This window comes from Cryptomeria japonica, chromosome 4 (genome assembly GCF_030272615.1).
Source record: "Cryptomeria japonica chromosome 4, Sugi_1.0, whole genome shotgun sequence".
Classification (NCBI taxonomy): Eukaryota; Viridiplantae; Streptophyta; class Pinopsida; order Cupressales; family Cupressaceae; genus Cryptomeria; species Cryptomeria japonica.
The window spans coordinates 10,462,215-10,534,303 of record NC_081408.1 but is presented as its reverse complement, the minus strand read 5'-3'; the positions used below and the strand labels follow the sequence as shown (position 1 = coordinate 10,534,303).

The following is a 72,089-nucleotide window of genomic DNA, read 5'->3' as shown; positions in this document are numbered from 1 at the left end:
TGTCCACAAATGAGGAACCAAATATTTAAGTTAATTTAATTCAAATATTTTCATTATCACATGCTTTTTGAATGACTTCCTTATATGTCTCAATATTAAAATTTCATATTTCAAGAACCTATAATGAGGATTTTATCATTATCATAAGAATAATTCTTTGTAGTTTTTTACATCGCAATCCTTTTGATAAAGACACTACTAAGAATAAGTAACAAAAAACTTGTGAAGCTTTCCTAGAAATAGCCAGATACAAAAGTCCAAGATAGGTAAAATTAAAAAAAATAATGAAACCCCTAAATGATAGGACATTAAGTTACAAACCATGGCCCTTTGAATTACCCATCATATGTTTCAATATTGAAATGTGAAAGTGCATTGTGTATATTACTTATATATTATTTCCTTTAATTATGTTTACTATTGAATCTTTTTGTGGCCTAATTAGTGCAATGCCATCATACAATTCATGTGTTCAATATCATCTCAATATATGTATTCATTTATATTGTCATATTTATTAATATAATTTTGTGTAAAATTGTGCACTCTGATCGAATTAAAGGAAGGAGGATGGACTAAAGATGGTCAAACTCATTTTAAAGCATATTGTTAGTGTGAATAGAGTTCTTTAGTCATCTAGTTCTTTATTAGCTACTTCTCCACTATAGCTCTCTTCACACTTAGTTAAGCTTATTTAGGGACTTTTTTACTTTATCCTATGTTGGTTGTGTTTTCAGTCTCTTGGGTGGTTAGTGCTATATATAGTCACCCATCACTCTCATATGAGTATTCTCATTCATTGTATACTTTGCATTCTCTTGAGTTGAATACCATTTATATAGCTCATATCTGATTTTTGTTTTTTCTTTCCTTGATTTATTTTTGTTTCTTGGGTTCCTTTTTAGCCAAGTCTTACATGACATCAAAACGGTTATGAGTTGTGGGTTAGCTTTATTTTTTAAAGAAATTTGAGACTGTAGAGCTATTTTTTTTCAAAGCACATGATTATTCTCTTCTCTTGAATTAGAGAAACAAAAAGGTGTGGAGAAAATAAGAGTTTATGGGGGGTTCTTGTGTTGGCTTGCCAATTGTAGGTTCATTTAAGCTTCCTAGAGATATGTGTGGGTTGTTAAATATTGGGGCACCTTAAGGAAAAATAGACTACGCCATTACATCTAGAAGGCCCAAAAATCCCCATTTTAATGTAAAAACAGATTAGAGGAGATTCACCTTGTTGATTCAAATGAAAATAGTGAAGGATTAGAAGGGGAGTTGTGGTCGCTTTGAGTCAAATTATTTTGGCCAGTAAAATAGCCGTAAAATATTTTTTACAATTTTAATACTTAAGAAAAATGCATTTAATGAATAGAAAAATTAAATTTATAACAAAATGGAAAAAATACTATGTTGTAATTGGTACAAACAATTTTGATGGAGCTTGCAAAGAAAATTAGAGCATTTCGGGAGCAAGAGCTATTTTGAGAAATCATTAGGCGAAGGTAATTAAATTTGCGTGTCAGTTTATTAATTATGCCACCAAAAATTGTGCAGAGTTCTTTGCTCTAGTCCTTGGTCTTTCATTAGCAATCGAGATAAGAGTGCAAAATATAGTGGTTGAAGGGTACTCTATGAACATAAACATAGATATTTCAATCTCCTTGACACCCATTGGCCATTTGAACTATCTTCTTTAGCAAGCTAAGGTTTGGGTGTATTACTTTTCCCAATTTAAAATCATGCATTGTTAGCGAGAAGCCAACATCTTAGTAGATAATCTGGTTAACAAAACTATCTCAGATTTCCTACCCTATTCTGAATGGGATTCTTAATCCTTGTAGGGGTTTCTATCTTGCTCATGTTGCTTTCCTTTTATGGGCCGGGAACCATATTTTTTCACCCTTTTATTCTATGTTGTGTCCTCTCTATGGATTCCCCTATCTTGGGGCTGATTATTTGCCACTTCTGTTTCAAATACATTTTGCTTCCTCCCCATTATTTATTTGTTTGTGTAGGATTGGATGATATGTCATTGTGGCTAGAGTTTTTCAAACAAAGAGATAAAAAAAGAGCACACACTAAGGAAACAAAACACTCTTGCTGCAAATATAAAATAAACACAAAATTTATTATTCAGAATTCATGGGATTACATTGCATACTGCCTTGATACATAGGTCTTTTTCTATTGAATACAAATCAAAAAATGGAATCTCTATATAAAAAAATATGACCCTAAGAGAAAAAGTTAAAACTACAGTTATACTGCACTTATTGTTTCATGCATTACATGCATTGTTCACTAAGATTTATTAGAAGAATAAACTGATTGTATGCATGACGATGGAACTAAAGCTTATGATTGCAGTAGAACTAAGCATGAATTCTTTCATGACACTACATGGTCAGTGCCTGTTAATGGACTGATCGGTACATGGCAGTGGGACTTTAGCATCACATGCCAACATACTCCCCCTTGATGTTGAAACATACTATATGATCTCAAAGCTTTGACAATCTATCTTGAAGATTTAATGAACCCCACCTTAATGTTAACCATGAATGCTTCAGCACTTAAACTCCCTTACTCGAGACTATAGTCTTTTCTTTTGTCTCTTTCTGATATCCATAACCAAATCTTTAGAATTTCTCCAATATTTTCCTTGCTTGATAAATTTTAACCATCTATAGTTCTTCACATCTTTTCTTTCTTTTGGCTTCCTCCAACTGCTATGATAGTCCTTCAAAACTTCAATTTGAAACTTCTTGCAAACTCACTATTCGTAGACGTCTTACTAGACAATTTTTTTTTTTGACCTGAACATTCAACCCTTTGATGATTCCTCTCATTCACATATGAGCTTTTATACCTGAACTTTTTTTTGATCATATCTGTAACCGTTTCCAGCTTGATCCATAACTCCATCCATGATACATTTTCATGCAACCTCTCATAGATCTATTCTTTATTGCAACACATCTTTTCACAATGATTTCTTAATCCATAGAGGGTACAAGGATGTAAATCCCAACATTTTTCTTTTGTATGTGCTTTCCTATTACAATGTGAACACCTTCCTTGATTTTATTTGCCTATACTTGAAACATTGGTATCTTTCTTGCCTTTACTTACAACATACTTGAGACCTTCATAGTTGGACTTCATTTTTGGCTCCATTGGATCCTTCATTCCTTGATCATTATTTACCAATCCTTTACCTTTATAACGCATTCTTTCCATCATCTTCCAACCAATATTATTATCAGAATAACCTTTGTGTTTAATATCACAACCTGCACCTATGCATGCAAACACATCCTTACATTTAGCTTCACAATCCCCCCCTGAACAATCATCCATATCAATTGAAGGACACAAATCACTTGTATCACATCCGGAATCACACACTATTGGATTTGATTTCAAAATTTTATTTTCTTTTTCTAACAATTTCAACATCTTTTCCAAATCTTCAGTCACCTTCATGACTTCATCAAACAATTTTAATTTGGCTTCTAATTCTTTATTTTTTCCTTTAATATTCTACATTTCTTTTTCAACCATCTCAATTTCAAATAAATACTCCCATCTTTCTTTCGTAAACTCCTTTAAATTTTCCATCAACTATGAATTACACTTCTTAATCTCCATCAATTCTTCATTCAACGGATCTTTCTCACACATTAAACTTACATTTTCTCTTTTCATCTTCTTATGTGATTTTCTCATTAGAACAAATAATTAAAATCACCTTATTCTAATGATTATAATTCAAAAAATTATTCAACCTTTCACCAAATCCATGAACTTTATGTCTTTGATCTCAACTCCTTATTCTTTTTACAGCTCAACTTCCCTCTTTGTCGTCAACAATATTCTTTTTCTGGCTATTATCCTTAGCAACAGGCAAACAAAAATCGGTGATCTCTTTCATTCATTTTCCTTGGTAGAGATCTACATTCTCCATTTGAAATGAGCAACCATGTCTTTTCTCCAAATCAGATATCTTCACATAAATCTATCTCATCTTTCACTTGCACAATCATATAAATTCCAATGGTGTGATTAAAGAAAATGATTTCTTTCTCCTGGCGATCTGCCTTTCATTCAACTGGTACAACAATTTATTTAATGGCTCCTTTTCATTTTGGTTGTTCCCACTTCTATGTATACGATCTGGGATAGAAACTCTCTTTTGACCTTCAATCTCCTTTTCTCTTGTTCTGACTCTGATACTCCACACCCAAGATCTGTAAACTTTAATTCTTCCTCTATTATCTGGCTTTGATACCAATATGAAAATAAAGAGATAAAAACAAAGCACACACAAAGGAAACAAAACACTCTTACTGCAAAGAGAAAATGAACACAAAATTTATTATTTAGAATTCATGGGATTAGATTGCATACTGCCTCAATACAGAGGCCTTTTTCTATTGAATACAACTTAGAAAATGTTATCTCTCTATAGAAAATATGACCCTAAGAGAAAAAGTTAAAGTTGAAGTTATACTACACTTATTGTTTCATGCATTACATGCATTGTTTATCGATGTTGATTAGAAGGATAAACTGATTGTCTGCATGACAGTGGAACTGGGCATGAATTCTTGCATAACATTGCATGGTCAGTGCATGTTAATGGACTGATCAAATCATGGCAGTGAGACTTCAACATCACATGCCAACAGTTTTCTTGTCGGCTCCTGATTCCTTTCATTTTGTTTGCTCTAGTTCATTGGCCTATGTTGCATGGTAGGATCTGTCTGGCCCCTCTTGGTTTTTGCAGCTTGCTCTTCCTTCATGGCAACATCCTTTTATTCTTGTTCTAGCTCTCCCTACAATTTATACAACTTCCATTATGGAGTTAGTAGTTATGAACTTGATTTGGTTTAGAGATATCATAAAACTTATTGTGGTTTCTTTTGTGGATCCATTGTTATTGTTCACTTGGGAGGATCTTACATGGAATATTATCAACTACAACATTTTTGGTGGAAAGTTTTCTTGACAGAGTTGAGGTGTTTGACGCTTTGGTTTCGAAATCAAGTATCATCTCTATGCTAAATGGCCTCGTGGGTGAATCCCCAAAGGGATTCCATAATTAGCTTTGTACTCATAATTATCATCTCTATTGCCCTGGTCTGATTTGATGTTATTCATGAGCTTCTCTCCCATGATAAGGTTAATCCACATGGATATCCCACTTCCTTTCATATCCCATTAAACTTAGGTTATTCTGAGGAGTCTTCTTCCAATCCTTGTGTATTCCCTCATCTTGCACACATTCTGCTGCATTTTGGATATTTTGGTCTCATGTATAGTAATGATTATTCGATATTACCTCCTCTATTATGATTTTGTATTGGGGTTTTGTATGTATATTTTAAAGATCAAATGATAGTTAGCATTGGTAATGGTAGTCTGTGAGGATATGCTCTACCCTCCATTTTTCATATCTGTATATTAAACTTTATTTCATTAATTCAAAGTTTAGGCCTTCTGTCTTTTGTAACAAATAAAATAAAAAATAATTGGTAAATAATTTTTTTTAATTACTAGTTAAAATTGTAAAATGATTACAATAATAGTAGTCTAACACAATAATTAAAAAGAAATTTCTATTTTAATTCTTTTCATTATCTATTCATAATATTGTAAATAAAGTAATTTTTCTATATAATATATTAATTTTAATAATTTTTTATTTCTCAAAAAATAAATAATAAAATTAGTTACCTAGTTTATAGATATTTGATTCACCTTATATAAATAAAATAATTAATTACCATAAATAATAAACTTAATTACCTAGTTTATAAAATAATTTTCATTGAAACCATAAAAATTAAATTACTTTTATGTATACACGAGAAAATATTTTATGGCTAATGACATCTCATCCATTCTTTTTTATATCCCAATACCTCTTAAACATTAAATTTTATCTATTATACTATATTCTAAATTGTGATTTATTTATCTATTGACTAATAATCTAAACATCATAGTAAATATTAATATAATTTTTTCATGAAAATTCTAAAAAATAAATTACACTTTTATCCATTCATTAGAGTAAATATTATAGATATACAAGATTTATTGTGGGAAAATTATGGAAATGAGGATGGTGTTCAAGTCCGAAGTGTATAGGGGTCGAGCTAGGGCATCTGTGCCCTAGCTCGTGTTTAAGCCTTTCAGCTTGTGCGCGAGGGGGTGGGTGTGTTCAGTGTTATAGTGAGGGGGGTGGATTCAATGTTTTCATTTGCTGTAGGAGGATTGTTCCCTGGTTCCATTTTTTTGCTGCTACGTTTTGTGGTGTTGGCGAGGTAGGGAGGGCTCGAATTTGGGAGCCTTCTTTGGTGGAGTTTGGGAGGTGAGCGGGGTGGGTGTTTCTAGGGAGAGGGTATGTAGTACCCCTACCCTAGTCTATTTCTAACCTTGGCTTAATCTTGATTAGTTAATCGTGATATTATGATTAGTGTCAGATGTTTGATTTAACGCATAGCCATTGATGTGGTTCTCACACTAGTTGTATGCAGGTTATTCAGTGTACCTATTTCGTGATTTTAGTATCGGACTGACGCTTTCATTAGATTTTATAAATGTATGCATGTATGATCTTTTGTTGCAGGAGATTTCAGGTGCGAAGTCGCATGAGCGCGAGGTCCGTCGTCACCTGGTTTTGCAGGTTTGAGTGTACCTCCTTTTAATCCTTAGAGTTGGATTAGGTGGTCGTAAGACCCTAGTTGACCTTAGTCGTGCTCTAGTGAGCATCGCCAGTCGTCGTCGGTAATCCCTTCTTGTTTGGGTTTGCGAGTCGTCTGTTTGGTTGACTTTCTCGATTTGCGTGCTTGGTGTGTTTGGTTAATTGGATTAATTAGTCCTTAATAACTTCTTAATTAAATATGCATTTGTGCATTGATGATTGATGGATTAAATTGATTGAGAATTCGTTATGCGTTTTTTTTTCGTTGTTAATGAACTGCTCGTTTTAGATTGGAAGTAAATTTGAATTTAATGGCTGATTTCGATTATTAAATGCATTATATACATATGCTGTTGAAAAGGAAGTTTTATATGTTATCGCCATAGAGTTAATTGTATTTCGTTAGATTATTAATTTGAAAGGTTAAATTGATCTGATATGAGAAATCGATTGTAAAGCTGAAAAGCAAGTTGTATTGTTGATATTGTTGAAAAGAATTAAATTTTGAGTATTATTTTTAAATAAAAGTTTTTATTCCAAAAATGGAAATTTTGGGTCAACTCTTCCATATAACCCAAATTTGGGGAAATTGGAAAGGGGGGGTCAAATTTGGAGAAGATTTTGGATGGAGAAAGATGGTTTTGGACAGCTGGAGATGGGGACTCCTCAGCAGATCTTGCCAGGAACGCGAGATCAGGTAGGATTCAATCCCCAATTTTAGTTATTGGTTAAAATGGAAATGGAAGTTGGATGTTTTCATCTTTTTGATTGATTTAGTAAATTAACCAGCTTGGCTGGAAGTGTTTTTGAGATGTGTTAATTCCTCCTCTCTTTTTGGGCATTTGAAACCCTTGGATGTTGAATGGAATGAGAAAACCATCAAGAAACTTGACATCAAACCCAGATTGTTAAACCGAACTCTCAGAAAATTGAGATTTATATTCATGATGAAATTGTTCTGGGCGTTTGGGTTTTGTTTCGAACTGTGTTTAGTTTTAAGAGAAATGAAAACATTGATTTTTCTTCATTATCGAACCTCTGCGATTTTAAGCAAAATTTACTATTAAATTTTAGTAGGGGAAGGGGCGTTTTGTTTATTATCATCGATCTGTGCGTATTATTTTACGAACTGGGCGAGTTTTTTTTTAGATATTAAAACGAGCTGTGTTTTGGGGATGGGAGGCGGGGAGCGGAGCTCCACCCGCTCCCTCCCCTCTCCCCCGCTCGCCCCTTACTCCTCGCCCCCCCCCGTTTGTGCTTACCTTCTGCTCTGCAGACGTCGTGGCTGCGGCTGCGGCCCACGGCGGTGGCCGCAGGGGCCGCGGTGGCCGCAGGGCGCCGCGACACCTGCGGGCACCGCCGCGAGCCCAGCCACGAGCGCCGCCCCCCTTTCCCTCGGCTAGGGTTAGGGCATGGGCGCCGCTCCTTGTCCTTGTTTTAGGCGTTCTCTAACGCATGTTTTGAAACGCGTTTTTGGTTTAAGGTAAAGTTTTTTTTTAAAATAGTTTTTTTTTTATAATTTATTTATTTAGTATTCAAAAAAAAAATAAAGAAGCTTATAATATTTTTAAATATTATTTAAATGCTAAGCTTTAATTAGAGGCTTAATGATGATTAAGGGGCATAAAAATGATAAACGTAATTGGGTATGGATTAACTTGGTAATGGAGTTTATAGGTGGATTAATTACTCAAACTTCATTTCGTGACTTTGCCCCTTTCTAATTAAGTTTTACAACTGTTATTTCGCAATTGAATATTGTGTTTTTATTCTTATCATTTGAGTAATTGAAAAGTGGTGAAACCTTTATCGTTGGGCACTAGAAATTTAAATGATATACTTTGGAAATGATTAGCTTCTTTAGATTCTCTTTCTGCATTTTTATTCTCGTCATCCGTATTATGTAACTGGAATTGAAATTTATAAATCTGTAGAGATTGATTTTAGACCAGTAGGTCTATGATGCTTGTTGGAGTTTAAATATCTTATTTTATGATTAATGGTTGTCTGAGATTTATTAATTTGAATTTTAACAAGTTAGAAAACCAAGAACGACTTATCCCTTGATAAGGTAGATGACTGTAAGTTGTTTTAGATCTTGTAGAAAACTTGATCGTCGTTTAATGATTAAATCAAATTGAGGAAATATTGTCTTTTCTGATTATTGCATTGCGAGTTTAATTTCTGTATTCGCCTTTAATTACGAAATGGCATGTTTTGCTTTGTAAGTAGGACCCTGTCGTATGGATGATTTGGTTTTCCTGTATCAGTCCTTGAATTCCGAGTTGATTGTTGAATTGTGATGTTGTCATAGTTGGTCATATCCTCCTTGAGTGAGTCGAATGATGATTCGTGGTTAACCTTAGTTGTCAGGTCTCTAGTTAGAGTACCGTCAGTAAGTGATTACCGTTGAGTCATGTTTGACCAGACGATTGTTTCTCTCTTCTTGAACTCCGTTCGTCTAACCATGTGTATTCCTTGGTTTGAGTTCGTCTGAGTTAGTCTAGTGTCGTATGGGAAAGTGGCTTTCGATTGGGGGCCGCGCCCAAAGTGGCTGCTGGATAACCCGTCGAAAGTGAGTCTAATAAGTGATAACCTAAGTAGATTAGAATATAATCTTTAATTAAGATAATTGCGCCTCACACATGAGATGAGTGCTATCATAGATTCGACATGCTGTGAGAAGGCCTGAAATGGCAAACTACCTTCCTTGTCATCACGAGAGGATGTGTGGGTCCACATGAGGCTTGGATGGGCCGGAAGTTTGGATTAGGTTGCCAGGGTTACCAGTGTATGGGCCGGGACCTATGAAGACTTGCCATGGTATCCATACCAGGTTGTGTGATGACACTTGTCCCTACGTTCGCTAGTGTGTTGTCGTTTTGTCCTATTTTGAGTACCGTTGTGAGTCATCCTTTGTCGCTGCCCTTGTGAGTATCGGTTTCATGTTAGACCCTTGGGTGGTGATGGTTCAGTTTTAGGGATGCTCTTCTGGACCTCTTGTTTTAGCTTTGATTATGTTCAGCTGGATCCTGTTCTTTGTAAGGATCGTTTATGTATTATGGACCGATGTGGTCATCTGTATATTATTTATGTATCGCCTTGATGGCTGGATTGTATGGTGTAACCTCTTGTACTCTTAACCTTATTACTTATCCGAGGGGGTCTTGCAGTTGAGCAGACCCGGAGATGTAGCCCTTTAGGGGTGAACTCCGAGATCATTACGGTGTTATGTGATGTATTCTCCTGTGTTTCTTTTATTCAGCTTTATCATGTATGATTAATTTATGTAAAATGGTTAAGTGGATAATGGAATTAACTTTAAATGCTTATATATTCAGTTCTATCTTGAATGCCATGTGGATCGAATGCATAATTGGTTGAGATGCGATTTATCGTAATGCATGTGTGAAATCATCCGTTTAATGCAATAAGTTGGAACATGGAATAATGCATCTTAGAGTAATGAATTGTACTTAGTTGATGTTAAGGAATTTAAATATGCTAGGTAAGATCTCTTATGTTTTCGATGAAAATCCTAGTGTGTTAGAATGTTATATGTATGGTTTGTAATTTTAAATGAAAAGATTGAATGAGAATCATGAATGGATCTTAATGATGAATCCTTGCTTGTGATTTATATTTCTATCTTTGAAACAAATTATCCTGATTATGAATTATCTCATTATTAAGATTTTCAGCGTAATGGATTAATGGTGTGAGTTAAATGAATTGTGAATTAAGTAATCTCGTTGGGAAACTCTTTAGGAGTTAATGGAAGTCTTCCGCTATGTTATCTGAATCTTTGTTATCATGTTGCATCTTTTGTGTTGTAACTTTAAAAAGAAAATTTTGCACTCCATTCTTGTGTTATTTTGGCTTATCCCTTCGGGGTTTCCTGGCGGGGCATTACATTTGGTATCAGAGCCCATGTTGCAAACATTGGGATCTCTGGTGTCGCGTGTGCCCTCTATTGGTGTGAGGTGTATCGACCTTATGTGTATGCTTGTCCTCCTTTTGCTTGTGAGTGATTGAGCAGACCTTAGCTTGTGTGGAACGTGTGTGTTCACACCTTGTTTTCGCCTTCTTGATGTTGGTGTTTGAGTGCTTATTTGCGCATTGTGTGCTTATTGATGTCTTGGTCTACGATTACTATTATTTGGAAAGAGAGTCGTATGTACCCTTCCTTAGTGAGCGTTGTACTCTTTAGACTAATCCATTTGGATTGGTCCATGCTTGTCTTGAATCTGAAAGTGCGAATTATGTTTGTTTAAAGATTATGATCTAGCTTAGTGTTGTCCACTTGAAAGTCTAGTGTGGCTATTATTGAATGCTTATTTTGCAGAAAAAATTAAATGATCATCACCATTCCTCTCTCTCTTCTGGAAATTGAAATGATTGATATGCGTAATTATCTTTGATTTGAATTTCATGTTGCAAGAGAAAAGAGTGTGACTTCTTGAACCCTTGCATGAGCCTTATGTCGTTTATGTTTTTAGATTATTAAAGGGCTATGGGTTTAAAATTTATATTGGGTGATGGGAGAAAACTGTATGTGTATGTTTAAAGAATTCTCCATGTGTATGTTGTAGGAGTAGCATGATTAAATTCTACCTTAGTAAGGTGCATTAATATGCGAATAGATGAATTATGTGAAACTGCTTGGTTATAGAAGAAGTATTATAAAAGAGCATGTTATTGTAGCTCCAAGAGAGTATTAATGTGTTTTCTGAAAGATTGTCTTATGAGCTTCATTGTACCAGTTTAATTGAAGATTTATTTTAGCAAATGCTCCATTGAACTCGCTTTTGGGTATGTGTAATTACCTTAATGTGTTTAAAGAGTGCGAATGAAAAGCTTGTTTGATGTGTATGCATTAATATGTGTTACTTGGGTAATAGCTTCTTGCTTATCTTTGATCGTAATGTGATCTTCTCTAATAGGTTGCAAATTATGACATGTGTCTATATTGTATTATTATTAAGCGAGTGTTCTTATGAGGTCTTGCATTATCGAAAATATTGTCTCTCTTGATCTCTGCTTTGTTTGTAAACTAGAACCTCCTGTTGCAACCGTAAATATTGGAAATGTTTTGTTAGGCTGATTGTCATCCTTCAAAACGGTAGCGAAATGAAAACCATGTAATTAAATGATAGGCTTATAGTGAGAAAATGCATAATGTAGCGTGATCTGTTGATCTTGCATTTTTGTAGGAAATGGTTGGTTATCAAACTCTTTTTCCCTTCTCTTTGCCTAATCATGAGATTTTTTAGAAATAGTATTAAAGAGTGCATTGATTTAAATAGAATGCTTATTAAACATGTGAAATTGTATGTTGCTTTTGGTTTCATATTGATAGATGAAAGTTTTAAGCTTTAGAAGTGAATTTGCTTAGCTAGTGATTTAATTATGAATGTTTAGTGAGATTTGAGAAAGCTATAGGAATGATGTTACTTCCTTATGTAATTGTGAATTGTAATAATTTCAGTACTTGAATCTAGAGTAAACTTGATCCAGTTAATTATGTAAAAAAGCGTAATTGGAATCTTCCTTGTATAGATGTTAGTGTACTGAAAAGTACTCCCCGTAAATGTGACTAAACCAGTGCTGGTGTAATTGTGTGTATTGTAAGAAACCAGTGCTTATCTTATGTGCCCATGGATTGGTGAAGTAATCAACCATGGAGAATATGTTGTTTATGAGTATGGGAAACCATATTGTTTATGTAATGTTGCTTATTTGTTCCCTACTGAGTACCAAACCTTGGGTTGTGGGTAACTCGGTATGTTAAGGGGTAGTATTCGAAGCGACCGTTCCTTGAATAGTATGGATTGGCGTGCGAGTAATGTCGACGCGAAGCGACTTTAGCTTCTCTACTTCGAGGAATGATATAGTTGTACTACTAAACTGTATCAAGGTGTACTCAATACTTTCCCTTTGATGAATCTATTTATAGGTTTATGTGTGTCAGCCTATTCTCTTCCTTATCTGAGCATATAGATGGTAGTTTTTGTGCATATTGTTGGATTCTATTGGAGTATCTGTTGCCTTGTCTTCTTGAGAGGCGTGTTATTATTCTTCCATAAGTTGCCAACTGGCCTGTGTTGGTAGACTTGTGGGTAGACCATAGTCATGTATACCTCTGACTTACGGCGAGTATCCTTCTAGATACGTCGCTATGCGGGATGTGGCTTGCGCGTGCTTTTTCCGCGAGGTGCACTACCATGCGGGATACGTCCATTGTGTGTTCTCTCCACTTGGGGTATTGCCATGCCACGTGACGACGTGATGCGGGGTGATGTCGAGGTGCACACCGCCATGCCATGTGGATAGTGTGACTATGTCGCACCCCATGATGAGCTACTGCAATAGCTAGTCAGTTGTTCCTTCCTTCCTCGTTGGTGGCTAGATGCTAGTCACACAGTGATGTTACGTGCAGTTGTGATATTCTTTATATTTCTTTGGGGATCAGCAATTTATTTTACTTTGACTTTGAAGGTTTAGCCACGATCTTGTGATCTTTTACACTTTGATTTGGTGTTGAAATTCCGGATTATTTTCTTGCCTTACTGTTGGAATTGATGATTTATTATCTTTATTCATCTGTGCTTTGGTGGCTGAACTGGTTTATCATTATTGTTTTCGGATGCTGGTCTTGTGTCGAAATGTGAATTCCTCTCCAAGGACGTATGATACGGAATTGGTAGAGTGTGTGCGAGGAAGTTGTTGTAGGGAACCGTGAGGATGGGGGTATGTGAGGCTGTGGTGCAGCTAGTATCCACTACCTACCTATGTGTGGTGACTATCTCTTGGAGGCTAACCACCTTGCACAACAAGGGATATTCACAAAGGTCTTGTATGGAAGGTAGCACCGCTAGGGTGTACCTAGCACTATCAAGCCTTTGAGTGAGATATTGGATTCTTATGATCATATTGTTGTTCTGAGATCAGGCATAGAGATGCTGATCGTGCATGTTATCTTCGACCGAGCATTAGACATGCTCACATGTGGCCTTTTCTGTTATGCATTCCAGTATGTGGATGGTTATTATTGTATCATGGAGTAGATTGTGTTAGCTTGTCGCTATGTTATGGGACATAGTCTTTGGAAAGGTTTTCTTATGCCTGGCAAGTGTATTCAATTGAGCTATTTTGTTGCTCTTATTTCATGAAAGCTAATTTGGCTGTAGAAATTGATACTTTGCGCTAGTTCTATGTTAATAAATCTTATGATAAAGATGGATTGGTAAAGGAAAATTGATCTTATGGCATGTTTTTCTGTCATTTGTGATCGAGAATTATGGTAATTGTTGTTTACCTCATTGTAATGTTTTAATTTGGTGTAATGAATGGAAGAAAATTCCTGTTTTCTCTGCTATGATTGTGGATAATTCCTAGGATATTCTAAGGAATGTATGGTTTTAGATGTATTTTGCCAATGGATAAAGGCATTTGTAAAGGAATTGCAATAATATTTCATTTGTTTATGAAAAGATTTCTATGTGCAATTTGATCTTGTTGATTGAGTTTCAGGGCTGGTGCGTACGACATGTTCTTCATCTAGCCTTACGACTTCCAGGAGTAAGTCGGAAGCTAGGGGGGGAGAATGTAGTACCCCTACCCTAGTCTATTTCTAACCTTGGCTTAATCTTGATTAGTTAATCGTGATATTATGATTAGTGTCAGATGTTTGATTTAACGCATAGCCATTGATGTGGTTCTCACACTAGTTGTATGCAGGTTATTCAGTGTACCTATTTCGTGATTTTAGTATCGGACTGACGCTTTCATTAGATTTTATAAATGTATGCATGTATGATCTTTTGTTGCAGGAGATTTCAGGTGCGAAGTCGCATGAGCGCGAGGTCCGTCGTCACCTGGTTTTGCAGGTTTGAGTGTACCTCCTTTTAATCCTTAGAGTTGGATTAGGTGGTCGTAAGACCCTAGTTGACCTTAGTCGTGCTCTAGTGAGCATCGCCAGTCGTCGTCGGTAATCCCTTCTTGTTTGGGTTTGTGAGTCGTCTGTTTGGTTGACTTTCTCGATTTGCGTGCTTGGTGTGTTTGGTTAATTGGATTAATTAGTCCTTAATAACTTCTTAATTAAATATGCATTTGTGCATTGATGATTGATGGATTAAATTGATTGAGAATTCGTTATGCGTTTTTTTTTCGTTGTTAATGAACTGCTCGTTTTAGATTGGAAGTAAATTTGAATTTAATGGCTGATTTCGATTATTAAATGCATTATATACATATGCTGTTGAAAAGGAAGTTTTATATGTTATCGCCATAGAGTTAATTGTATTTCGTTAGATTATTAATTTGAAAGGTTAAATTGATCTGATATGAGAAATCGATTGTAAAGCTGAAAAGCAAGTTGTATTGTTGATATTGTTGAAAAGAATTAAATTTTGAGTATTATTTTTAAATAAAAGTTTTTATTCCAAAAATGGAAATTTTGGGTCAACTCTTCCATATAACCCAAATTTGGGGAAATTGGAAAGGGGGGGTCAAATTTGGAGAAGATTTTGGATGGAGAAAGATGGTTTTGGACAGCTGGAGATGGGGACTCCTCAGCAGATCTTGCCAGGAACGCAAGATCAGGTAGGATTCAATCCCCAATTTTAGTTATTGGTTAAAATGGAAATGGAAGTTGGATGTTTTCATGTTTTTGATTGATTTAGTAAATTAACCAGCTTGGCTGGAAGTGTTTTTGAGATGTGTTAATTCCTCCTCTCTTTTTGGGCATTTGAAACCCTTGGATGTTGAATGGAATGAGCAAACCATCAAGAAACTTGACATCAAACCCAGATTGTTAAACCGAACTCTCAGAAAATCGAGATTTATATTCATGATGAAATTGTTCTGGGCGTTTGGGTTTTGTTTCGAACTGTGTTTAGTTTTAAGAGAAATGAAAACATTGATTTTTCTTCATTATCGAACCTCTGCGTTTTTAAGCAAAATTTAGTATTAAATTTTAGTAGGGGAAGGGGCGTTTTGTTTATTATCATCGATCTGTGCGTATTATTTTACGAACTAGGCGAGTTTTTTTTTAGATATTAAAACGAGCTGTGTTTTGGGGATGGGAGGCAGGGAGCGGAGCTCCACCCGCTCCCTCCCCTCTCCCCCGCTCGCCCCCCCCTGTTTGTGCTTACCTTCTGCTCTGCAAACGTTGTGGCTGCGGCTGCGGCCCACGGTGGTGGCTGCAGGGGCCGCGGTGGCTACAGGGCGCCGCGACACCTGCGGGCACCGCCGCGAGCCCAGCCGCGAGCGCCGCCCCCCTTTCCCTCGGCTAGGGTTAGGGCATGGGCGCCGCTCCTTGTCCTTGTTTTAGGCGTTCTCTAACGCATGTTTTGAAACGCATTTTTGGTTTAAGGTAAAGTTTTTTTTTAAAATAGTTTTTTTTTTATAATGTATTTATTTAGTATTCAAAAAAAAAATAAAGAAGCTTATAATATTTTTAAATATTATTTAAATGCTAAGCTTTAATTAGATGCTTAATGATGATTAAGGGGCATAAAAATGATAAACGTAATTGGGTATGGATTAACTTGGTAATGGAGTTTATAGGTGGATTAATTACTCAAACTTCATTTCGTGACTTTGCCCCTTTCTAATTAAGTTTTACAACTGTTATTTCGCAATTGAATATTGTGTTTTTATTCTTATCATTTGAGTAATTGAAAAGTGGTGAAACCTTTATCGTTGGGCACTAGAAATTTAAATGATATACTTTGGAAATGATTAGCTTCTTTAGATTCTCTTTCTGCATTTTTATTCTCGTCATCCGTATTATGTAACTGGAATTGAAATTTATAAATCTGTAGAGATTGATTTTAGACCAGTAGGTCTATGATGCTTGTTGGAGTTTAAATATCTTATTTTATGATTAATGGTTGTCTGAGATTTATTAATTTGAATTTTAACGAGTTAGAAAACCAAGAACGACTTATCCCTTGATAAGGTAGATGACTGTAAGTTGTTTTAGATCTTGTAGAAAACTTGATCGTCGTTTAATGATTAAATCAAATTGAGGAAATATTGTCTTTTCTGATTATTGCATTGCGAGTTTAATTTCTGTATTCGCCTTTAATTACGAAATGGCATGTTTTGCTTTGTAAGTAGGACCCTGTCGTATGGATGATTTGGTTTTCCTGTATCAGTCCTTGAATTCCGAGTTGATTGTTGAATTGTGATGTTGTCATAGTTGGTCATATCCTCCTTGAGTGAGTCGAATGATGATTCGTGGTTAACCTTAGTTGTCAGGTCTCTAGTTAGAGTACCGTCAGTAAGTGATTACCGTTGAGTCATGTTTGACCAGACGATTGTTTCTCTCTTCTTGAACTCCGTTAATCTAACCATGTGTATTCCTTGGTTTGAGTTCGTCTGAGTTAGTCTAGTGTCGTATGGGAAAGTGGCTTTCGATTGGGGGCCGCGCCCAAAGTGGCTGCTGGATAACCCGTCAAAAGTGAGTCTAATAAGTGATAACCTAAGTAGATTAGAATATAATCTTTAATTAAGATAATTGTGCCTCACACATGAGATGAGTGCTATCATAGATTCGACATGCTGTGAGAAGGCCTGAAATGGCAAACTACCTTCCTTGTCATCACGAGAGGATGTGTGGGTCCACATGAGGCTTGGATGGGCCGGAAGTTCGGATTAGGTTGCCAGGGTTACCAGTGTATGGGTCGGGACCTATGAAGACTTGTCATGGTATCCATACCAGGTTGTGTGATGACACTTGTCCCTACGTTCGCTAGTGTGTTGTCGTTTTGTCCTGTTTTGAGTACCGTTGTGAGTCGTCCTTTGTCGCTGCCCTTGTGAGTATCGGTTTCATGTTAGACCCTTGGGTGGTGATGGTTCAGTTTTAGGGATGCTCTTCTGGACCTCTTGTTTTAGCTTTGATTATGTTCAGCTGGATCCTATTCTTTGTAAGGATCGTTTATGTATTATGGACCGATGTGGTCATCTGTATATTATTTATGTATTGCCTTGATGGCTGGATTGTATGGTGTAACCTCTTGTACTCTTAACCTTATGACTTATCCGAGGGGGTCTTGCAGTTGAGCAGACCCGGAGATGTAGCCCTTTAGGGGTGAACTCCGAGATCATTACGGTGTTATGTGATGTATTCTCCTGTGTTTCTTTTATTCAGCTTTATCATGTATGATTAATTTATGTAAAATGGTTAAGTGGATAATGGAATTAACTTTAAATGCTTATATATTCAGTTCTATCTTGAATGCCATGTGGATCGAATGCATAATTGGTTGAGATGCGATTTATCGTAATGCATGTGTGAAATCGTCCGTTTAATGCAATAAGTTGGAACATGGAATAATGCATCTTAGAGTAATGAATTGTACTTAGTTGATGTTAAGGAATTTAAATATGCTAGGTAAGATCTCTTATGTTTTCGATGAAAATCCTAGTGTGTTAGAATGTTATATGTATGGTTTGTAATTTTAAATGAAAAGATTGAATGAGAATCATGAATGGATCTTAATGATGAATCCTTGCTTGTGATTTATATTTCTATCTTTGAAACAAATTATCCTGATTATGAATTATCTCATTATTAAGATTTTCAGCGTAATGGATTAATGGTGTGAGTTAAATGAATTGTGAATTAAGTAATCTCGTTGGGAAACTCTTTAGGAGTTAATGGAAGTCTTCCGCTATGTTATCTGAATCTTTGTTATCATGTTGCATCTTTTGTGTTGTAACTTTAAAAAAAAAAATTTGCACTCCATTCTTGTGTTATTTTGGCTTATCCCTTCCGGGTTTCCTGGCGGGGCATTACAGGGTATTCTTTCCCTTATCCACTTGGGGTGTGGGTTTTTGATTGAGCATGATAGATGGTTTGCGAGAAGTGGCTACAGAAGCTTCCAACTCTATCTCTTTGCTCCTGACTCTAGGGTTGTTGGCATTGGTGTGTTCTTGGATTCCAAAGATTAATGGTTGTCTTGAGAGATGCAAAGAGATGCCAAAATTGGTTACAATTCTTCTTGAGATGATTACTGAGGATGTTGTATATTTTTCAAAGCATTTGCTTTACTGTAAATTTTTGGGGATGAGGGTTTCTCTGTAGTTTCTGGAGAATTGGGCTCAAAGGACTTGGACGCTGGAAGGGAAAATGGATATTATTGGAAAACAATTACCTCATGGTTATATTCAATTGCATGGAGGATTGCAATAGGGTCTTTGAGGGAGGCTCTTATTTTTCATAACTAGGTGGGGTTGTTCATCAAATCGTGACATGTGAGATTTAAACCTTTAGAGGAGCTTCCATATTGTGTCTAGGTGTGGGTCCAATTACCTCGATTTTTGGTCCAAAATGTTGTAGGGAGGATGTGTTGCGAATGATAGCCTCGAGGTTTGGGAAGCTTGTTGGATCCTCAACACAAACCTTGGGGAGAAAGGTAATGAATTTTTCTCACATCTGTATTGAAATTGATCTTAGTAAGCCTTTGTCAGATGCTATAGATATGTGTGTAGGCTCTTATTCTTGGGTCCAATAGCTTGATTATGAGACTTTACCCTTCTGATGTTGCCTATGTCATGAGTATGGTCATGTGCAGTGCAAATGCCTTAGGTCTAAATTGATCGAGATTCAGCCTCAACAACCCTCGCGTAACCTTGATTGGGCTGATAAAGGAAAAGCCTCTGTGTCTGCTAAGCTTGTGGGTGCAGATGGTTTCGTCCCACTTAGGACAAGGAACAAGAACTAGTGTCAAAAGAGGACTTTACAGGAGACATAGAATGATGATACTTTTAATAGGTTTGAAGCTTTTGATGATCTTAGCCAGCAAGAGGTGAATCTGGGAATGTTTCATTTGGATCAAAGTGTAGTGGGATTGGTTCCTGATAGTGTGAACTTGGATACTACCCAAGCCTAGTAGGAGGTTGGGAGTCAACAAATGGATATAGATCAACAACTAGTGGCTCAAGAGGGACCCATTTCTAGTAATGAAGTGAAGATGGTTGTTGGGGAAGTTCCTCCTGTAGCACATAATTTGGGATCTATTGGGGTTAGAGGTAATAAGAGTTCTTTTCATCTTGGCCTTCTTTAGAAAGACATAAAAAAATGATGAGTGGATAAGATATTGAAGGCTGGCAGAAAGGACTTAGATAAGATAAAATTGATGGGAAGAATTTGGTGGAGTCAGGGGTAGTAAAGACTTTGGATTCTCATTTTTGTAATCCCCCAAAATTATTGTTCTTTCATGGAATGTTAGGGGCTTGCACAGTGGCCCTAGACAAAACGTTGTTCGGGAGTTGATAAGGAATCATTCACCTGATGTTATTTTCCTGCAGGAAACAAAATTATCCGTTGAGAATACGTTTGGTCTGGTGCCAACATTGTGAGGGAGAGGCGAATGCCAGTGTATTGGGGCACATGGCTCCTTTGGAGTTGTGGTTTGCCTATGGAACCCCCTGAGGATACAACCTATATGGTGGGTTTCTTCCAAATCATACTTATCTTGGATTGCTACTAGTCTTGAGACTGGGGAATACATATTTATTTCTAATGTTTATGCCCCCACTAACCTTCATGGTAAGCAGAAGTTGTGGTCTCATATTAATTTTGTGTGTAGGTTATTTCTTTTCCACCTGTGGATTATGGTAGGTTATTTCAATGCTATGTTAGAGATGTGTGATAAGAAGGGTGGTGTTATTAGAGTGGAGCCTTCTTCCATCCTTCTTTAGGATAGTATATCAGACTTGAATCTTGTTGACATCAAGCCTAGTGTAGCGTCATAAAATTATGACCTTGCAATTTTTGATCATATTTGGGTCTTCACATTAGTGAACAAATCCCTAAGCCTGATTGGAGACTCGAGACATGCTCAGACTGCCCAAAACTTGCATTTCCTCGCATCCTACACTTCCCTTTATTTTTTTTTGTCTTGAATTAGGGCAGGATAGGGGCATGGCACCCCTGTCCTTGCCCTATTTTGGGACCCCTTTGCATTAAACCTACATTGGGCTTGTCAAATGAGAAGCAGGAAAAGTTTCCCTATGTTGGCCTAAGATGAAAAAAATCAGTCAAATAACCCTAATTGAGGAATATATAATATGTATTCTCTCCTCCTATTCACATATATAAGTACATGAAGTGGAAATTGCGATCCCAAGTGAAATCAAGCATTCAAGTTTCCATTCAAGCATCCATTGAGCATCTCAAGTCTCCTTTCAAGGCTAGGTGTTGCATTCAAGTCAAGTATTCAACTATTAAAGTGGAGATCTCTTTTGACATTCAATTCTACATTTCCTTTCAAACAACCCTATCAACATTTCAATTGCATCCTCCCTTGAGGTGAATTCTATTTAAGTCATTTACTTCCACTTGCTTTCAATTATTTTTCATCATTTGGTTAATTCCAAAACTGGGGTTTGACCTAAAGGCAAACCCCCAATCCCAACAATATTTCCTCTATTTTTTGTGTGTAGGTTGTAGGTGCGCAGCTATATTTTCAAATTTTGACTTCATTCTCAGAGACATAAAAACCCTTTTCGACATGCAGATTTTTCGGAGGGCTGAGTACACTTTCAACATGGTCCCAACAAATTTTACCCAAATTTGTAGGAGAGCTTTGTCTCGGCTTTTTATTTCTAATTCCAGGTGCATAGCTTCATCCTGCATTCCTATCTCAAGTTATAATCATTTTTTTTCGCTTTTACATTTGTCTCAAACCACAATTCAACTTATCCATTCTAAAAGAGGGGTTAATTTCACTTTCCAAATTCATTGTCAATTCACTTAGTATTCAATTTCTTTCTATTGAGATTGGATCTAGTGAATTTTCCCCCTATTTTAAATGTAATGTGTGTGAGAGATTGAGGAGAATCTTTTGTGAAACTTTCACTCCTCTTGAGCAAAGAATATATTTCCGCTTGATTTCTTCATCACCCCCTTTTTCACCATTACATTTTAGTGAACCCAATGTCTTACATGCCTGGGATTACAAATTATTGCATATTTTTCATTTTCAAGTTTAATTTTCTTGCAAAACTTAGTGGTTAATTCAATCAAACTCTAGTTGTTAAAATTGAAATTGAACTTGTGTTTTGCAAAAAGCTTGCTCTCTATTGTTTTAGATCTGAAAATTGCATTGCTTGTCAAATTCAATTTCTTCATTGTATTGTACAATTTGCAAATTAAATTTACAAAATTAAGTGGTTAATTGTCAAAACCCTAATTTTCAAACATCAACTCGAACTTGTGTTTGTTTTCAGACATTTCTTCTTGCCTAAAATTCAAATTTTTTATTTCCCTCCTTTCCCCAAAATTCAAAATTTCAAAATCCAATGGTTAGGTCTTAAAACCCTAATTTTCAAAATAACTTGGATTTTGTGTAAATTTAAATCAAGTTCAATCAATTTTAATTTTTTAAACATTATTCAAGGTGGCCCTATCCATTAGGTCTAACCTTTTTCAAATTTACCATTCAATTTCTTATCTTTTTCAAAACCCTATTAGGGTCCTATTTTCACATTCAAACCTTAATTTCACTTGTCTATACTTCGTAAAATCAACCAATTTTGGGGGGTTAACATTGAAATCATTGTAACTTTCATCCCTGAAAATTTCCAAAAATTTGGGCAGACCAAGTGCACTTTCAACTTGGTCCTCGACTTTTTTCCCAAAATTTTGGGAGACTATTATGACTGTATTTAATTGCTTAAATCCAGAAAATTGGCTTCTTTTCTTGAGCTTTGATCCCTTTAAAATAAAAAATACTTTCCAATTTCAACATCACAATTTTCAAGGAAAATTTTGAAATTAAGTGGTTAATTTTAATTTGTCCTAATTTCAAAATCTAGTGGTATCCCATTGGCCCTAATTTTAAAAGTTCAATTTCCTTTTCCAATAATTTTTCTTGGAAATTGTGTCATTCTTCTTCTTTCCACAAAGTTCAAATTGTATAGTCATAATTTCCTTGAATTTTGCATTATTAATTTTGCAAACTTTGTTCCCAAAATTCAAATTCGAAATTTCCCTCTAGTACATGTGTTTTATCACTATTAGTCCTATATATACTATCCCTATTAGACGAATCATTATAATTAAGGCTTCCCAAGGTTTAATTACAGAGGAGATGGAGCCTAATTTGGGTGAATTTTTCAATGAGGATAATGCTAATTCTTCCCATCCTATAACATCACTATTTACCCAATTGCTGATTCTAATGACGTAGAAGAATCTTTGAATAGAGTTTCCATAGATCAACTTTCAAAATTGCGTAATCAATTTGACAACTTTCAACAATAGATGTCCAAAGAATACCCTAATATTGAAGCTCTTCCATTAATTGAAGGTCTAAAGTGCATGATTCAAAGTGAAGAATGAAATTGATATATTGTGTGGCGTTGCTCATATTGTTGATTCTAATGTCATGCCTATAAAGAGTTGTGCTGAGAACTTAGGTTATTCACAACCTTCTACACAAATCAATCATTCTATTCCTTTGACCACTCCAATGGGTAGAGTTCCTACCTTCACTTCAAACATTATGGCTATATCAACTCAAAATGTCATACCTACAACCATTAGTCATGGGGGCAATCCCTCTTCTTCAATCAATCGTTCATCCTTACCTATGCCTTCAATAAGTATTCCTCTTGTATCTCAACAAATAAATGTGACACAAGGGGGTACTTCATCTAATCATTCTATTCCTCCTTTTAGTGTCCCATTTCCTACTCAATCATCTCCTATGCCTAATTACCATAGTGTTCCAGCACCTTATTCTTAATCAATGTCTTCTTTCAACAACAACACACCACCTTTTCAATCAAACATCTCTAACATAAATTCTTCAACCAAAGCAACCATTAATAACCTTTCTCAAGCTGTGTCATCATTACAACAACAAATCACTTCTATGAGTCAATCTAAGTTTAGTATACCCATATTTGACATTGCGAGCCCACTTTCTCTTGATATTGTTAGAGTTGTACCCCACTAACCATGTTGAAGCTCCTCAATTAGAGCTCTATAATGGAAAAGGTGATCCTTTAACACATGTCAAAACATGCCAAATTGTTTACTAGAACATTCAAAGATAAGGCTTTACAATGGTAATTCTCTTTGCCTTCTTATTCTATTAATTCTTTTGAAGAATTAGCAAATGCTTTTATTCAACAATTTCAAAACAACATAGGTCCTAAAATCACTTTGACTGATTTAATGCATTGTAAAGAAGGTGTTAAAGAAAAAGTGACAAATTTTATTGGTAGATATAAGCATTTGTGTTCACAAATTTGTTTTCCAATGCCTGATAATGATATTCAGATAATTTTCATTTCTAATTTGCAAAAAGATATTAGAGAAAAACTTCTCCTTTCTGAGTTTACTTCCTTTCCGCAATTCTGTGCAACACTTCACAATTATCAACTGACTGTGAGGCAACTGGAGCAATCCACTCCTATGGCTCTGAGTGATATAGTTGATACTACTCAAAAACCATTTGAAAAGTTCAAGCCAAGAAAAGGATTCATCAAAGTCAATGACATCATCAACAACAACAATGTGAATTCTACAAAAGGTGTGCCTCCTATTTCCAAATTTTTCAAAAGAGAAAGACAATTTACTCCTTTGAATGAATATTTACATAGCATTATGTCTTAGTTGTTACAAAGAAATGTTATCAAACTTCCTCCAATAAAACCAGTTGACCCTTCTAAGGCAGCCTCACCTTAGTTTCATAATAATTCTTTTTATCAATTTCATCGTCAACTTGGTAATGATACTGAGAAATGTTTTGCATTAAAAAGTAAGATTCAGGATTTGATTGATAATAATACTATATATGTGGTAGGTGTTAATGATAAGGGAAACAAATTAGTAGCTCCTCCTAATCAAAATCTTAATATTTTTACTGATCCTTTACCTTGTCATACCTCTAACGTGATTGAGACTGAACATACCTCTTTTTCTCCTTCTGATGTGACTACCATGGTTCAAAATTTGGTTAATATGGTATAGAAAAAAAGAAAAACCTAAGGATCTATGTATCACATTTGACACTAGTCAGACCATTAAAGCACCTGATGGACCTCTATACATAGTTGCAAAGATTCAAGAAATACCTTGTCGTGATTTGCTTATAGATTGCTCTTGCATGGTTAATGTCATCACTGAGGAGTATCTTTTCACTTTAAATTTGCATAAACTAATTTATGATGATGCTAATGTGGTCATTAAGTTATTTTATGGATTCTCTTGTCCTACCATTGGTTCTATCACACTTCCTATTGAGGTTCACACTAAATATATGGATGTCAACTTTGTTATCATTCCTTCCTCTGAGAAATTCCGTGTGAAGTTGGATTACCCTTGGATATATTCCATGAAGGATATTGCTTCCCCAATCCATAAGTTTTTGAAATATCCCCACAATAGAGAAATCATAATTGTTAATCATAGCATTTTTTGACCAACCAAAAGAAGCCCAGGTGTTCCAATTGATTAATTTTGAACTAAATAATTTCATTCTCTTCCAACAAGGAGCAATGCTATCTTTCAATATTATCAAAAGTGGAAGAAAGACATGATCTTATCCATAAGCCATCCTAGAGCTACAAAAATTGATGTTTGTATCATTCTTGAAGATGAAGTTTTTCTCTTGATGGATAGAACTAATCTTCCTCCAAAAGAAGATCCTCAACCTATTCCTATGGATGAAACTATGACTTCTCCTAAGAAGAACACCAATAATGCTCCTCATAAGGTTAGACCTGTACCTCCTCCTCATGATGGACCTGGTCTCCTTCCTCACCAAAGATTCCTCCTTTATATGGTGCAGTTCTGCCTCCTTTCTCTTATAGAGAGAAGAGGCTCGCCTCTCCTCTTGTTCAACCTAAAAGACCTCAACCCAAACCTCCAACTACTAGAGATGAGAATATTCCTTCTTCAACACATATTCCTCCTTCTTCTCAGTCTTCCACTAAGACTTGATGGAATCATTATGTGAGAGAACACCGACGAAAGTGTCATGCTCAAGCTCGTGAAGTTGTGCCTCAAAAAATTCAATCTCCCAAAACTCCAATAGTTGACATGATTCCCTTTTCTCTTAAGCAAGATGTTGAACCTAAATCTCCAAATCGTAAGTTGCAAAAAACATGTGATGGTTTTGCTCCTATTCATGTTCGTGCTCATCTTTCTATAGATCTTGACAAAGAAATAGGTGAAAATGTTATTCATGATGGAAATACAACTCCTAATGCTTCTGACACTGAATATGAATATGTTGACGTTGACAAAAATTTATCTACAAAATTTTCAAAAGCTTTAATCCTAGCTCTTAGAATCGAACAAAGTGACTTAGCACATCAGCATAGTCCTTGTTTTGATCTTGTGATAGCTTCATCTTCTATGCTCGATGTCGCTCCTATGGCATGTTTCCCGCCTTCCTGAAATAGTGATCAACAAGATCGAGAGGTGGATGTCGTGCTAGACTAGCTACATTAGCACCGTAGATCCTCTACCTTTCTCTCTTTTCTTTCTCTTTTGTGACCATTATTCTATGTGTATCCCTATTATTCTATATTCACTAGTAATGTCTACTTGAGGATGATGCAAAGCATTGAGATCTCTTTTGGTCTCTTTCATGTTGACTCAAAAGACACCCGTGTTCCCTTTCTTCCAAGGTAGTTTCCTTTCTTTGGGGAATGATGACTATTCTATGCATATATATATGATAAATATGAGTTATCATACAACATACTAACTCTGGGGAGAGAGAAACTACCTTGTGCTTTATGTTTTGTATTCATTATCCTTGGGTTTATTTCTCGAATGGGGGATAAATCCTTGTGATAACGTGCTCTCCCTCTTTCTCTCTTGGGTGTATTTTACCTTAAAGTAATTGCTCTCGATAAGGCGTACATGATCACTTTAACTTGGGGGCATACACTTTGCTCATATTTTCCTTCTTGATACTAAAAATTACTTAGTGAACTAGGCTTTGCTTTGTAATTTTTGGTATCCTTTCTTTTCATGACTCATAGTGACGGAAACCTTGCTACTTGTAGTTATCATCTTTCCTCTTGATCTTCCCTTTTACTTTGTCAATCGAAGTCATAAGATCCTTAGTCCAATGGGGGCTCGGTGTATCAAGCCTCCTTGATGTAGGGAAAGTCTTTCAATCTTGTTTCCTTGTGCTTTACCGGTAGTATATGTGTACGCTTATACTCCCGCTAAAGCGGGGGATAAATGTAGAATCATAAAATTGCAACCTTATAACTTTTTACCGCATTTGGGTCTTCACATTGGTGAACGAATCTATAAGCTTGATTGGAGACCCAAAACATGCTCACACTGCTTGACACCTACATTTCCTCACATCCTACACTTTTCTTTATTGTTCCCTGTCCTGAATTAGGGCAGGATAGGGGCGTGGTAGCCTTGTCCTTGCCTTATATTGGGCCCCGTTTGCATTAAACTTGCTTTGGGCTTGTTAAATTGGAAGTGAGAAAAGTTTCCCTATGTTGGCCTAAGATAAAAAAAAACCAGTCAAATAACCCTAATTGACGAATAGATAAGATGCATTCTCTCCTCCTATTCACATATATGAGTACATGAAGTGGAAATTGCGATCCTAAGTGAAATAAAGCATTCAAGCATTCAAGCATCTATTAAGAATATCAAGTCTCCTTTCAAGGCTAGGTGTTGCATTCAAGTCAAGGATTCAACCATTGAAGTGGACATCTCTTTTGACATTCACTTCTACATATCCTTTCAAACAACCCTATCAACCTTTCAATTGCATCCTCCCTCGAGGTGAATTCTATTTTAGTCATCTACTTCCATTTTCTTGCAAGTATTTTTCATCATTTGGTTAATTCCAAAACTGGGGTTTGACCTAAAGACAAACCCCCAATCCCAACAACATTTCCTCTCTTTTATGTGTGTAGGTTGTAGATGCATATCTATATTTGTAGATTTGGACTTCATTCTTAGAGACGGAAAAACCCTTTTCGACGTGCAAATTTTTCGGAGGACTGAGTACACTTTCAACATGGTCCTGACAACTTTCATCTAAATTTGCAGGGGAGCTTTGCCTTGACCTTTTATTGCCAATTACAGGTGCACAACTTCATCCCACATTCCTATCTCAAGTTATAATCATTTATTTTTCTGTTTTACACTTAGTCTTAAACCACATAATTCAACTTGTCCATTCTAAAAGAGGGGTTACTTTCACTTTCAAAATTCATTGTCAATTCACTTAGTATTCAATCTCTTTCTATTGAGATTGGATCTAGTGAATTCCCCCCCTCTTTTAAATGTAATGTGTGTGAGAGGTTGAGGAGAATCTTTTGTGAAACTTTCACTCCTTCTCTTGAGGAGAGAAAAGTTTTCCTCTTGATTTCAACATCACCCCCTTTTTAACCATTACACCCAATAATGGTTTATTTACTTGGAATAATAGGAGAATAGGGGAGGATTGGATTGCAGAGAGACTGGATCGCTTCCTAGTTTCTGGTTTTTGGGTTTGTGGGGGGTGGTCCATATGCTTTGAGATCCTAGATTGGAGAGGATTGGACTACTCTCCCATTAAATTAGTGTCTTCTTCTACTCGAGTGGCTCGTGGTCCTTCATTCAAATTTCAGCTTATGTGGTTGCATGATTCTTCTTTGTAGGAACTTGTTGTGCAGTGGTGGAGAAAAGGGAGGCCGGTCTATGGCACTGCTATGTACATTTTTTCTAAACAACTGAAGTTTGTTAAGTTTCATCTTAAATGGTGGAATCATCCGTGCCTTGGTAATATTTTTCTTACTAAGGTTACTACTCAACTAGATTTGGATGGTATTACAAGAGAGATAAGAGAGAATGGATTGTTAGAAGCCCTACTTAGGAGGGAAGACATGCCAGTTAAGGATCTAGAGGAGTGGGAAATTAGGGAGGAGATCTATTGGATACAAAGAGCTCAGATTGATTTGCTTCAAGAAGGAGATAAGAATACTACATTCTTCTTCAATTTGGAGAAAACAAGAAGACATGGTAATGCCATCCCTATTCTTGTTAATGAAAGAGGTGAGTAGTGTTTATCTTTGCAGGAGATATCTAGGGAGTCTATGCAGTACTTTCAAACCTTATTTAGTGAGGATGACAGGGGGAGTTTGAAGAAGAAGCTCAAGTTCTTGCATGTATTCCTTCTTTAGTTACTCAGGAGATGAATGAGCATTTTATGGGTCCTATTTTGTTGGACAAACTTGAGAGGATTGTTTTCCTTATGAAGATGGGGAAAGATCTTGGACCGGATGGGTTTTCGATTGAATTCTATCAATAATTCTGGGATATTATCAAATTGGATTTATTGGAGGCAGTCCAAGAGTCCCAGAGGAATAAACAGATGCTTCAGGCTTTGAACGCGACTTTCAGTTCTCTCATCCCCAAGTGTGATGGGTCTAATCGGTTAAGTCAATTCCAACCTATATCTCTCTGTAATGTGATTTACAAGATAATCTCTAAGTTGATAGTAAAAAGGATGAAGAAATGGCTTGGGGGTCTCTTTTCTGAGTAACAAAGTGGTTTTTTAGAGGGTCATCAAATCTTGGATGGAGTGGTCATTTCTACTAAGACCATTCACTCTAGGGCTCCTTCTACATAAAAATCTATGTTTATCAAGCTGGACATGGAAAAGGCTTATGATAGAGTCTGATGGTCCTTACTTTAGAAGATCCTTAGGGCCTTTGGTTTTGTTGCTGAATGGATCGAATGGGTAATGAGTTGTGTTTCATCTACGTCATTCTTTGTGCTAACAAATTGAGATCACACTGAGTTATTTGGTTCTTCTCGAGGTCTTCGACATGGGGACCCTCTTTCCCATTACTTATTTATCCTTCTGGCTAACGGTCTAGGGAGATTGATTAGGTATAATATGGGGATGAGAATTATTCATGGTTGGAGTTGGGGTAATGATATATCTCCTTAGTCTCACTTGTAGTTTGTGGATGATACGACCCTGATGGGATTGGCTAGGATTAGAGAAGGTATAAATTTGTGTAAAGTCTTGGATGTCTATCTTGCTGCTTCTAGCTAGTTGATCAATGAAGATAAATATTCTATCTTCTTCTTCAATACACCAAGGCCTACTCAGTTGAGGATTGATCACATCTTGAGATTCTAGGTTGGCTCTCTTCCTTTGACTTACTTGGGTATTCCTATCTTTTCCGGCAATCCACTCAAGGAATCATAGATGTGTATTTTGGACACATTTTGCATGAAGGTTGAATATTGGACGCACAAATGGTTATCCTTCACTGGATAGGTTCAATTGATCAATTCGGTCGTTCAAACTCTCCCGATTTACAAGTGTATGCTTCATGTGGCACCAATGTGGTTAGTGAAGGAATTAGATTCCTTGGCAAGGTAATTTTTTATGGGCAGGCAACTTGTCCTCCTCAAAATTGTGTCTTGTCAAATGGGACATGGTGTGTAGCTTGAAACAGTTGGGTGGGCTTGGCTTAAGGCAATCTACATTATTTGGGGTGGCTTTGGCAACAAGATTGTACTAGAGGTGGTGTGTGGAATAGGACTAAAGATGGGCTATGATTTTATCTTACAAATATATGTAGAGGATTTTGAAGGAGGAAATCCCAATATATCAAGTTGTGGAGAAAGGTTCCATGATTTGGAGCACACTTAAGAAGGGGGTTGCACTGACAAAGGTAGGTTTATAATGGATCTATAAGAGGGGGGAAGAGGCACTTTTTTGGTTGGATTCTTGGGATGGGTACCCTTCCATTATTAACCAGTTTCCTAATTTAATGAATCTCTACCAGAGGTTCCTTGAGGCAGGGTGGTCTAGAGTGAGTGGCTTTAAATTGGTGTATAGGTGTGGGCAATTAGAGATGGTGCGGTGGAAGGTGCTTGATGAACATATGGTTGTTGGTATGGAGGATGACTGCGTTGAGATTCATGGAATTTTGGCTAGTAGATCGTGTAGACCCCTCAAGGATAGGGATATACTTGCATGGTCCCCAAATCCTAAGTGTGTTTTTACTATTGCCAGTGGATACTAGGAGTTGTTAAGCCGTAGATTGGTGGGGAGGAAGTAAATTGGTGGAAGTATGCCTGAAATAAATTCTCTTGGTTGAGGTATAATTTCTTTGCTTAGACTTTGGCTTTGAATAGATGTTTGACCTGGGATTGCAAGCGTGGGTTTCATGGTCCCTCCATCTATGTTTTGTGTGGTAATGGGGAAGAGGACTCTTCACACTTGTTCGCTAGATGTCCCTTCTCAATGTAGATCTGGTATTTCTGGTGGGGGGTGTAGAAACATCCTTGTATTCATGTGGATTCTTTGGTGGATTTTTGGAGCAGTATGGCTAAGCCTCCTACTTTGTCGTCTTTTCTCCAGATTGTGTAGCACATAGGTCCCATTTTTATACTTTGACAAATTTGGTTAGAGAAGAACTTGAGGTTTTTTGGGAAGTTAGGCTGATAGTTCAACAAGTGTAGTATAGAATAATAGGAATGATCTAGGAGATGGTGGAAGCTAAATGTGAGGTGAATTTTCCTTTGGATAGAGGAGAGGCTGAAATTGTGAGTAGGATGGGTTTGCAAGAGTTGTCTCCTATTTCTGCGTGTGTCAGGAGAGGCAGACATGCTATGAATAAGGTTCAAAGGGTGGGAAGATGGTTGCCACCCTAGGATGATTTCATAAAGATCAACATAGATGAATCCTCTTAGTGTAATCCAGGTTTTGCTGGGATTGGAGGTGTTGGTAGGGACCATTTGGGGGATGTTGTTTTCTGCTTCTAAGTGCATAAATGATAGAAGGCTAATAATTATATGGACAGATTAGCAATTCTCTATTCCCTGGAGAAATCTTATGGGTTGGGGTGGTGTAATGCTATATGCAAATTGGACATGCAAATTATTGTTAATCTGCTAATTGAGCAGAAGGTGGTTGAGATTAATTTGCAGCTAGAAGGGATTATTCACCAGATTTTGTAGATTAGTGCCATGATGGATAAGGTGTATTTCATCCATGTTCCTCATGAATGGAATAGAGTGGCTGATTGTTTGGCTAAGTGGGCTTTAGAACATGGTGATGAATGGAAAGTTGACAGTTGGGGACATCTTTCCCAGGATTACTGTCAAGATTTGCATAGGATCCTTGCTGAGGATATGGATTGTTATGATGATGGATGATGACTTTTTTTGCTTGTAGTTCTTTCTTAGTTCCTGGCGTCTCTAGGATTCTTATCTAATGCTTGTTTATGATTATTAATTAAGTTTTTACCCCTTTAATCAAAAGAGTAAATATTATATTAGTTGATGAAACCTCATCCATTCCTTTTAAAATCCTAATATCTTATGAAAATTAAATTTGATCTATTATACTATATTTCATATTATGTTTTATCTCTCTACAATATAAAAACAACAATTAACTTTATATAAAGTCAAGCAAAATTGGGGATAAGACAATTCAACTAGAATGTAAGTTTGCTGTCAAAATCTAGTTTTAGTATCCTTCACAATTAATGGAATACCAAATTCTTTATTTTGCCTCCATGTTCTAACACAAAAACCAAGACAACACAATATAACTAATTTGATGATTTTAAAAAAGCCGCATTCTATATTTTATACAAGAAACCCTACTCTATATGTTGCGAACAAGCCTTGAGACTAAGTTAGAGTGCTCCAAAGCCGTGAAATAATTGATTTCCTTCCCACAAAATATCATTATAGAAGCCCTAGATATGATAATATTCTATGGTCATATAAATGATTATTGATTCTCATTCCACACTTTTCCTCATGGCACAATTCTTCATAGCCTTGGCTAGTTGCTCCACACACTTCACATCTACTATACATGAGAAATTTTTAGCCTTTTAAGCATTAAATTGTAACAAACCTCTCTTGAAAGATCCATTAAAAATAAAAATAAACTAACAACAAGATTATTGTTTTAGATAAATCACCAATAAGCCATTAATAGTATATATTTCTAAAACAATATTGACTTAGGGATTAACGCATTACAAGGATGTTTTATAGAAATAAAACAAGATAATCAGTTCCAATGAAAGATAGAAAGGAGAGAGCATGAGCATACACCTCTAAGAGAGAAGAAATTATTGCATTTGATATACAACAATCAAAACCTTTGAGAATCCATTTAAGCTTGCATCCTTATATTTTCTTGCCATGAAAGTTGATATTGATAGGCACATTTTTGGTTCCTTTGAATTAGAAAATTATCACTTCAATTCAAGTAGGATAATGATGAATTTTTTAATTTAATAAATAATAAAGAGAGGACAATTTTTTTTAATTGGAAGATGAAGCCAACATGTGAGGGAAGATAAAGCTTCTAATTTGTAGGCATAGTTAACTACAAGGAAAGAAGTTTTTTATTTGATTGCCACAAATATCTTTCCTTTTGTCTGATGAAATAAAGACATTATCATTTCAATTAAAGAGGATGATAATGAATTTTCAATTTAATAGATAATAAGTCAGAGGATGAAGTTTCTATTGGAAGAGGAAGTCAAACTTGTGAAGGAAAATAAAATTTATAAGACTATGGTGTTAATAGGTAAGGGAAGAAATTTCTAATTTGTAGGTGTAGTTAACTAATGAGATGAGTCAAACCATGTGGCCAAAGCTTCATCTTCTTTACATGCCATCAAAATATCTTATGATCTTGGCTTCTAAAAGGTTTGGGTTGAGGGTGACTTACTCAACATAATTAGTTGTTTAAAGGGCTCTCATACTCCAAGTTGGTTTGTTGAAGCTTTGATCAAGGATGCCTTAATATCCTTAGGGTAGGTATTTCACTTGTAGATGCTTTTGCAAATATTGGTGTGGTGCAAAGTGAGGGTTTTATTGGAATGGGATTCACCCTCTTCCTCCTAATGTTGAGGATATTATAAAACTTGATACCATCCATGGTGGTTAACTTATCTTGGTCTATGTGGGTTACTATATTTTTCACCCTATCCCTTCTTGATAGCTCGAGTTGTTCTAATGATAATAGCCAGACAATTTATGTCCATGGTGCTAATTAGCTAAATATTTTCGAATAGATTGTGGGTGATATTTGTTCTCAGTTTTATGGTTTGTAGATATGCTTGTTTTGTATAGTAGTTATGAGGGCTTTATTTGTGATATTGTCTTTAAGGGGTCAGTTATGGGCTAGGAATTCCTCTAGTTTTTCTATGTGGGCTCTACCGTAGGAGATGAGAGAAATCAAGTGGAACCCATTTCATGTGATGACATTCGTAGGAAAAAGGAAATTTGGTGGATTTTGACTATAGGCAGGGTTACACCCTATTTGGAGCGTCTTCATGGCTTCAACCCTAAGGTTACTAAGCTCTTCTACAAAGGGTGGAAGGGCTAAAATATTTGCATTGGCAACAAATGCTTGGAGGTCACGAAGGAACTCATTGCAGAGGTCACTGGGTTGCCCATGGAAGGAAAAAAGATATTCAGGGACAAAAAATCCTTTGAGTCCATGGTGAACACTTTTCTTAAATGGAAGGAAGGAGTGAATCTTGTCAATAAGTTTAATAGTGGCTACCAAGTAGACTCTGTTAAACCCCTTTGGCTTGGTGTGGTTTAGGTCCTTATGTAGTATTTTATCATGGATAGGCAGTTTACCACTATTTATGGCTATCATTTTTCTTTTCTTAATCACTTTAGACATAATCTCTTGGTTTCATTCCCTTTCTATCTGCTTTCATCCTTGGAAACTAGTATTAAAGAACATAATAAGAAGCACAGTAACCCTTTTCTTCATTAGGGCTTGATTCTTTTAATTATGGAGCATATGAAGCCATTTTGCCTCCCTCTAAAGGTAAAAGCCATGGTTAACCCCTTTCACAATCAGGAAAATGGGGTTTGAAGAGGACGTGGAAATGGATTTAGGGGGATGATGATTCAGAAGATATAGTTTGGGAAGTATTGCATGGAGCTTCTTCTGAGCATAACAAGATTTTGGTTTCAGAGTAGCAGAGGAAGGAGAATCCCCCTATCAAGGATGATAGGTGGTTAGTTGTTTAATCTATTTTTTGCCTCTCTACTTAGTAGTTTTGTTCTAATCATCTACTATTTTTTGGCTTCTATTGGTCTCTCCTATAGTTTTTTGGCTGGTGTGCACTCCTCATGTGCCTGAGGTAGTTCCTTTTAATCAGTCATGTAAAAGGTTTTGGCCTATCTCGCTTCAATTAATTAGAACTAATGAGATGAAAATAAAAAGTTTCAAATGACATTTTATTTTTAAGCATAAAATAACTTAGGTTTCATTTTCTAATGAAAAAAATATATGACGAAGGTGAGAAATACTTAATTCCAATAGACAATACACACACTGAAGAATCTAAATAAACATTAATAATATTTTATGAAAATTATAAATATAATTAATATTATATTATATATCATTTTATTGAAGTGAAAATTATAGTTTGCGATACATATATAATTAAAATAACATGATTTTAAATTAACAATTACCACAAATATATACTAGCCCCTACGTTGTAAAATAATGTTAATTTGTTTTCCCTTGGAATCGTTAAGATTTTTTTAAAATAAAATAATAAGTGCTCTATTATTATATGGTCGGCCAACCCAACCCAACCCAATCGGTGTCCTATGATATCATATAAATCCTAGTCGAGAATGTTTTAACAAACCAAATCAGGTAACACGAGTACAAGAACAACAGATTGTTTATTTCACCCTAGGATCTAAAGGCTCCAGTTTTCAATTCTAATTTTTTTTCGGCATTATTTGTACTTTACCCATGGCGAGCAGAGGATTTGAATTCCCTGTATCAGCCGTGAGTTCATCAATTCCTGTCCTGTTTGGATCTTCGGCTTCTTCGCCACCAACACCTCTCTCCGGCGTCACTGCGGCTGATGCACCTACGCCTCTCCCCGGTGTCACTGCGGCTTGGGCGCCTCGGACACCCTTGATGGCTAGTGCGGCTTACGCGCCTACACCTTTCTTCCCCGGCACTGCGGCTTGCGCGCCTACACCTTTCTTCGGCGGCAATGCAGCTTACATGCATACACCTTACCGCACTGCGGATTACACGCCTACGCCTCTCTTCGGCGCCTCTACGGTTTGTCCGCGTACGCCTTTCTTCGACCCAATCCCTGCGCAATCTTCTACACTGGATTTTGATGTGTCTTTGAGCACTCCGGGCACAGCATTTTCATCACCACCCACGCCTTTCAACACCCCGTCGGGAAATTCTAGGTCGACTTTTGTTACTCCGGCCACTTCACCTGCTTCTGGAACGTCAGCGACTCAATCTTCCTCTGCATCTCAACAGTCACTTCGGTTTCGTATTTTTGATTCGTCTTCTTCAACCACCGGTGCAACTACAAATACAATTCCTTTGTGTGGTGAAGCGACGGCGCTAACACAGACCACTACTTGTGATGCTGTAACCGTGCCATTTTCATCAGGACAACCTTCCACTACCAAATCCGCTGCAAATCCCCGTTTTACGTTTTCGTCTTCAGAGGCATCTGTAACAACTCCTGCACCTTCAGTAATTGGTAACTCTCTCTTTCGTAGTCACTGCATTATGATTTGTCATTTACTGTTTGATAAATATTTGGTTAGGTTATGATGAACCTTGAAAGTTTCTTAGTTTTCGGAATGTTGGCAGAGGTTGTAGGCTGGCTTGAAATATTCGCTTTTAAGATCTTGGACAGCTAAATGTAATCGCTGGTGAATTTAACCGATAAAAACTATATCACAATAACATTTCACACATTTAAGCAACATCAGTCAATTCCGAATGTTTAGCACTGTTAACTCTAAAAGTCAAAAATTTAAACCACCCGATTAATAATCACATAAATCAAATATGTTTTTGTTCGCACAGAGTTTTCATAGATATAGATGAGTATGTGTTTAGAAAAGAATTAGGGTTTGATGTGATCTGAGATATGTGGAACTAACATTGTTTGGTGTCTGGGTTTCGCAGCTAACTTTGGAGAGTTGGATAGGCCAATGGAAATAGCGGGCCAATTAGACAGTTTTAATCTTATGTTGAGACAACGTATGAAACAGAAATATGCTACTATAGTAGGGAGGGATCAACTTTATGAGAGTGTATCAAGGGAAGAGGTTGGGAGAGATTGGGCCCTAATTGAAGGATACCAAGCTCAAGCAGATCGGGATAGTCTGCAGACCCAACATGATGAGGCTCGGGAGAGGGAGAGACAAATGCAGATGGAGGTGCAACAACTATATGCTAAGATAGATGCACTGAAAGTAGAGCAAGATCGTATGCGAGGAGAGCTCGAGAAACTTCATCAGATAGAGGTGCAACAACTATGTACTAAGATAGATGCACTTAAAGTGGAGCAAGATCGTGTGCAACAACTGTGTGCTAAGATAGATGCACTCAAAGTAGAGCAAGATCGTGTGCAACAACTATGTGTTAAGATAGATGCACTCAAAATAGAACAAGATCGTGTGCGAGGAGAGCTCGAGACACTTCATCAGATGAGAGTAGCAGATATACGAGTATCGCAGAAGATGGATGCATTGACGATTGAGATTGCTAGCCTGAGAGAGGCATTAGGGCGACCACAGGGTCACCCACAGGGTTTCGTTTTGTTGTAGCCTCCAAATCAAGGCCCACCTTTAAATTTTGATCCCATATGTTGTCACTCGTAAGAGAATATAAATTTTGTCTTCATATTTTGTCAGTAGTTAGAGATTGGGTATTGTATGTGTATATGGATAATTGATTATTGCTTGGACATTTTATCAATGATTTGATTTAATTTTTTGTTTATGTGATGTTGTGTTTTTTATATGATTATGATATAAAAATAATAGATTTGATGTTATAATGTTTGGCTTATTTTTTTAATTGTTTAAGAAATCAATATAAATTATTCACATGTAAATAATAGAAAGAAAATTAGATAATTAGGAAACAAAATAAAGGAAGAGAAATCGCATTTTTAATAACCACTTAATTAAGAAAAAAACATTATGACAAAGCATACAAAGGTAACACCATTACAAAATACTAGGACTATTAAGAGTTTATAATGTACATAAACAAATAGACAACAAACATATGAATTGACATGTAAAGTTTCATTTAAACACATTTTAGGGGAAGAATCAAGCACCATAGCATATATAAGAAAAAGGAAGGAGCATAGAGAGGTAGCCATAGGATTGAGATGTATAGGCACTATGGAAACAAAAACTATATCATAATTTATGTGTGCCACAAATAGATAATAAGTCTAGTGGAACATATCTAGGAAATTTAGGCCCTATGTACATGAAACTTGAATAGAACTATTAAGAATAGAAATTGAGAACACACAAAATGATCACACATAGAGTTGTTGAAGGGGAGAATGTTTAAGAGGCTCCTTCAAGTGTTGTTTTCTATCTTTACATAAAAAATGAATATGACATAAGTTTCCCTTAGAATCTATCTTTTGCATGTGTATTGCATCAGTTTTCTTTTACAATGGAAAGAATAACGGAGAGCATGTTAATTATAAGGTCATACAAGTTGCCTGTGGAAGACTCTATTATTTCAAAACATACATGAAATCTCATTAGACATCTTGAGTTGTTGGTGGTGACACTCATTTTACATTGATTAATGTCATCAATGAGTAGATGGAGAAAGAATTGAAGAGAAGAAATTTTGATCTTAAGAGACATAATAGCCTTAACATGATAGATTAAAGGTGTATCCATGGGAGAAAAAATGCTTGTATAGTAGGTCTATAAGGTAGGATGATATGGATGCCAATTTTTACTTGGTTGATCAATAATTTTACATAAAACAATATATTTATTTTGTATGAATTGTCAACTTGCTAATTGGATTATAAAGAGTAGAGAAGTTATGTTAGGTATGGATCATATTAAGGAACTTCTTTACTTAATATTTGTTGAAAGAAGAGTGTAGCGTCATAAAATTGGGACCCTTTAAATTTTGACCATGTTTTAGGCCCTCACCTTGGCGATTGCATCTCCCTACTCAATTGGGACCCCTTTCTGCATCATTTTTCTGAACCTCCTCTTGTTTTAGCCCTTGTGTCACCTTGTGACCCTGTCCAAACCCCAAAATAGGGCAGGATAGGGTCGTGGCGCCCCTATCCTCCCTCTTTAGGTGGCCCTAAAATGGGTCTATCTAACCCTTGGACCTAATTTTCTCTTCGAGATTTAATCTCCCCTATGTCGGCCTTCGGTGAGATGAAATTTAATTCTCCTAGGCATGTATTAAAAGGGATCTAGTCCTCTCATTTGCATAAATGAAGTCAAGCGAAATTTGGGTAAATAAGTGGAAGATCTCCATTATCGTCGTCAAGCATTTAAGTGTTCAAGCATTCATCAAGTCTTCTTCTTCAAGTGTCTTCTTCATTCATCCATTGAAGCAACATTACAACATTCATTTGCAATCATTTTTGTGTGTTAGGTTTTTGTCATGTTACATGACATTTCATGAAACACTTGTGATTACATTCAAGAAGTAAAGCTACCATCATCAACAAATTGCAGATCTACAAGGTATACATTTCTATTATTCACATTTAAGTAATTGCAATTACTTTCTTTCAAGGTTGATTCCTCAACTGGGTTTGACTAAGGTAAACCCCTATCCACAACCCTTATTCTCTTCTTTTATGTGCACAGGTTGCAGGTGCACTGTTGTGATTGCAAATTTAGGCTTAATTTGCAGAGATGAAAAAACCCTTTTCGACTCACGTATTTTTCAGAGGACCGTGTGCAACTTACACATGGTCCCGTTGAATTTTTTTCAAATTTGTAGGGCAGATCTGTATTAGTCTAAATATCTCAGATCTAAAGTTGCAACACTATCTCGAATTAGTAGCTCCTTATTTCATCCATTTTGTGTCCCTTTTATGCATAGTTAACAGGTCAACATATCTATTTACAAAAGAGGGAAAATTATATTCCAACACTTGAAATACTCTTAGCATTTACATCCTTATTTCCCTTGGATTTGGATCTAGTGGATTCAACCCCTCTTTTGAATGTAAAGTGCATTTTTGCATCAAGTGAAAATCATCCTAGTGGTTTCCTTTCTCTCTCCTAGTTGGGGAACTAGGATCCAATTTTCCACTTTACAAAGAGTTATTACTATATTTAAAAACAAAAGAAAAGTTAAAATGTAAAATGATATTTTCCATTCAAAAATTGCATATGGCCTTAGCAGTAGCAAATTTGAGTAGAATTTCTCCCCCTTTCTTTTTAAATAGTTAATCATTGTAATGATAATGGTGTGAACTAGGAGAAGAAATAATCTTGACAAGATCAAGGCCAAAGATATAGAAAGGCGAAGATCAATTAAGAGGTTGAAGTTATTAAATATGAGAATAGATAGGATTACTATGTTTACATTTGGGATATTACATCATAGTTTATTTGTGATAGTACATGACATAAGAGAGAAGAATTTATTGAGCAATATTCTTGTGGATGTGGAGATCTATGAAAGTGAATTTTTTTAGTGTAATTAAGAATGGTACCTTTGCAAAGATATTCATAATAATATGATATCATTTTCTTGAAATAATCATATTCTAAGAAGTAAAGTTGGAAGACGAGGATTTGTCATCGATGGTATAAGAAATGAAAGTGTGATTGGAGGATTGAAAGTCATTAGTGGAATTAGGTGTGAGAAACAAAGAAGTAACACTAACCATGGTTTTAGAATGAATTTGGTTTTTTGAGGAAGAACATCAGTAGTATAAGATAAGAAATAGTTTATAAGAGAAAAACCAAGGTTGCAACAATGAGAAAATTTACCTTTTCATGATAGAAACCCATAATTTTGTTTACAACTAGTTGAGCTGCCATGAATATGAGATAATGTGATGCTAAGTTGATAATATTTATTCCATGATTATTTTATTTTATTTTTAAGAATAAGAGAGAGTATGGTCAATTGAATGAGCTATAAAGTATCCAAAATAGCATATTTTGCTTTGGAGGTTGCATAGTTGAGAAATGTCATTTGGAGACATGTTAAAATTAACAATATTGTTCTTGGTGTAGACACCTAAATCCATGCATACTTTACAACACTTTATTTTACCATATAAAATCCTTTAATTAATTAAATATTTATTATTATTTAATTAATATAAACTTCATTTTTATCCCTTACATCAATTAATTAAACATATATTTATTTAAAGAAGTCTTGCCTTATCCCCAAAAATATTCAACTAAATCTTGATTGATTAATTCCTAAATAATTGATTGATTTTGAATAATTAATTCCCACCACCTTTTCTTCCAATATTTAATTCTTGTTTATCCCTCAATAATTGTTCATTTAATTTCTACCATTGAACTAATTCACATGGATCACAATCTAAACTTATCATTATAAGACAAGCATCCCTCCTACATTTATCCTTAGATTTGAAAGTATGCAAAAGTCAATTTGACTTTGCATCTCAACCATCCACTTCATACATCTCTAAATCACAAACATTCAAATAAGGATACACTCTAATCAAATCCTAAACCTTTTCGAGTTTTATGTCTAAGATTACAACTCAATTTGAAATAAAAGATATTGATGGATGAAACACATTTTTGGGATGGAAATAAGAATAAATAAAATGAATAAAAATCTCTAGGTTAGAGTAAGTATGTGAATTTAGTTTATAGAGGTTTAACATGCAAGATTGTAGACCATTATGTGTTCCATTTATATATGGAATAAAATTATCTACTTTTAATTCTCCTAAATCCCCATCAGAGATGGAAGACTTGAGCAGAGTGTCTTACCAAAGTGTAGTTGGAATTTTAATGTATGTGATGGTCTTTACTCAACTAGACATTGCCCAATTAGTGGGATTTCTTTCTAGTTTTATGTCTAATCCTAGTAGAATTCATTGGGATGCAGTTAAAAGAGTAGTTAGATTTGAAGGGTGCCTCAAAGTATTCCTTATGTTATTAGCCTATATTTTCTTAATATTCATAATCATGTGGATCCAAACTAAGTAGGTGATGTTGATTGTAGAAGAAATACCATTGCATATGTGATTTCTTTATTTGGTGGTGCAATTAGTTGGATGATTAAGTGAAAGGTTGTAGTTTCTTTGTCCACTACTAAAGTTGAGTATAGGTAGCTACTCATGCTTGTAAAGGAAGTCATTTGTCGTAAGAGGCTTGATTTAGATATTAGAATAAATCAAGGTACAATAATAGTTTATTGTGACAATCAAAATGCAATTTGCCTAGCAAAGAACCCAAATTTTCATGCCAAGATCAAGCACATTGATGTTCAGTATCATTTTGTTAGAGAAATGTTTGGGGATGGTAGGGTGAAGCTAGTTAAAGTAGATACTTTGATGAATGTTGTATATTCTCCAAGAATATGAGCACAAAGAAATTTAGATAGTTTATGAAGTCTATGGGCCTCACGGCCCCTCATAATTATAACATGATGTTAGTACCCCTCCCTTTTCTCTTGCAAGGTGCTCAATAAGTGGGAGATTTTTTAGGAAAATGGTGTCTAAACCGTGTAATAATAAAAGGTTGTTGTTGATAAATGAGCACAGAGGGTTGTAAGTGGGGTATATTTTATGTATAATTTGTCATTGTAAATCTTGATTGTTTATCATTAATTCAAAGATCTAATTGTGGATATTTTGTGCACTTTCTTTGACCTAGAAGACAACACTACATTATGAGGGTATTTTATTAAGACTGTGTATTGTGATGTATTCACAGATTCTGATGAATATTCCTTAGTGTAATTTAAAATAGGTAGATATAAGGATAGTGTAATGTACAGTATTATGCCCATAGATGTGTAGAGTGTGTTGTTTGGTAGACCTTGCCCTTTTTATTAGAAAGACATGTACATGATGGAAGAAATGACAATTATACTTTGAAGAAGAATGGTGTTGACCAGCCATACCTTGTTACCTTTGCAAAAATAAGAAATGAAATGGAAGAAGTGGAGTTTTCTTTGGTACTCAAGCCCAAGGTTGTGCTTACCTCTACTAAGTTGGATGGATTACCTATAGAGATACAAGATATATTGAAAAACCACATGCACATTGTGGTAGCCGATTTTCCTAATGAGTTGCCTCCTATTAGGAGTGTTAGTCACCTTATGGATTTGATTCCAAGAGCTAGCCTTCCAAAAAAGGTTGCATATAGATTGATAAGAAAGAGTCTTGGCCCATGTGCTATGCATATATTTATAGTTCCTAAGAAAGAAGGTGAATTCGATATAAAAATATTTTTCACCAAATTTTTAGGGCCATTAGATATGATGATATTAGAGTGCACGCCAAAGTTACAGCTGATTTCGAGATGTTTTGATATACGAAATCGGGCCTAAACAGTCAAAATAAGACATAATTAAGGTTTATGATTAAATGATTCATTGGAGGAATAAAATGAAAAGGGGCACACTTAGGGTAAAGGGCCCAACTTTGTAATGTGTAAAGTGATGAGACATGACCTTAGATTTAATTTAATTAATTAATTAAATTTTTAAAGAGGAATGAGAAATGCAAGATGCAAGACACACTAAGGCAGGTGCTAACCTAAGTGTGAAATTGTACCACCCTAGCAAGGGTGTACAATTTACGACACTACAGATAGAAGTCTATTTGTGATGAAGAGATTCAAGGAAGATTTTCTTGGGAATCAGCGAAATGATTAGTAGAGTGTTTTTAGAAGATAGATAGGATTTCCGTGATGGATTAAGATTAACCAATGGTTGATATTGCATTGTACTTTGTTGTAATGATTTGTATAGCAATCTTGTTGAGACATGGACCAACTAGGAATCAAACGTAGGACCTTTCATACATTGTTAGAGTGCTCTACCACTGAGCTACAGGCCCCTCTTGGACAGGTCCATCGTCAGTCCAGGTGTGGCTTATTTCCAATACCAACACCCCCCCTTAAGCCACACCTCTCATGTGCTTTAGGCTCCTAGCCTGGACTTGGCTCTGATACCATGTTGAGACATGGACCTGCTAGGACTCGAACCTAGGACCTTCCATACGCTGCTGGAGTGCTCTACCACTGAGCTACTGGCCCCTCTTGGACCAGTCCATCATCGGTCCAGGTGTGGTTTATTTCCAGCACCAACATATCTATGATGATCTCTTATGATCTAATTATAAATTCATGATGTAATCAGGTTTTGTGTCCGACCTAGTTGAGATGGCTATTTATGTTTACACAGTTGATGTTTATTTTGTCAATGCTTAGAGAATGTGTTAAGCCGTCCAAGTGAAGTGTGAGATGTTCTTGGGAGTTGCAGAGTGCTATGTATAACTAGATTTGATCAAGCAAGCAGAGAAGTGCAAGTAAACAGATAGTTTTCTTACTGTTGTTCCCTAATAGTTGCAACAGGTTAAATCCTTTGACCGGGTAGGTCCTTACTGGCCTTAAATATTTAAGTCCCCTAACAGGGTAGCTCTCAAAAGAGTGTTAAATCCCCTCATGAGGTTGACCGTAACAGATCATCAAGCTCCTAATCGGGCTGCACGGCAAATCCCCTAACTGGGTGACTCCTAACAGGGTTTACTCCTAACAGGGCATATTGTAAGCTCCTAACAAGGCTAAGCTCCTAATAGGGTGTACTTCAAAAGAGTACAAATATTTGTGGTTTTTAACTCCCATTTGTGGCTTTTCCCTATTTGGGTTTCCACGTCAAAAACTTAAGGTGTTCATGTGTGGAATGTTTTTCATGTGATGTTCTTGTTTATATTTCATTTCATGCATTATTTCTGAGACACTGCTTATGATGTTTTATTAGAAGTTTATCAAAGGTTACCAATACAGGAAGTTGTTTGAGAAAGTATTTAATCTTATTGATAAGGTTAATGAGTTAGTAAATAATCAAGTTTATATGATTTCTTTGGCAGTGAAATTAATGGTAAATGATTTGATTAATGTGTTAAGAAAATATGATAAAGAGGTTATCAGATCTTATTACAAAAGTTGAGATATATATGTTTAATGGTTTCAGATCTGAGATAAGTTTGATTTTGAGTTAAATTTTGAATCGGTCTTAATACTAATTCACCCTCCCCCCTTAGTATTAACCTGATCCTCATAGGATTAACACATCTATGTCTTTCTTCTTCTTCTTCTTCTTGCTGGATGATGTAGGAGTTATTTTCACTGGCCTTTTCTTCTGAGTAGGCTTTCTTTCAAATGGTTGACTTGTCGGTATCTTAATGGTCACCTTCCTTGCCAACTTCTTCCATGTCTTCTCAGCTTTCTCCTTTGGATCTTCCACCTTCTTTCTTTGCACCCTCTTGAAAGATAGAGGAATTTCATCCTTTGTCTTAGTATCTAAAGTAATTGGTGCAATGAGAGCTTCAGGTTGTTTCCTCTTCTTGTCTTCTTTGGCTGATGAAACATCAATAATAGTCTGAATGTCTTTTGAGACCTTTTCAACAAATTGACTTACTTTTATTTGTTGCCTCTCTCTCTTCTTCTGATTAAACTCAGTTTTCACTTCAAGTTCTTTTTGCTTTACAGTTCCAACTGATTTTTCAGATTCATCTGTCGATGCATCTATAAACATCCTAGCATATGCATCCAAAATTCTTGCATCTACCTCATAACCTATTTCCTCAATCCATATCTTCTGGGGTATCACAACTTCCATAAGAGTTTCATCCTTTTTGACCATAAAACAGATTTCAGTTGAGTATTTCTCAACTATGTGCTTTGGAATTCTTCCCCTTGACTTCATAGATTTTTGAAATGATTTAAAATATCCCCAAACTTTATCATCTCTTAAGTTCCCCAAACCGGTGATAGCACCCTTAATCTATCTACCTACTAGTATATCAAAGGCCCATTGCCTTTTTCCCAAACCCGACATCTCATTCAAAAAGAAATGCATTAGGCACACTAACAAATGTCCATACCAGAAAAATCCTTTCTTTTCTCCCTTAATCTTGCTTAAGTTCATAATCAACTCCTCTTTCATCCATTCACACAAATCATGCTTTTCATCCTTCTTCAACATTTGATAATAAGCAAAAATGCAAGAGCTAGAAATAGAGTTAAGTCTTTTAGCTTGGGTTACCTTGTAGACTAGATCATGCTGAGGAATTTGACATCTTTGTCAGTAATGGTACTGACTCTCATTGATCAATTATCAGATGTTGCATCTGTGAGCTTGTTGATCTGATCATTTGATATCTTCTTCTCTGGTTTCTGACCTATCTGAGGTAAGTCAGTGATGGCCCTGATTGCTTCCTAGGTGATCTTATGGCTCGTCTATCCAACCAAATAAATTTACCATGAACTCTACTCAGTACGTACTAGATTATTTCATCATCAAACTCAGGAATATCCAAGATTCTGGTTAACCCTAGGTCTACAATATGCTTGAATTCGGGCTTGATGATACCAGAGTCGTTCACCAGTTCAGATATGTACATAGATTTGATCTCAACTGTTCCCAAGTCCTCTAGATTGCAGTGGATGTAAGCTCAAACATCCTCAACATAAACAATGCCTTAAGGAACCCTTGAAAAAGCATCGACCGAATCATCCAGAGTTGCAATATGTGAGCATCTCTTGAATCTTAGTCTTCGATTATCCGTAACCTATTTTATAGTAGGATTTGCAACAAAAATGGGGACAAAAGAAGAATCAACCTCCATTTAGAATGATTAAATTGCAGAAATACCTGGAAATAGTCACTGATGACAACTCCTAGATATCTTCTTCGAATGCAGTTAAAATAATTGATGGTTGCTTCTGATCGCTCTAAATCACCTCTAACTCACTCTGTATCGCTTTCAATGCAAGGTGAACATACTGGAGTGAATTCTTCCTTTTATCCTGCAAAAAACCTTAATTCACCATCGACATAAATGCCTTCCACTAAGACATATCGGATCTTGATTCAACATATACATGTCGGATAAAATTTCCAGATGTCTAAAACTTCCTTCCAACTTTCTTTCCTGGAAAATATGCAAGATTTACATGAAAGTTTCCTACCCCTAAGGCATCTACCTCAGTTGTTGGATGAGTTTCCTGCTGGTGCAAGAACATTCTGCTCTGTTGGTTGAGTAACTAGAGTAGTATCACTTACTGATTGATCATCTAATTTCCTGACCCATCTATTGGTATGATCATGTCGGATCTCATTGATATTTTTCTTTCCTTTATCATTTGATCCGTCATTGCTAACCGGTGGATTTTTGCTTCTACAAAATTTGGCTGTGTCCAATCTTGTTGCATGCATAGCATGTAACATTGTTCATTTGAATTGCTTTGCTGTATCTAGAGTAATTTCTTGACTTGCACTGATTCTAGCCATGTATCCGAACTTTCCACATGCATGACATTTTACATTCATTCTGCAATCTTCTCTCTTACGACCATACTTATTGCATTTGGAATATTGACTGGGGACAGAGTTATAATTCTGATTTTCTCTACTTCTACATTGTCTAGCCATATGACCAAATTTATTACAAACAAAGCATCTACCATTAAATTTGTAAGAATTGAACTACCTTACTGGTGTCCTCTGGTTTTGATCATTCTCCTTACCAGATATCTGATCTTCATTTGTAGTACCAAAGCTTTGACCTTGTTCAAATCTAAGTCCTCTAGAGTCTTTATTCTACCTTTGCCTCTCCAATAATTCATTAAACTATGTTGAACTAGCCTTAAATTTGTCCTTATACTCATTTGCAATAGTCAGATCATCTCTTAGGATTGTTATCTATCTTTCAAGTTCTTGTTCATTGTTTTGTAATTGCACTAATTATGTTCTCAGCACATAATTTTTATGACATAACCGGATGCATTCTTCAGATCTATCCTTCAATGGTCTAGCAAGGTCTTCTTCCTTTTTCTTTCTATCTTCAATTTCTTTTGCCATCCTCATAGTTAGGGTTTGTGTTTCATTCTTCGTAACTTCATTTTATTGACCCAACTTCTGACATAGGTTCCTCAGAGTGTCCTTTTCTTCATCTTGATCTTGCAATTGTTCCCATCGTTCCTTTGTTTTGGCTTAAGCATTAGATAGCTTTTCTTGCAGATTCATAATGAATTCTTTTGCAAATCTAAGTTCAGCTTCCAGCTTTATGTTCTTAACCTTTTCAACTTCAAAATATTCAAGAGCAACTTCAAGCTGCTGCCTTAAACACATCTCCATGGCTTTTGGATTTAGGATCTTCCTCAAGTTGTTAGGCTTCCTCGAAGGCATAAGGCTCTGATACCAATTGTTGGATTCCAAGAACACTAAGAGGGGGGGGTGAATCAATGTTCTACCAGAATATAAGATTTTAGCCTTATCAAAATATTCATTCATCAACCGATAAACATAAATACATGCAACTGAAACAAATAATGCAATCACATAAATGAACACCATAACACAAAGAATTTATACATGGAAAACCTCAATTAGGAAAAACCATGGTGGGATTTTTGACCCACAATATTAGTTCACTGACCATATGAAGAGATATTACATATAATAGGGGCCAGCACATGCAGGAAGGCACACTACCTAGAGCACACTGCTCATCACCAAGAGTCTCACTGACTACAATCAATTTCTGATACAAAACTACAAAACTGAACTCATATAATGCATCTGTTATGCTTGGTCGAGTTCCGGTTAAGGATCTGACTGTTCTGGTTCTTAAACCCTAAATCCTTGTTGGAATAACACACACCTTATGAGTACTTTAGAAATCATCTACATATCATTACATAATATTTCTTTCGCATACAAATGACCTAATAAACTAACTTATATACCCTTACAAATATTTATGCCATATGTTGGCTTTCATACAAAATAATAATACATGTTGGCTCATTACAAATACATATGAAAAATGCTTTTCCAGTACTACCCTTTGCTGGATCTCCAAGTGATGTCAGCTTCCCATATTGGTACCTAGATTGTCGGTTACCTTTGAAATCCTTGATGCCGGTGAAGCAAAATATGTTGCCAATATTACCATCAATGACAACATAAGAAACTGAATGAGTGTCAATTGCCAGCATTCTTAAGGTTCTCCCTCTTTGTCACTAACATCTACATCCTCCCCATCTTTGTGTGAGTTCCATTGCCTGCAATCGTGCTTGAATCCGTCTCATCTCTTCTAACATCTCTGTGTTTGCATCTTGTCTTCCTCAACCTTGTCCTCTTCCATGAACTTTGAATTCCATTTCTTGACAAAGAAATTTTTCTTGTGCACCTGTAGGAACTCTTTCGTTTTTTATACCAATAATGGCATAGGATTGAAAATCAACCTTCTTCTCAAACAAGCTTCAATTCTCAACAAGATCTAATTGTTTCTTTCCTTCACTATGGTTGATAAATCATATACAAAAGGGATCTTTAAATATGCAGACTATATTAAATATGAATACATAGAAAACTTTGTACTGCAACATAGAAAACCCATCGTATTGTGATCAAAACTGCTCATTCACTAAAATGAATTTTCCAAAATGATTTCTGGAAATGTTTCCACTCCTTTCTAGCTTTCCAAATCGTTTCAAATTTCTCAATTTCATTGAGAAACGAAAAATTTATGAGTATTTAACTGAGGCTGGTTTTAAAGAAAAATCTACAGACTGTTTCTTTCTTTTCTATAATAAAAGACTTCATACACATATAAAATAAATGAATTATTGTTGTGCTCTGCCCACTGTGGCCTCTCACTCTTCAAGATCACTCTAATTTTTGATATTTTCCTATTTTTCTTGCTTACTTTTCAAGAGAGTATACAAAGGTATGCACACAAATTATTACCAATCAGTCAGTACATGCTTTGCTAATTATGAAATTGCACCCATACTAGTTGCACCAAACGTATGAAGTTTTTGAAAAACAATGTGAACATTGAAAACAAAACGAAGATGAAAAATTTGTCCACCAAATGAATATTGGCACATGAACAAAACATATCCTTACGCAGATTAGATGTTCCTTCTTCTAGTAAACAACAACAACCAACAAACACAACTCCTCCTTTTATCAATGATAATCAACAATGACAACTCCTTTTCATGGTAGTTTCTTCACTCTCCTTTGCCCGATCTTCCTCCAAAGAAAAATTCACTGACAACTTCATAGTTTGCATGGAGAGAATCATGGAGCTTGTGAAGGTACAATAGGGAGCTTGAAAAGAGTGTGCCTATGTAGCAAGAAAAATTTAAACCATGACCCAACCTTTTCCAACGTCAAAGAACAAAATGTTTGTGAATGAGTCTTTGCTGCCAGGTAGACCTACCAACTTCTCAGATCTCACTATTCACTACTAGAGATCATAAACGTTGAGGCTCTGATACCAAATTAGTGCACGAAAACACAAACTTTCAACAAATACATATACTACTTGAATAAAAGAGAAATAAGAGGGTACAATGATATTTATTTTTTCGACGTGAACTCTCCCTGTCATCGAGGCTGAAATATTGCCTCATTTTATACATGAAAATAAACTAAATTAAGCTTTCAATAGATCGAATTAGGATCCCATTATTTAGAAAATAGTTTCAACCTCCTATATTATTATTAAAACAAACTTTATTCAGAGGTTTTTCTGTTGGCAGTGGGCCAACATCCCTCGCGGAGATTCATGACATGGTTTAACAAATTCTATAAGTTCGGTGGTTGTATCAGGCATTAATAGGTCGATCTTTTGCTGCAACAACAATCCTAGCTTATAACAAGTGGTATCAGAGCTTGTTCATAGGTTTGAATCACTTAGGCCGTAGTGAGTGACACTGGGAGGGAGAGGCAGTAGGCCAATGTCCCTCACGAGGATTCACGACATGGTTTAATAGCCTCTTGTGGATTCTATAAGTCTAGTGGTTGTATTGGGCATTAATAGGTCAATCTTTTGGTGCAACGACAACCCTAGCTTGTAACATTTACAACCTCCCATTTACCAATCAAGACAATAACAAAATAACAGTAAGATGCCCCTGCATCATAAAAGACTAATTGTGTGTCTATTTTTTGTCTATTTGCTTTCACATTTAGCAAGAATAGAGCACCAATTAAATGAGTGCACTATCTATATTACAAAAACATGGTTACATATCTATTTGCCCAGACATTTGACATGACAAGAGCTCCAATTAAAAAAGTGCATTGTGTAGGTTGCAAAATCATAATTGTGCCTATTTTCTTTCACATTCAATGTAAATAGAGCTCCAATTAAATGAGTGTATTGTCTAGATTGTAAAATCTTAACTATGTTCCTATTTGCCTTCAACAATCAACAAAAATATAACTCCAATTAAATGAGGGCATTGTCTAGATCACAAAAACCTCAATATATGTCTACTTACCTTCACTTTCAAGAAAAATAATACTCTAATTAAAGATGAGTGCAATTCTTCACAAAACAAAATAAAATGTCTAACTATAGATATATTTACTTACCAATAAATTAATAAAATGAAATCTCCAATTAAAACAACCAAAGATATTTAAGCTACCTTTACCTAAACTATAGATGTATTTGCCTTCACATCTAGTGAGTCTATTTATGTTTAAATACAAAATGTAAGGCCTTTCTGATAAAGTTGATAACCCTTGGAAAAGTCCTCCATTTTTTTGTTGTTGGGGGTCGGGTCATTTATGGATCAAATAATAAAGTGGGGTTATTTTTAGTTGAACATTTTCTTATTCATATGTCATACTTCTAGTAATTTCACTATTACTCAACTATGAGGTAATCTTTCGGGCAAGTTCAATGTTTCACCTCTATGAGCATCATCTAGATGCAATGAGTGTTAAATGTATTATTCATTCTCAAGAGAGATGAGTTCTTGTGAACTACTACTCATGAAACATGAATCTTTGTGAGCAACACCTAGATTCAATGAGTGATAAATGTACCATTCATTCTCATGAGAGATAATAATGCAGGAGTATCATAGTTAGTAAACTATCAGAAAGACAAAGTTTTGCAACAATTTGTGTTGAAAAGGAGGAGGACATCAATCAGATAGGAGGATAGTGGTTGGTGCAATGGAAAGAGTAGAGCAAGAGACCCTGATCCCACGTGAAATTGACAGAGGGAAGAAAGGGGAAAATTTTCATTATTTGCAAAAAGGAAGTGCAAGAGGAAGTCGCCTAGTAAGAATCAGACAAACGGGGAGAAGGAGGAGTCAAAGACCAATAGAGCAGAAAACGTAGAGGAAGATTTTGATCCACTTGCAAGGTCTCAGCATCATAGAAAAAGTGGAATAGAGTCTACGATACCTGAAGCTGGCAAGATAGTAGTGCTAGGAAAAGAGATATATTAGTTTGTTGGGGGAGATTGGCCGGGAAGGAGAGGCTTCAAATCCTATGAGAAGACAATTAGGTTAAAGGGAGTCAGAAGGGTCTTGATAGAGTAGAGGAAACATTGATTTTGGTTTGCAATGTTTAATAAGATTGTAATCAATTAAAAATAATATTATTTTCTTTTTTGGATGTTTTATTCTATGTTTCGTTGTTGAGTCACAAGACTGGTTATAAACTATTATGCTATTTTGCTTTGTTAATTTTCTATAAACACACATAATTTGTATTATATTTAAGTTTGAATATCATCAAATAAATTCTTGTGACCACTATCTATGAAACATAAGTCAATAAATTTAATTCAAAAACTACACACTATAAATAAACCTATGGGTTTCAATTGCGTTCCATAGAGCTCGGAGTGCGTTGGAAATTTGCTCAACTTTATGTACCTAATCTATCTGGTAAAACTTTATGTTGGTGGCCTTATGTTGGTGGGCACATCCACGTCTTATCCGCGTAATGTTGAGATTTATTTCATCGACTTATAAAAAACAACGCGTCAGTTGAGCATGATTCCGACGGTACCAGTAAACCGCGTCCGAAGCGCCTCATTCAACCTATAAATTGGCACTCGCTCCACTACTTTTACAACCAACTTTATCAGCTTCTCAATATCATTTTGTCTCTTCAGATTCCTTTATTTTCTTTTGGTGGTGTTTGTAGTTTTGAGAAATCTCTGTTCTTGCAATGGGGGAAGAAAATGCAGGAGAGCGCATCAAGATCGCGGGCTGTTCAGCTTGTTTGGGAAGAAGGAGACACATCAGCAGCATGTCAGTGCTGCGGATCCACACGTGGCGGGTGTGACCCCTCATGAGAAGGGACACGTAGGTGAGGCTCACCCTGTGCCGGTGTCTCATGGCCACGTGGAGGATAGATTGCTCTCATTGTTCTTCATGAAAAGAATGTTTAATCTTCCACTTTCTATAATGTCAGTAGTTTGATCATTTGGATATGATGAAATGAATGTACTGATTAGTTTGTTCATTTGGATATGATGAAATGGGTGTGTTTGCAGTCTAGCGATGAGGAAGAAGATGAAAAGGGAGAGAAAAAGAAGAAGAAGAAGAAGGGTGGATTAAAAGACAAGATAAAGCTTCATGAGAAGAAAGAGGAAGACCACGGTCATGGCAAGACTGAAGAACAGGGAGAGAAGAAGGGGTTGATGGAAAAGATCAAAGAGAAGCTTCCTGGACACAACAAAGAGGAAGAAAAAGAGCATTGAAGAGCAACTGGGTTTTTGGGTTCCAGTTTCATTTTATATTAAGTTGTGTGTAGCTACGTGTGTTTACAATCTTCCGGTTTGAACCATACTATGGACTATATGTATTCTGTGTTTTCCTATATATAATAGGAATGTAATGGTGGTAGTGTTTTCAATGTTGAGGCCCTCTGTGTCTTTTTTCTCATCTACTTGAGGAGAGCGTTTATTTGAGAGGCGTTTAACTACTTGGGATAGTGTAGTTAACTTCTCAGCAATTGGAAGTACATTGGGTTATACCTGCAGTTTTTCCATAAAAACTTTGAGGACATAATCCATATAAATTGATATAAAAGCTAAATCAGTAGTATAATTTTTATATATAATAGTAAAAATCAACTTAATTTGAGAAACTGAAATATAAATCTTTATAATATCGTGGTCGTTAAGGAGACAGGGAAATGCATTTCTTAGGTTTTGGCAGAACTCAACTTCACATGTCAGATAATTTAAGTATTCACAAATTTACAATCACATAATTAATATTACTTCTTAGTGTGATTATTTTCATAAAAGCACACAAATAAAGAAAACAGCACTTATGGTAAGAGGTTAAGTAATATTTTAAAACTCTGTGTGTAATAGGGGACACGAGAATGATTCAACTTAGTTTATTAATTTACTTACCTTACTTTACATCCCATTCTCTAAAGTAGCCTATATTACAGTTTTAGATCAGCTAGAGTGAACACTCACTAAAATGCATCATTTAGTTAGAGTTTAATAACATAAACAAGGAAAAATGCTCAACATGGAGCATAAAGACACTCTTTGTGAGTCTTAACATTGTTTTTTTTTAATTGATGATATTAGTAACAAGGATCCCACTTAAAATTTTAAATATTAATTTGACAAGTGGTGTATCATCTAATTATGAGACAATACGGTCATCGATCTTTAAAATTGATAAATTGATAAATATTATTCACAGTATCAATAAAATCATTCACGGTATCAATAAAATCATGGTTGGAAAGCCCACGGGCCATATCATGTGACCATTACATACATGATGCAGATGATGCATAGGAATAATACAACTATAACCCAAAAATTACAAAATTACAGTTTTGGAGGTCCCATTTATGCAGTATATCATAAAGGAAATAGCTTATCAACTAGCTAAAGAGGAGGGAGGAATCGGGATCAGTATTATCTCCCAATGGGGGGAGCCATGTAGTCCAACCCAACTCGCCCTCACACCACACCTATACATGTCCCTCGATGAACTAGTCTCTATAAGGGTGTGTAGGCAGTCCTTCTAGTTCCATCTAAATGAAGTCCTCTCTTTGTTGTCTTGCCTCCACTTCCTGCATGAATTTCATTACAGCCTGCTCAAAGTGTGTCTTATTACTTCCCATTCGGTCCCAGGTAAAGCCATGCGATAGCTCCTTGGTGAAGACATATGTAGAGCCATCATTCAACCACCTGTAAAATTTGCCCTGATCCAGGCGGAGAACCACTATGACCTACATAGCAACAAGGTAAAGAATGAGTCTCCTAAGAGACTCAGTGAGGTATTGATAGGGAGGCTCCTAGTTTCTCAAGTCAGCTTGACTCACTCCATGGGCTTTTCTCCTAGCCTAGTTCAGGAATACTCTTCTCTATTCCCCTAATCTACTCTAGGACCTCACTATCAAGGTTTGTTCCTCACTCCTCATGAATTCACTTTCGAAAATTCATTAGCTCAATAGACACCTTGCAGGGTTGCTCTACCATAGTTTAATCTTACAACTCTTCTTGAGTTGTTTCTCAATCATCCTAGGATCTTCTCTCCATTTGATCCCATCTCCCCTATTCTGAGGCTAATAGCCTAGACTCCCAAATAACCCTGCTTATGATTTTCCTTAGTCACTGGTACCAAGTCGGGCTATCATCAAGCTCGCCTAGGGCCAGTCTGTTGAAATGGTCGTTGCCATTTCCTAGAATCCCATCAATGGTACCCTATAGTGCATGTCTAGCTCTTCTTGATAGCTTCCAATGGTTGTGAGGATCCCATGATGGAGTTTCAAGACAAAGCCATGGCTGCAATTACTTGTCACCAACAGGAAAAACAAGAAAACAGAACAACAACGCTATCTACAGAGCTGAACTTGGCACGATTACAGAATTGAAACTCACACAATGCATGAAAGAAAATTCTACACTATCTACATCACCATCTGAAAATTTAAGGCAAAATTAACAGCAGAGAGGAAACCAGGAAATGATCTTTTTATTTATTATTCACAGGAAAACTGTCTTATGAAAACACCAGAATCCAACTGAACCCTTTATAGAATACCCATTGGGTCTTATAGCTTCTACACATGTTGTGCATCATCCTTGAACAGACGAGATGCACCCTCAACACAATCAGTTGCTTGTGCAAACCGTCCTTCAACCTCTATCGAGTCATCGAGTCAGCGCCACAAAAACACTTGGCTTCCGAAGAGTGGCATCGAACATACTTAGACTGCGATGAGCCCCGGAAATGTTCCATCAATGACTTGGTTCTATCGAAATTGAGCAAACATAGGATGCTTTCATCGACATTGAGCAAACTAAGGCCACGGTGAGTCCTGAACAAGTTCCATCAATGGGTCAGTTTCTTCGACGTCGAGTGAACTTAAGGCGGTTTCAGCAACGACCTCCGGTAGTTACTTTTCTCTTGGGTCTGCGGGGTAGCTTGAACAAGTCATGCCGATCACCGATGGTGGGCTCCACTGCTGGTGGTCAAGGTAATATTTACAAAAAGAAGACAAAAAGTGCTCCAAGCCGCTTTAAGCTTGAAATGCAATCCTTAGCCAAAAATGAAAAAATTGCAAAACTTCAAAGGGTATTTGTTCACCCTTAGGTGCTCCTACACCATACTCCCAAACAAAAGAATGTTAAGTCACCTCTTTTGGGATTATTTTCTGATCAATGCCCAACTTTTGGAATTCTCTTTCAGGCACCCATGTAGCTTCTGTATCATTCATTTGTTGCCACTTAACTTGGTGCTCCAAATAAGTTTGGTGTCTTGTCCTTTTTGCAACCCTTGAACTCATTATCTTCTCAGCCTTTGGACTTGGTTTTGCTGGCAGTTGAAGGTTGTTCACATCATCTGATACCTCTGAGTGACTGCAATCTGAACCTTGAATTGGTCTTTTGTAGGTAACTAAGTCTGCAATCTGATACCTCTGAGTGACTGCAATCTTTTTCCCTCTCTTTGTCTCGTTCCATCTCTCCCTCTCTCTCTCTCTCTCTCTATCTCTCTCTCTAACTCTCTTTCCCTCTCTTTCTCTCCCATTATTTCTCTCTTAAGTCTCTCTCCCTCTCTACCTCTATCTCTTTATCTCACTCTCCTCCTCTCTAAGTGTATCTCTTTCCCATTCAATCCCCCTCCACGCCCCCTCTCTCTCTCTCTCTCTCTCTCTCTCTACCATTCTTATCTCTTAAGTCTCCCTCTATCTCACTCTCCTCCTCTCTCAAGTGTATCTCTCTCCCATTCTCTCCCTCTCTCCTCCCCCTCCCTCTCTCCCTTTCTTATCATATCAATTTCTCCCTCTCTCCCTCTCTTCACCACTCTCTCTCTCTAGTCTCTTGTAATATCCTTCCATTCCTTCCTCTCACTCAGACTTTCCTTATCTCTCACTCTCTCTCACCATCCCTCCCTCTACCTCTTAGGTATCTATCTCACCTTCTCTCTCACCTTCCCTCCCTCCACCTCTTAGGTCTCTCTCTCACACAATCCCTCCATCAACCTCTTAGGTCTTCCTATATCTCCCCCACTTCCTATCTCTTTCTCTCTCTCTCCCCCCTCTCATAAGTGTCTCTATCCCATTCTTTCCCTCCCCATCTCTCTCTCTCTCTCTCTCTCTCTCTCTCTCTCTCTCTCTCTCTCTCTCTCTCTCTCTCTCTCTCTCTCTCTCTCTCTCTCACACTCACACACACACACACACACACACCCTCTCTCACTCTCTCTCCCTCCCTCCCCCATCCTATCTCTTCCCTCTCCCTCTTTCTCTCTCACTCTCTCCCTCCTCCATCCTATCTCTTCCCTCTCCCTCTCTCCCTCCCATTGTCTCCCTTCCCCTCTCTATTTCTCCCCCCTCCATCCTATCTCTTACCTCTCTTTCTCTCTCTCCCTCCCCCATCCTATCTCTTCCCTCTCCCTCTCTCCCTCCCATTGTTTCCCTCCTCCCTATCTATTTCTCCCTCCCCCATCCTATCTCTTCCCTCTCCCTCTCTCCTTCCCATTGTTTCCCTCCTCCCTCTTTATTTCTCTCTCCCACATCCTATCTCTTCCCTCTCTATCTCTCTCGCCCTCTCTCCCTCTCTCTCCCCCCCATCCTATCTCTTCGCTGTCCCTCTCTTTCTCTTTCCCCATCTCTCTCTCTCCCACTCTCCCTTCTAGTCTCTCTCTCTCTCTCTCTCTCTCTCTCTCTGTCAAGTCTCTCTCCCTTTCTCTTTCTCTCTCCCTCTCACCCTCCCCCATCCTATCTCTTCCCTACTCCTCTCTCCCTCCCATTGTTTCCTTCCCCTCGCTCTCTCTCCCTCCTCCATCCTATCTCTTCCCTCTACCTTGTGTTCTTTCCGTCCCCCCCCCGCCCTCTATCAGATCTCTCCCTCTTTTCATCAACCCCTACCTCCCTCCCTCCATCTCTCTCACTTGGTTTCTCTCTTTTCCACAACCCCTCCCTCCCTCTTTCAATGAATCTCTCCCTCTTTTTTCATCCCTTCCTCCCTGTCACCCTAATATAATCTTCTCTTTCCATCAACCCCTCCCTTCCTCCATATTTTTTCCTCTCTCTCTCTCTCTCTCCGGTGTCTTTGTCCCATTCTATCCATTCTCTCCCTCTCTCTCTCTCATAATCCCCCATCCACCTCTCGAGTCTCTCTTTATATCTCCCCCACTCCCTCTGTCTTTCTCTCTCCCTTGCTTAGGTGTCTTTATCCCATCATTTCCCTTTCTCCCTTCCCATCCCTTTCTCTCTTAGGTCTCTCTCTCTTTCCCTTCCTATTTTTCTCTCCCTCTCTTTCCCTCTTTCCCTCTCTCCTTTCTCCTCACCCTCCCTTTGCCCCCCCCTTCTCTCTCTTAGGTGTATCTCTCTCTTTCCCTCTAACTCTTTATCCCTCACTTTCTCCCTATCTCAAGTGTTTCTGTCCAATTCTGTCCATTCTCTCCCTCTCCCTCTATTTCTCTCCATCTCTCAAGTCTCTCTCACTCACACATAATCCCTCCATCCACCTCTCAAGTCTCTCTAGATATCTCCCCCACTCCCCCTCTCTCAGGTGTCTTTATCCCAATATTTCCCTCTCTCCCTCCCCATACCTTTCTATTTCTCTCTCAAGTCTCTCTCTCTCTCTCTCTCTCTCTCTCTCTCTCTCTCTCTCTCTCTCTCTCTCTCTCTCTCTCTCTCTCTCTCTCTCCCTCTAATTCTCATTCCCTCTCTCCCTCCAACTATCTCTATCTCTCTCTCAGGTGTCTCTGTCCAATTTTGTCCATTTTCTCCCTCCCCTTCCTTTCTCTTTCTCTCTCAAGTTTATCTCTCTTTCCCTCTAACTCTCTTTCTCTCTCAAGTCTCTCTCTCCATCCTTCTAACTCTTTTTCCCTCTCACTCTCTCTCTCTCTCTCCTTCCCCATCCCTTTCTCTTACCCTCTCTCTCTCTCCTCCTCTCTTAGATGTCTCTCTCTCTCCCATTCTCTCCCATTCTCTCCCTCCCCCTCCCTTTATATTTTTCTCAAATATCTTTCTCTTTCCCTCTTTACCTCCCACTCACTTTCTCTTTCTCTTTTAATTCTCTCTCCCTCTCACCCTCTATCTAGATCTCTCTCTCTCTCCCCCTCTCTCAAGTCTCTCTCTCTCTCTCCCCCTCTCTCGGGTCTCTCTCTCTCTCCCATTCTCTCCCTCTATCCCTCCCACTCCCATTCTCTGTCTCTCTCAACTCTCTCTCTCTCTCTCTCTCTCTCTCTCTCTCTCTCTCTCTCTCTCTCTCTCTCTCTCTCTCTCTCTCTCTCTCTCCCTCTCTCTCTCCCTCTCAGGTGTCTCTATCTCCAATTCCCTCCCTCTATTTTCCTCTTTCCCTCCCCCATCCTATATCTTCACTCTCCCTCTCCCCCTCACATTCTCTGTCTCTCTGTCTCTCTGTCTTTGTCTCTGTCTCTCTCTCTCCTATTCTCTCCCTCTTCCCCTCTCTCCTTGCACCATCCTCTTTCTTCCCTCTCCATCTCTCTCTCCCATTCTTTCCCTCCCCCATCTCCCTCTCTCACTGTATCAAGTGTCTCTCTCACATTCTCTCCAGGTCCCCCTTTCTTCTTCTCTCTCAAGTCTCTCTCTCTCTATCTCTCTTTCCCTCTAACACTCTTTCTTTCTCTCTCAAGTATCTCTCCCTCTCACCCTCTCTTTCTCTCTCAAGTATCTCTCCATCTCTTGCCCTCTCTCCTTCCCCCACCCTCTCTCTCTCTCTCCCAAGCTTAACCTAAGAGAGAGAGAGATAGAGCCCGAGTGAGAGGGAGGAAGGGATGAAAAATGAGTAAGATACCAAAGAGAGCCCAAGTGAGAGAGAGGGAGGAGGGGAAGGGTTGAGAGAGAGGGAGGAAGGGAGAGATTGAGAGAGAGAGGTCAAGTGAGAGAGATGGAAGAAGGGAGTGGTTGAAGGAGGGAGAGAGAGGGAGGGAGGAAGGCAGGGCTATCTCTCTCTCAAGTCTCTCCTTCTCTTTTTCTCAACCCCTACCTCTTTGTATCTCTCTCTTCCCCTCTCTCACTTAGGCTCTCTCTCCAGGTTCTTCCTAGTATATTCCTCTCTTTCCATCAACCCCTCCCCTCCTCCCTCCATCTCTCTCAATTGATCTCCCTCCCTCTCTTTCCATCACCCCAATCTCTCCCTCAACCCATTCGTCTCTCTATCTCCCTCTCTCCCTCTCTCCCTCTCCCTCAACCCCTACCTTCCTCCCTCTCTCTCTTAGTTGGGCTCTCTCTTTGGTCTCTCCCTCTATTTTCATCAAACCCCCTTCCTTCACTCTCTCTTAGGTCTCTCCTTCTATTTTCATCAACCCCTACCTCCCTCACACCATCTCTCTCACTTGGGTTCTCTCTTTGCCTCAACCCCTCTCTCTCTCTCTCTCTCTCTCTCTCTCTCTCTCTCCCCCTTGGATCTCTCCCTATCTATCCATCCCTTCCTCCCTCTCCCCCTTATATATCCCTCTTTCCATCAACCCCTCTCTTCATCTCGCCCACTTGATCTCTCTCTCTCTCTCTCAGGTATCTCCCTCTATGCAGTCCTTCCTCCCTCCCTTTCTCTTTCACTGACTATCTCTCTCTCTTGGGATCTCTCTATCCCTGGTATTTTCCTTTCTTTCCATCAACCTCTCAGAGAGAGAGAGAGAGAGAGAGAGAGGGATGGATGGAGAGTGAGAAAGAGAAAGAGGAAGGTGGGTGTTAAGGGAGAAACTAGAGGGAGAGAAAACCCAAGTGCAAGAGAGAGAGAGAGAGAGAGAGAGAGAGAGAGAGAGAGAGAGAGAGAGAGAGAGAGAGAGAGAGAGAGAGAATGCAGGGAAAGAGAAAAGACTAGAGAGAGGGGGAATGCAGGGAAAGAGGAGAGACAAGAGAGAGAGAATGTTGATACAAGCATGCTGAATTGAAATTTAACTAAGTCTAAAATTTATGTGAATTCTCTAAAAACTAGAATCTACATTATAACTCCTAGAGATTTGAAACCACTCTCAAACATCCTGACAATATATACACAAAATATAACTTAAAGTATAAGAAAGGAAAAAGACAAATAGGAATGTGACTTATACTTAAATATATATTCGGAGAGAGAGGAAGTGGAAGAGAATGATAATTTGCAATTTTAAAATTGAAAATGCACTTGCCAAAATCCAAATTTGGTGCGCGCCATATTTGGTGTGCGCCAAATACCTTTGGCATTCCCAACCCTTAGGTTCGACTCGCCAAGCCTATTTGGCGTGTGCCAAATAGGGCGCACGCCTTATTTGGCATGTGCAAAAGGGCTTGCTAGGGGCCAAAATGAAAATTTGGCATCATTTTGGTCCCCCATCTTGGTGCACTTGCCTTCATGATGTGTGTCAAGTGAGTGTTCCTTCCATGACACTTGCCTTTATATGTGTTTGTACTTTCTGTTGCACTCTCGATGTTCCTGAATCTTCGTCATGTAGTTTACCTTGGCATTCAGTTTTAGTGTACCTGTCACCTCTCCCTTGTTAGCATTATGGGGGAGGGTTTCTCCTATTGGTTGTTGGCTCTAATGCTTCCTTGGTTCATTGGAGTATTGGAGTACATTGTTTCTTTCCTATTTTTGGAGGCAACCTTCCATCTTCAATTGATCAGCTCTTCAAACCTTGGTATTTTTGCCATATGTATCTTCGAGTTCAGTTTTTTGTCTTTGTTTACCATCTAATTCAAGTAGTGTTATTTGAGGGATCTCATGCAGATTACAGTCTTTTCTACTTGATCATCTTCTATTTCAGTGGAGGTTTTTCAGATCGACAGTTATTCTTCGACAGTGTTTGCAGGTTCTTCATGCTTCAGTGATTCTTCTCCTCTTCTTTTGTTCCTATCTTTCAGAACATTCTTGATTGGAGGCTTCTTCGGTCCTTCACTTGTATTTCATCTCTTTTGGAGTAGAGTTTTTTCCCATGAGGTTTTCTCTATTTCTCCACTTTGCAAAGATCTTTTGTACTTGGGTACCTCATTAGGCTTTGTTGCCGGGACCTAAATTTGCCTTCATCATGTAGTTGCATTTTTTGCTTCATGCATTTAGTTTTTTAGCTATTCCCTAAGTTCATCTTAAGGGGGGGTGTTAGAGTTATCATGTATTAGCTAATAATTATTTATTTAATTATTAGTCTATTATACTATACGCTTAAGCTAAACTTAGGCATTTAATAATATTGTAGGTATTTAATGATTATTCTAATTATTAAATACACATTATCTCTTTAGGGTTTCTTTAGGGTTGCACACCTTTAGGGTCGCTAATATCTTTTATAAGGATTGTATTGTACTTTTTTATTAGATTCCCTCTCTAAATGATAATCTTTTTCGTTAGAGCCATTATTGCTTTTTTGCTTCCATTCTTCTCTTGTGACAGGTATTTTGCTTGCAGGTGTTCTTGGGATCTCTGAAGCTATATTTCTCAACTTCTTCAATTTGGTTTCTAAAAGATGGGTCTTCCACATCATAAAGCATCTTTAAATGGAAATAGTGTATCAAATAGTTAATGGTCTCTAAAAGATGGGACCTCCACATTATAAAGCATCTTTGAATGGAAATAATGTATAGGTAAAGTAGATTGATTGAAGATTTAGATGACATTTTTCTGGGTTTTTACCTCAGAGTTTCACAATTATTATTTCACAATATGTATTACTTTTCATATTTTTTGGGTGGTTGAGATGGGCATTTCATAGTAAATTTTGTTTGCATGACTATCTTGTCAAAATTATTTGTCCCTTGTTGGTGATACTCTTGTAAAAGCTAATCCTTTTCAAATGTATTGAAACCATTTGATTATTGAATAACACATTGAGTTGTTTTGGAGTGGGATTTTTCTCTTTAAATAGATTTCTCCACATAAGCCATTAAGATGTAGTTTTTGACTTTTGTGTTTATTTCCTTGTAAGTATAATGTTTACACATAGATTCTCATTAATTAGTGTAGGAAGTTCATTTTGCATCTCTACTTCCTTTCATTTGATTAAGAGCTAGATAAGCTCAAATCTTAGGTGCTACGAACAAAATTTTCTTGTTTTAACTTTGGTTTGAGCAACAACTAGTGTAAAAGGAGATTTAATAGAAAGCACATCAAACATACAAATGGAGAGGTTCATCAACATGAAATTTGAGATTTTGAAGTTCAAAATGGAGAATATATTTGTGTGTTGCCATATTTGGGACCAAAACCACCATAATGTCACAAGCTAACTGAAATTTATTAGAGAAAAGGAAAAGGGCCTCATTAGGCTCTACTTGGTAGATTATGTTTTGTTGACTATACACTAAGAATGGGTGATAGTGGTTTTGTGGTTAATCATTTGAATGAGACCAAGCTGCACTTTATTGGAGTGAAGAATGGAGGAGATCATATTTACGTGTTTATTTACTCTTCACATTCAACATAAATAAAGTTCATCACATAGATTGCAAAATCATATTTACGTGTTTATTTGCTCTCACATTCAACATAAATAAAACTCTAATTAAATGAATGTATTGTATAGAGTTGTAAAATCATAACTATGTGTCTATTTGCTCTCACATTCAAAATAAATAAAATTCCAATTAAATGATTACGTTGTGAAAGATGAAACACACTTAATTTTCCTTTGCATAGATAAAGAATGGAGTTCCAATTAAATAAGTACATCATAGAGGCTATACAAAATACTAATTACTCATTATATATATATCTATTTTGAACTTCGAAAAGATAAAAGATCCAATCAAAAGAAAGATATTTAAGAAACCTAACAATATATCCACTCTACGTAGGAAAAAACATCTGTACAAAATGTCAAGGCCTTTAGATAAAGTTGATAGCCCTTGAAAAAGACCTTCCATTCTCCTTAAGGATAGATTCAAGTGTTTTCATTGTTGCAGCAGGGCCACTTATTAATCAAATATCTAAGTGGGGTCATCGGTTTCCCAAATTTCATAACGTATATGTTTCGGATTCCAACAGGCTATTTGCCCAACTTAAAAGGCAATCTATTCGCTACAATATTTTAACGGCACATACAGCCGACAATGCTTTATTCCGGTTGGCCCACCCACGTCTTATCCGTGTGACGTTTCACCGACTTATGAGTGCCACGCGTCAGTCGGAAATGCTTCCGGCGGCACCTGAAAGCCGCGTCCTAAGCGCGTCGTTCGCCAAATCTTATAAATTCGCCTTCACTCCCCACCATTTTCACTTCCAACTTTCTCACTTACTGAAAACTATTTCTGTCTCTTGAGATTCCCGTGTTCTCTTTTCGTGGTGTTGTATATTTCTTTTTTTTCTTGCAATGGCGGAAGAAATTGCACCAGAGCATCAGGATCGAGGACTGTTTGGTTTGTTTGGGAAGAAGAAAGAAGAAGAGACACATCAGCAGCATGACAATGCTGTGGATCCACATGTACAAGGACATGTGGCAGGTGTAGCTGCACATGAGCAAGGACACGTAGGCGAGATTCATGCTACCCCTGCATCTCATGGTCATGTAGACGAGGTTCACCCTAACCCTGCATCTCATGGTCATGTGGGTGTAGGTGAACCTCACCCTGTGTTTGGTCATGTGACTACCCCTGCATCTCATGGTCATGTAGACGAGGTTCACCCTACCCCTGCGTCTCATGGTCATGTGGGTGTAGGTGAACCTCACCCTGTGTTTGGTCATGTGACTACCCCTGCATCTCATGTTCATGTAGACGAGGTTCACCCTACCCCCGCGTCTCATGGTCATGTGGGTGTAGGTGAACCTCACCCTGTGTTTGGTCATGTGACTGAGGCTCATCTTACGCCTGTATCACATGATCATGTAGGTATAGGTGAGCCTCATCCTGTGTATGGCCATGTGGTCGAGGCTCACCCTGTGCCTGTGTCTCATGGCCATGTGGAGGAGGGCAAGCTCCATGGCAAAGGTGAAGAGAAGAAACATGAAGGGGGCCTCATGGCAAAGCTGCATCGATCTAACAGCTCTTCTTCCAGCTCTGTGAGTTTTGGTTGCCCATCACTTCCTTAATATTACTTCAGTTTCTAAGTTTGCTTACACAGGTCTGATGAAATAACAATGTATCTTCTCTAAGTTTGCTTACATAGATCTGAATAAATAACAATGTATCCTCTCTCCTTGATGATCTATTTGAATGTATTTTTCCAGCTTTCTGAACTACCTTTATCAGCCTGTAGGTGAATGGATTATGGATCTCTTGTGGTATTTTTTATGGTCTTGATCTTTACATTTGACTCAACAGATCGAGATCACTTGGTTTTTTAACAGATTAGGGTCACTTGAATCTTTTATGGTCTTGATCTTTACATTTGACCCAACAGATCAAGATCACTTGAATTTTTAACAGATTAGGATCACTTGAATTTTTACTAATTTTGTCTTTAATATTTAAAATAAATTTGATTGGATTTTTGTTTTACTTTGTGGTCTTCCATGTACATGTACTCTTCAAGTCATGATCCATTGTTATAACATATAAACTTCTTCAACTTACAAGGGTTTGCCTGACAAATTTTTTCAAAACTTCACATCCTATTTGCATTCTGTTTTACCTTTACTTTCATTGATTAAATCTAGTTTTATTTTAATTTATTTGAGGCTGGGAACCTGCAAGCTGCTTTATGCACTTATCAAGACTAGATTTGGAGTCATTCATTTCACCGTCAAACCAAGGGTAACTCTGTACATTCTCTTCTTTTGTTTTAATAACTTTCCTTTTTTTCAGTTACAGAATCTCTTTTTGGGTAAACCATTCAATTTCATGGACACATTTTATACATATTTTTTCTTTCATAAAATCTATATATTGTACGTGTCTACTGTTCAAAATTACTGTACGTCGTACATTTGCATCCCATTTTCTGTTACTGAACATAGATTTCTTTCATTGTTTTTCATGAAAAGATTGTACATTCCATTTAATCTTCCACTTTCTATAATGTCAGTAGTTTGTTCATTTGGATATGATGAAATGAATGTAAAGTTTAGGTCACTGGAACATATCTGATCTGATGAAATGAATGTGTTTACAGTCTAGCGACGAGGAAGAAGGTGAAAAAGGAGAGAAGAAGAAAAAGAAGGGTGGATTGAAAGACAAGTTAAGGCTTCACGGACGCCATGAGAAGAAAGAGGAAGATTATGGTCATGACAAGGCTGAAGAAGAGGGAGAAAAGAAGGGCCTGATGGAAAAGATCAAAGAGAAGCTTCCTGGACACCACAAAGAGGAAGAAAAAGAGCATTAAAAAGCAACTGGTTTTTTGGGTGCTTTCATCTTATATTGTGTGTGGCTATGAGTGTTTACCCATTTTCTGGTTTGAAGCATACTCTGTATTGTATGCATGCTGTGTTTGACTTCTATATATTATAAGAATGTAATGGTGGTTGTTCCTTTTTGTAATTGCAATGTTTTGTTGATGCCTTCTCTGTTTCGTTTACTTATCTACTTCAGAGCAGTTGGAAAGTGCATTGGGTTTTTATACCAGCAGTTTTCTCATTAAAACTTTGGGCTGGCAGTTTACTTTATGCCTATGGTATTTGCAGGGTTTGAGCACATAATCACTATAAACTGATAAAAAAAAATAAAACATTTTAGAATAATTAAAGTTCCAAATTTGATGATAATAATCAACTTAATTTTCAGCAACGGAAAGAAAAGCTTTGTAAAATCATGGTGGTTTTGGAGGAGATAGGGGAATGCATTTTCTAAGTTTTTGAGAAAAGTTAACCCACTTTCGTTCATAGGTCAGATATTAAAGAAGACTCGTATTATTTACAAATGAGATAATAAATTAGTGTGAATATTTTCTTAGAAACACACAAATATAAAAAAAGAAGCACTTACATTCCAATATATTAAATATTAAATGCTAGTAGTATTGCCCATCTCAATATACCAGTAGTAGACACCAATGGGTCCTGAAAACAAGGTCATGTTAGGTACCCATGTATGATGCAAATGCAATGCACTTGAAAAAATTCCAATGTCAATGAAGTATATGCCAAAAAACAAAAGATGATCTAATGACTAAAGCAACACATCTCCCCTTAGGAAGAAACAAGTTCATTGAATGATGAAGAAGCCACTCTATGTCCAACTAAAGTGAGGAGGGAAGACTAATAATTGAAATCTCTAAAAATTGAGTAGTTCTCCAAGATCAAATAAACCACCACATAATCATGTTCAAATTCAATCAAGAAATGTGACAAATCAAGTGAATGATGAAAATCGTCAATGTCAATCTCCAAAGACAATGTAGATGTATCAATAATTGTGTTGAAAATATCATCAAAGAGGAGAGGAACCCCCTCACGTATGTCTCCCAAATCGGCAAGATGAAACTCCACAAACAAATTCAAAATTCCTGCCAAATACTAATAATGTACAAACACCTTGTTTATATAGTAGAGGTTGTGTTAGGTAGTGATTGTAGCTTCGGTAGTAATCCTTAGCCGACTATGATCAAATATATAATTATCCTTTCAGCTTTACATATTTGTATGTGTCGTTTAATATAATTGCTTTGTTAATAAAGTATATTTTTAAGTGGGCTGACTTGGAAAGTTCGCCACCCTTGAGGAAAGACATGTGGGTTTGAATAGAGCTGACCCATTGGTGAAGAGTCACCCACATATGGGTATAAACAAGATCGGTTCCCTCTCTACAATTATTCAAAGGAGACCACACAACAGTGTGATAACACATAACATACTGAATTTAGGAAAGATGTGCTTAGGGGTGATGATACAATTTATCGTCTATGGTTGGGAGGGCAATGCTATGTCATTGCCCATGGTTAATCGAGCACACTGCATATCAACATGTCTCCCAAATCGGCAAGATGAAACTCCACAAGCAAATTTGGAATTCCTACCAAATACTAATAATGTACAAACACCTTGTTTATATAGTAGAGGTTTTGTTAGTTACTGATAACCGATATTGAATTGCCAAATATTCAATGCACTAAAAATTAGTAAATACTAATAACTAATTATGTTGGCTTTCCAAGTAAACTTAAGTCTACACAAATGGGAAACCACATTTACTCCAACATAAAGCTAAGTAATTTGTTGGATTTTATTCACTTATGTGCACAAACAAAAAAAAAAGAAAAGTAGAGTTGAAAATCATAACAAGACATCTCAATAAAAATCCAAATTAAGTATAAAACTAGTGTTGAAAATGGTAGAGTATACACTTTTCTCCTCTACAACTATGTATGCTCGTCTATATGAAGAATAACTTTATAAAGTGGAGAAGGAAGAACTATGTGACTTCTATAATATTGATGAATTTCTTTAGAGTTGGGATGATTAGTGTGTGCAGTAATCCCTATAAATCATATATCATTTAAAAATAATTTGAAACCTCAATTGAAATGAGTGAGGTATTTTCTTTCATAGTGAAAATGGAGCACTAATTAGAATGTGTGAGATATATTGACTATGAATAGCTACCATATGTCTATTTTCCTTTACATTCAATGAGACCAAAGCCCAAATTAAAACAAGTGAGTTATTTTAGCCACCAAAGCCTAACCATGTGTTTATTTTTCCTTTTGTATTGGGTGAGAAAGGATCTTGACCATGTGTTTATTTACTTTTACTTTGAAGAAGAAAGTAGCCCCAATTCAAACGAGTGGGTTGTTTGGGCCAATAGAGTCTAACCATGTGTTTATTTAAATCTAGTAAAAAAATTACATTAAAATGAGTAAACCTTTTAGGCCTAGTCCATGTTTGTATGTGCCTCCATGGATTTATTAAAAAAATTACATGAAAATTATAAGTAACCATGTTAGGTCACTATACCCATATTTATATTTTCTTTACATTTAGTGAGAATGAACCCTAATTGATTAAAAAAGTGTGTTGAGAAAGAATGGGGCTTGACTACGTTTTTATTTACCTCTAGGTTCAATAGTAATGCAATCCTAATTGAAATAAGTAGGTTTTGTGGGCCAATAAAGTCTAACCATGTGTGTGTTTGCCTCCATGGAATGGGCAAAAAATTTATGCTTTAAAATGAGAAAACATTTTATATCACAAAAATCTAACCATGTTTATGAATTAGCCTTTACATTCAATAACAATAGAGACATGATTAAAAAAGTGCATTGTCTTTGTTGTAAAAGTCTAACTACGTGTCTATTTATTTAGCAAGAATAGAGCTCCAATTGAATGAGTGCACTCTCTAGATTACAAAAACATGCTTATGTATCTATTTGCCCACACATTTGGCATGACTAGAGCTCCAATTAAAAAAGTGCATTGTGTAGGTTGCAAAATCATAATTGTGTCTATTTTGTTTCACATTCAACTTAAATAGAGCTCCAATTAAATGAGTGTATTGTCTAGATTGCAAAATTTTAATTATGTGCCTATTTGCCTTCAACAATCAACAAAAATAGAATTCCAATTAAATGAGGGTATTGTCTAGATCACAAGAACCTCAATATATGTCTTAATACTGATTCACCCTCCCCTCTTAGTATTAACCGGATCCTAATAGGATTAACACATCTATGTCTTGCTGCTTCTTCTTCTTTCTGGATGATGTAGGAGTTACTTTTGCTAGCCTTTTCTTCTGAGTAGGATTCCTTTCAGCAGGTTGACTTGTTGGTATCTTAATGGTTACCTTCCTTTCCGACTGCTTTCTTGTCTTCTCAGCTTTCTCCTTTGGATCTTCCACCTTTCTTTGCACCCCTTTGAAAGATAGAGGAATTTCATCCCCAGTCTCAGAATCTGAAGTAATTGGTGCAATGAGAGCTTCAGGTTGTTTCCTCTTCTTGACTTCTTTGGCTGATGAAGCATCAATAATAGTCTAAATGTCTTTTGAGACCTTTTCAACAAATTGACTTACTTTTCTCTGCTGCCTCTCTCTCTTCTTCTGATTAAACTCAGTTTTCACTTCAAGTTCTTTTTGCTTTGCACCAAATGATTTTTCAAATTCATTTGTCGGCGCATCTATAAACATCCTAGCATATGCATCCAAAATTCTTGCATCTACCTCATAACCCATTTCCTCAATCCATATCTTCTCGGGTATCACAACTTCCATAAGAGTTTCATCCTTTTTGACCATGAAATAGATTTCAATTGAGTATTTCTCAACTATGTGCTTTGGAATTCTTTCCCTTGACTTCATATATTTCTGAAATGATTTAAAATATCCACAAACTTTGTCATCTCTTAAATTCCCCAAACCGGTGATAGCACCCTTAATTTGTCTACCTACTAGTATATCGAAGGCCCATTGCCTTTTTCCCAAACCCGATATCTCATTCAAAAAGAAAAGCATTAGGCACACTAACAAATGTCCATACTAGAAAAATCCTTTCTTTTTTCCCTTAATCTTGCCTAAGTTCATAATCAACTCCTCTTTCATCCATTCATACAAATCATACTTTTCATCCTTCTTCAATATTTGATAATAAGCAAAAATGCAAGAGGTAGAAATAGAGTTAAGTCTTTTAGCTTGGGTTACCTTGTAGCCTATAATCATGCTAAGGAATTTGACATCTTTGTCAGTAATGGTACTGACTCTCATTGATCAATTATTAGAGGTTGCACCTGTGAGCTTGTTGATCTGATCATTTGATATCTTCTTCTCTGGTTTCTGACCTATTTGAGGTAAGCCGGTGATGGCCCTGATTGCTTCCTAGGTGATCTTATGGGGTCTATCCAACCAAATAAATTTACCATGAACTCTACTCAGTACAAACTGGATTATTTCATCATCAAACTTAGGAATATCCAAGATTCCTGTTAACCCTAGTTCTGCAATATGCTTGAATTCGGGCTTGATGATACCATAGTCATTCAATAGTTTAGATATGTACATAGATTTGATCTCAACTATTCCCAAGTCCTCTAGATTGCAATGCATGTAAGCTGGGACATCCTCAACATAAACAACGCCTTCAGAAACCCTTGAAAAAGCGTTGACCGAATCATCCAGAGTTGCAATATGTGAGCATCTCTTGAATATTAGTCTCTGACGATCCTTAACCTCTACTACAGTAGGATTTGCAACAAAAAGGGGGACAAAAGAAGACGCAACCTCCATTTCGAATGATTAAGTTGAAGAAAATACTTGGAAATAGTGATTGATGACAAACCCTACATATCTCCTTTGAATGCAGTTGAAATCGTTGATGGTTGTTGTTAGGGTTTCAAGAAGATCCGAAGCAAATATGAACTAACAATTATATGCAAATTTAAATACAAAAGATAAAGAAATAAAACAAGATACAGATAACACAGAGATTTAACGTGGTTCACCCAAAATGGGTTACGTCCACCATACACAGTCGTCCAATATTTCTTATTATCCAGCAAAAATAGTACATCAATCTTACAATGCCTTAAGCATCCCAGCCGCTTATAACATGCATTTTTAGGGCAAAAACAAAGTCAGCCTTTTTAGGGTTTTATTACAATGTCGGTTTTCATCAAAGTAATGTACTGTACATGCTGAGTGTACAACACTTTGCTAATTAGTCGCCACATTTCAACAATCTCCCACTTGGAGACTGATCAGGCTAAACACCAAACAATCTCCCACTTGGAGACTGATACTACATGACACCACTGTACATGCAACATCCGTTGGATAAAACACTAGGACTCGACTGGTATAAATTCCACAATTATCAATCAAGAAGACCAACAAAAACTGATGAAGAAATCAACTTCTCCTGTGGAACTGCCTTCGTGAACATATTGACAGGATTCTCACTTGTGTGAATCTTCTCAAGCCGTAATTGACCCTCCTGCAAAACAGTCCAGATGAAGTGGTACCTGAGCTGAATGTGCTTTGTCTTTGAATGAAAAGAAGAGTTCTTCGCAAGATGAATGGCACTCTGGCTATCAGTATACAATGGGCTATCCTCTTGTGTCTGACCCAATTCCTCCAGAAAACATTGCAACCAAATCATCTCCTTGCTGGCTTCTGTAGCAGCAACATACTCAGCTTCAGTGGTTGAAAGTGCAACAACCTTTTGTAGCCTGGAAATCCAATTGACTGCAGTTCCCCCTATAGTAAAAACATACCCTGTAGTA

General features: G+C 36.8%; 2 protein-coding genes across 2 annotated transcripts; both read left to right on the top strand.

The window, feature by feature from the left end:
• Nucleotides 1–35,493: 35,493 nt before the first annotated feature.
• Nucleotides 35,494–37,334, top strand: LOC131874848 (uncharacterized). Its single transcript, XM_059218770.1, has 2 exons — nucleotides 35,494–36,256; nucleotides 36,691–37,334. Exons 1-2 carry the CDS (start codon nucleotides 35,494–35,496, stop codon nucleotides 37,332–37,334), a joined length of 1,407 nt encoding a protein of 468 aa, XP_059074753.1.
• A 26,888-nt stretch (nucleotides 37,335–64,222) lies between these two features.
• LOC131053133 (dehydrin Rab25-like) lies at nucleotides 64,223–66,426 on the top strand. The gene is made up of 2 exons (XM_057987755.2): nucleotides 64,223–65,009; nucleotides 66,062–66,426. Exons 1-2 carry the CDS (start codon nucleotides 64,323–64,325, stop codon nucleotides 66,269–66,271), a joined length of 897 nt encoding a protein of 298 aa, XP_057843738.2. The 5' UTR covers nucleotides 64,223–64,322; the 3' UTR covers nucleotides 66,272–66,426.
• Nucleotides 66,427–72,089: the final 5,663 nt, after the last annotated feature.

Coding starts and splice junctions, on each gene's coding strand:
- LOC131874848 (XM_059218770.1), top strand. CDS start 35,494: ATGGCGAGCAGAGGATTTGAATTCCCTGTATCAGCCGTGAGTTCATCA. Junction 36,257..36,690: donor TCCTGCACCTTCAGTAATTG/GTAACTCTCTCT, acceptor TGGGTTTCGCAG/CTAACTTTGGAGAGTTGGAT.
- LOC131053133 (XM_057987755.2), top strand. CDS start 64,323: ATGGCGGAAGAAATTGCACCAGAGCATCAGGATCGAGGACTGTTTGGT. Junction 65,010..66,061: donor ACAGCTCTTCTTCCAGCTCT/GTGAGTTTTGGT, acceptor ATGTGTTTACAG/TCTAGCGACGAGGAAGAAGG.